General features: G+C 36.4%; 4 protein-coding genes and 1 pseudogene across 16 annotated transcripts; all 5 read right to left on the bottom strand.

Moving 5' to 3' along the window:
* Positions 1 to 33811: 33811 nt before the first annotated feature.
* On the bottom strand, positions 33812 to 40035 carry LOC112281800 (serine/threonine-protein kinase BLUS1). Of its 4 annotated transcripts, none has more exons than XM_024518696.3 (18): positions 39549 to 40035; positions 38964 to 39218; positions 38585 to 38709; positions 38306 to 38350; positions 37944 to 38025; positions 37517 to 37585; positions 37031 to 37201; positions 36832 to 36897; positions 36619 to 36687; positions 36315 to 36433; positions 35942 to 36093; positions 35598 to 35701; positions 35250 to 35294; positions 34995 to 35117; positions 34710 to 34761; positions 34549 to 34586; positions 34278 to 34394; positions 33812 to 34131 (listed from the first exon to the last, which is right to left on the bottom strand). In XM_024518696.3, the coding sequence occupies exons 1-18, from the start codon at positions 39720 to 39722 to the stop codon at positions 34051 to 34053; spliced, it is 1887 nt and encodes a 628-aa protein (XP_024374464.1). In that variant the 5' UTR covers positions 39723 to 40035; the 3' UTR covers positions 33812 to 34050. The 4 variants fall into 4 exon arrangements, 2 of the variants coding, with proteins under 2 accessions (XP_024374464.1, XP_024374465.1); XM_024518697.3 differs by having other exon boundaries at positions 34995 to 35108; XR_002969696.3 differs by lacking the exon at positions 34710 to 34761.
* An 870-nt stretch (positions 40036 to 40905) lies between these two features.
* On the bottom strand, positions 40906 to 42678 carry LOC112281801 (putative NAD(P)H dehydrogenase (quinone) FQR1-like 1; annotated as a pseudogene). The gene is made up of 4 exons (XR_016502552.1): positions 42423 to 42678; positions 41883 to 41976; positions 41466 to 41700; positions 40906 to 41335 (listed from the first exon to the last, which is right to left on the bottom strand). The product of XR_016502552.1 is annotated as a putative NAD(P)H dehydrogenase (quinone) FQR1-like 1 (transcript).
* Positions 42679 to 48387: 5709 nt separating this feature from the next.
* On the bottom strand, positions 48388 to 52682 carry LOC112281416 (non-specific phospholipase C1). 4 transcript variants are annotated; one of them, XM_024517906.3, is made up of 6 exons: positions 52373 to 52609; positions 51832 to 51934; positions 50596 to 51045; positions 49738 to 50402; positions 49326 to 49502; positions 48388 to 49177 (listed from the first exon to the last, which is right to left on the bottom strand). In XM_024517906.3, exons 2-6 carry the CDS (start codon positions 51912 to 51914, stop codon positions 48861 to 48863), a joined length of 1692 nt encoding a protein of 563 aa, XP_024373674.1. In that variant the 5' UTR covers positions 51915 to 51934; positions 52373 to 52609; the 3' UTR covers positions 48388 to 48860. The 4 variants fall into 4 exon arrangements, with proteins under 4 accessions (XP_024373674.1, XP_073389545.1, XP_024373678.1 ...); XM_073533444.2 differs by lacking the exon at positions 51832 to 51934 and adding an exon at positions 52095 to 52173 and having other exon boundaries at positions 52373 to 52577; XM_024517910.3 differs by lacking the exon at positions 51832 to 51934 and having other exon boundaries at positions 52373 to 52682.
* A 3224-nt stretch (positions 52683 to 55906) lies between these two features.
* LOC112280958 (glyoxylase I 4) lies at positions 55907 to 59305 on the bottom strand. 5 transcript variants are annotated; one of them, XM_024516949.2, is made up of 6 exons: positions 59174 to 59305; positions 57780 to 57969; positions 57247 to 57330; positions 56862 to 57071; positions 56487 to 56590; positions 55907 to 56250 (listed from the first exon to the last, which is right to left on the bottom strand). In XM_024516949.2, exons 2-5 carry the CDS (start codon positions 57853 to 57855, stop codon positions 56499 to 56501), a joined length of 462 nt encoding a protein of 153 aa, XP_024372717.1. In that variant the 5' UTR covers positions 57856 to 57969; positions 59174 to 59305; the 3' UTR covers positions 55907 to 56250; positions 56487 to 56498. The 5 variants fall into 5 exon arrangements, with proteins under 5 accessions (XP_024372717.1, XP_024372719.1, XP_024372715.1 ...); XM_024516951.3 differs by having other exon boundaries at positions 59207 to 59226; XM_024516947.3 differs by lacking the exon at positions 59174 to 59305 and adding an exon at positions 58846 to 59167.
* A 2686-nt stretch (positions 59306 to 61991) lies between these two features.
* LOC112281324 (galactan beta-1,4-galactosyltransferase GALS1) lies at positions 61992 to 64827 on the bottom strand. 2 transcript variants are annotated; one of them, XM_090249623.1, is made up of 3 exons: positions 63097 to 64827; positions 62755 to 62951; positions 61992 to 62512 (listed from the first exon to the last, which is right to left on the bottom strand). In XM_090249623.1, exons 1-3 carry the CDS (start codon positions 64260 to 64262, stop codon positions 62505 to 62507), a joined length of 1371 nt encoding a protein of 456 aa, XP_090105749.1. In that variant the 5' UTR covers positions 64263 to 64827; the 3' UTR covers positions 61992 to 62504. The 2 variants fall into 2 exon arrangements, with proteins under 2 accessions (XP_090105749.1, XP_024373475.1); XM_024517707.3 differs by having other exon boundaries at positions 61992 to 62951.
* Between the last annotated feature and the right edge of the window lie 6890 nt (positions 64828 to 71717).

Genomic DNA, 71717 nt, shown 5'->3' with positions numbered 1-71717 from the left:
GACTAGTCCCCTGCCAGTACGCCGATCCCAACCCCGTTGTCAAAACTCGTTGACTTTCGGCTAATCCAGGACTGTTCAGTAACAATTTAAATCAAATTTAGAAAGAGTCAGCCAATTTCGGAATCTAATCCAGACATTCGCGGGTTGCACAAGTAGGTAAGCAGCTGCGTTGAGCTGGGAGTGGACCTTGACATTCCTCTCCAGATCAAAAGATGTATGTACTGTGCAGAAAGGATGTGTCGTGCTAGCTTCCTTCCAATGCCATCACCGAGCTTTTACCACAAGCTAAGTTGACAACAATCGTGTTTGCATGCCCGTGTCAGAGAGTCTGCAAGCTCACTCACATGGCACCGCAGGAGATTCCTCTTTCACGGTACTTCCGTTTTCTATATCAGGTGAATTCCATCCCGGAGCCCCCTGCTGCGGAAACCCCGGAAACCCCTGTTGAAAATTAATAGTTAAGAAAAGTGCGTGATTATTAGTGTGGAACCAGGGGCTTGCGATTTTCAGGAGCAACAAGAGCATGATGAAACGAAGCAGTGGCTAATCCTTCATCAACAGTCTGTGCTACAGGACATGGACAACCTGCCGCTCAACTTCCAGCGGGTCCGACGGTGGCATCAGCGGCACTGTCATGTTAGTGTGTCATATGTAGTTTTCTGTGCGTCCGTGTTCGCAGTTTATTTCAAGGGGTTTACAGCTTGTCCAAATTGTGGGGTTGGTTGCTGCTGGTTCTAACTGGAAGTCGGTCTGGCATCCTGCAGGAGTGTCGGCTAAATCGAGGCATTCCTCGGCGAGGCTTTCCAACTGGCTTGGATGCTCAGCGTGCATGATCGACTGTTCCTGTGCATTAATCATTATCGTTTAGATGTGCTTTTAAAAGGGAGTTCACAATTATTTTATCATTGGTACCCACGTTAAATTAGATATACTGTACCACTGTCCGAGATTAGCAGCCATACCCCGGGGAATTAGATGGTACCCGACTGCTAAAGTGCCGTTTCTCTTACTTAACAACTAATTCCTCATTCGGTGTTTCAACCGGGCTGGTTGCGTTCCGAACCTCATGGATTATTTATTTGACTAAGTTTGATGGGTAGTGGACGAATAAACCTGGTCTAGTAGAATAGGATGAGAGGGGGATAAGCGTTGCGCTAGTTGTTGTGAAAACTAGAGGAGCGGACCAACAGTCGTGACATCGTTCAAATATTCGTGAACATGTTTCCGACGCTATCGGTAGAATTCATTGGGTAGTGCGGAAGTCAACGCCGAGGGGTGAAGCTTCCATGAAGACAATTACGGCAGTTCTGAAAGGAGAGGATCGAGGGACGATATGGAACGGATGCCGCAACGCAAGTGTACGGGACCCATGCGGAACCAATCAGGACACTGAGTTGAAGTGGGAGATCTGCGATGTTTCGGAACTCGTTGGCGTTTTGTCTATCCATCCATCTCCATGTGAGCGATGAGATCAGAGTGCGATCGACGCAGAGTCGACGCGGAGGTTTGGGAAGCAGGAGGGAGGAAGGGAGTGGGCCACTTTTTGTTTGTTTTTATTTGTTTTTGTTTTTGCCAGAGTTGCACTTTGCATGTGCAGCTCAGAGCGGCAGAATTGCTTGCTTGCTTGCTTGATAGAGTTGTTGTGCCTATTGTCCCCCACTCATTCCAACCGCAACGTGTAGGGAATGTCACTCAATCAGACACTGCAGTAATGACTCTATACAAGGCAAGAATCCATCGTCACTCTCCCATCGGCGATGTGTCCGTTCGCATGAATGTTATATATATATATTAAAAAAATATTTAAAAAATAATGTTCCAGTTCACCCTAGTTAAGCATCCAAGGTAGGAAATTGCGTTTTTACATAGAATAAGTATCATATGCATGTGTTATTTTCACGGTGTTCGGAAACATCGACTGTCTTTACAGTGACAAATTCAACCCAGAATTATTGTACGCCACTGTGAACTTACGACCACCACCTTTGTGAGTAGATTGTGTTAGCTTTTGAGATTTAGAGACATATTATGCCGGTAATGCTGATCATTGAGGCGTTGCTGACACACGAAATATTTTCGCCAATCTTCCAGCATGATGGATTTGAAAAAAAAAAAAAAAAAAAAAAAGGTGTCCAATTTGGTGAAAATGATGAGTTTAGGGGTGTTGAGTTGTCTTTACTGAAAGTCAACATTTTTGTTTATTCTCTACAATACGCAAAACACTTCTTGGTTTGTCAATTTCGTATAGATATTGATTTCATGCATAAGTACTCTAATCCCTGTTTTTGATATGAAAACCCCATTTCCCTTAAATATGAAGCAAGCCTTGTTTTGACTTGTATTTTTATTGTCTTCTTCTTCTTCTTCTTTCTTGCATGCATTACAAGGTCTACATATGTAACCAAAATCTGTACAAATGCCACATGAATTTGTACTTGTGTTTCAACTTTTAGAAAAAATCTACTGTTTTGTTCATTTGTTTTGAGTATTATTAGTTAACATGTAGAGAGAGAGAGAGAGAGAGAGTGGTTGAATGAGCATCAGGGGATTGATTGTATGGTTCATGTTCAATACATTAAACACCATCAAATTCCTTCCAACTTCACATTCTTTAGTGATGCTATTACATCAAACAGTTTGCATCCTATAGTAAGTAGCCAGTACATAGTCTCAACAAATTCCCCCTATAAAATGATCCTAACACTAGGGGACAAAGGAAAGGGAATGCATAAGAGAATAACTTACTGGGAATTACACATTGGATATTGACCCTTCATTCACGCTCGCATTTCACTCCCAAGATTCTCCTAGAACCTCAAAATCCAAAAGCAACCAATGAGAGGTTTCACTATTAATGGCTTTTAGAAGGGAAAAAAATCATAGAGAAAAATAAAATAAATAAAATAAAATCTGAATTCTATAGAGAATTAGCTCTGTAGGAAAGAAGTTGTACTGTTAGTAAGAAAGAAGTGATATTGTCTAGTTGTGTGTATACGTCCTGCTCACCTTATTCACAACATTCTCTGATTTATTTTTTTTTAAAATCTATTCTCCTCTGTTGTGAACCTAGAATCTTCCCCCTAAAAAACAAACTAAAAATGAGAATGAAACAAAATAGTAAATAAATAAAGAAACGAACAAGACAAACAAACAAAGCAACAGAATGTGACTGCAGATGAGGGCCCAAAAATCCTTGGGTTGTCTGGAGGGGTCAAACCCCAAGTGGATGAGGAGGCCACATTGCGCCATAAGGTTCGAAAAGATGCTGTTGGGTGCAAATTTATTATTATTATTATTACAAAAAGAAATATGAAAACCCAAAAGAGATAATGGTGTCATTTTTGAACAATAGAAAGATTCTGTTTACAAAAATTGATATTGGTTCAGTTATTTGTTGTCTGTTTGTGTGGATACATGATTTGTAGGTTTTACTTAAAAGTTTGTCTTGAGTTTGGAGGATGATGATTAAATGCCACACTCTAAAGTGTTGCATGAACTTCTGGTTTGACTATATGACTTCATAGCCATTAATTTTTTTTTATCTTATTTGTTTTTTATTTTTATTTTTCATTCTGAAAGTGGTATCTCTTTTGTGTGGTATCAAACTGCAATGCATGTGATGATTTCCAAATTGCTGTTTGTTTTGTTTTGTTTCTTCCTAGTATTTTTCTTTCAACTCAATTTTGTCATCTAATTTGGTAATTGTTGATGAAGTTTAATATAGAAGTTGTTTAAAATTCATATGGACAGTAATAATGGTCATAGTGTGATTTTGTGATTCTTAATAAGTCATCTTTGAAAAATCCATTGTCTTTCAATTTAACCAGTAGATTAGACTTTTTGACATACCACATTTTTTTGAGGGATAGTTTAATATCTTTGAATCTATTAGTTCAAATTATCAATAATGTTTAAATACTTTATAAATTTGATATTCAATTATATTTTGCTTCATTATTATAATTATACAATATTGATGAGACAATATAAAAGTACAACAATGTATACTCTATTTAAACAATATACATTGGTGAGAACATTTCCATCTTTTAAGTAGACTCTTCAATATTCAAACAAATAAAAAAGTTAAAAAATCAAATTATTGGAAAAAATAAGTATGTATATAATTTTTTATTACAATTATTATTATTATTATTATTATTATTATGTTATTTTCAAATAATACTTTTTAATCAATATTGTATAATACTTGAAACTTTTTGTATACATCATTGTATTAAAACTTTGACTCTCTTTTGTGTTTTGGTTCTAGCCAATTTTACAATATATATATTTTTGTTTATATATATATATATATATATATATATAAATTAAACAAAATACAATATAAATAAATAAGTAATGATACCTTTTTGTGCAAAAGCTTGTATGTTGTAACAACTTTTGATGAAATTCAGACACCATAACATGCCACCAAAGATTCCATGATATTTGTCCCATGGTGAAGGCAAATGAAATGCCAAGGAATTGTAGCTATTGCTGTTCAAATGGTTAAAAGGAGCTGTAGATCACGCAGAAATATATATATATATATATATATATGTACACCATGCCAAAGTCTTATAGTAGCATAAGACTGTCCCCACAAGTATCTATTGAAGTGTTTTTGTTATTGACGGGACATAAAAGGGTAGAAAACTCTTGATTAATTGATTAGACCTATTTTTGATGGTAACTAGTATTATAAAGAACATCTTACTTTCTTTGTATGTAAATAAAATAATTCTTTGCTTGGTTTAAAAATTTTGTTAAAAATTTGTACACAATTTGTTATACTATTTCTCTTTGAAATTATAATCAATTAGTTATTTTTTTCCTAAAAGCATGGTTAATGTTAAGCAATAATTTTTTTTTTGTCATATTTTGTAGTTGTGACTTTTTTTTGGATTGGAATCAAATTTGATTGTTTTAAAAGCAAACTAAGCATATCAATAGCTATATAACTATTATGTAGTTATATTTTTATTCAAGATTAATTAAGTATAAGAGTATATCAATCTTTTAATGGTAAAACAATGAATTATAACATAAAATAATAAATTGTGCTAAAATAGATTAACTATAGAAGTAATAGTATAATAATATGTAAAAAGCTCACTTACAAGTCATACAAGGAGATTAGGAGTCCAAACTGAAGCGTAGGTTGATCAAGAAGAAATCTGTGTTAAAAGAGGGTGAACCGAATGCCTTAGAAGAAGGTAACAAAGAAATTCTAAGACAACTAGATGAGACTATAGAAGGACATGCAGACAGAAGAAAAACTCTAAACCTTCAAATCAAAGAAGAAGAGATTGACCAAGAAGGAAAGAACCCCATGTCACAAAGGCAAAGCACTACCAAGACATCTAATTATTCAATGGATTTGTAAGTAGAGAAGTAAGGTATTGTTTTCTTATTCAAAGTTGAGAAAATGGTCACAAAGATGATAGAAGATAAGAACAAAGAATTCAAGAAGAAGATAGAGGTGAACTAATTTTTGATTGACTCTCTTATAAAGAAGAATTTTAAAAAAGAAACTTTGCTAGAAAGCTAGAAGAGTAAGTCCAACTCTTATTGTGCTAAAAAAGATCAACTATGGAATTGAAGTTACATAAAGTATAAGAGAATCGTCAAGAGATTTTTCAAAGAAGTACAGCATTAGTATTTGGCCACAACATTGAGAATGATATGGATAAAATTAGGATCATATTGGCCTTGCAAGAAGAAAGTACATTAAATTGGTTTAATAGAGAAATCAAAGTCAATCCAAATTATGTGTCAAGGACATGAATCTCAAAGAAAGAAAATCTTCAATGTACTCTGGTATCAGTGAAAAAAACTAGAAAGTCACTCAAAAATGATATATTATTGAACTAGAATAATGGCTATTGCCAAAGACAAGAAGACTAGAAAGTCTTGGAATAAGACTAAAGACTAGGAATGCATTGACAAGAGTGAAGAAGGCTTTACTCTTGCCTCTATATATACTATCTAACTAAGAGCTACGTGGCGATATCTTATAGGACCTCCAACATGTCTTGACTTTGCTAGCCACATGTCTTATCTTGCAAGACAAGTTATCTATGTATGCACCACATAGTTGGCTTATTCCACAAGCTATTACACGGAGATAACTTGTTCTACAAGCTACCAATATATGGTTAGCTTTTTGGCCAAGTTCCTAACCTACAAACACATCTAAAGTCAAAACCGCTATCGTATTATGTCTTGTTTTGCTCAGGAATACATCAGACACCTAGCTGTGGAAGGTGAGATTATGTTTCACAAGTAGCTAAGAAATCCTAATAAGTTTCACCCATACGAGAAGAATATAATCTGAATTTCAATTCAAAAGTTCTTAAAATACTCTTCTTATAGTCTTAACCATACATAAATCCCAATTACCTTATTACTTTCATATTTAAGCAATTTAGATTTTTTTTATAAGCCTCAATCCTAATCAGTGAGCTTTAACAAGCTGTAACATCCAATCCGACTGTCCACTTGATGTGGGATTTTGCATGCAATTGTCAATGTAAGTCTTCTATATGCTCAACAATGTTTAGTACAATCCAACTTATAGATTGTGAGAAAACCTCCAAAAATTGCATTGATGTCATTTGGCCGCCAACTTGAAAAGTGAAGCAGAAATCCCAGCAATGATTTCTCCCATTCCAACTGTTCACTTTGTTAAAAAATCAGTTTGTAGCTTGTGTTCAAGTCCTTCAACACCATGCTAATTTTCACTTTAATCCAACTGATAGATCTTTAGAGATCCTAGAAACCCTATCCGACCTCAAACTACCACCTTTTGAAACCCTCTTGTGCTAAAAACTAGATATCTCTAAACCACATTGTTAAATTATTACAAAATTTTGTATACACTTAGCACACTCAATAATCCAAAAAATATCAAATTTTTAATTATAGATGTCACACCAATTGCACAAATTAGCCAAAATTGCTAGCTCTAATTATATTATATAAAATCCAAATCATTGATACAAACCATGACTTTGAACAACAATTGCTAAGTCTTCCAAAACCCTCTCAAAACAATTCTTATGTTTTTGAAAAGAACTTCAAGCTAGCTCTCAAATCCTAACCTCTGATCTTTGAATGCCTCCTTATTTTGCTCTAGGCCATCGTTTTAGTGGCCAGAGGTCTGATTTCGATCTTGTCTCACAAATGGTCAACCCCTGGGTATCAATCTAATCTATCCTAAGGTTTTTTTAGCCCAACCCTACTCTCAACTTAATCCTAGTACTAACTATATTAATTATTTACCTCTTTTAACTTAATTTTATTAATTTATTGTTTTTCTAATGTAGTAGAAGAGTCTCTACAACCTAGAAGGTAAAATTACTAACTAACATTCAACCTATTAACTATTAAGATAAGAAAATAATCTAAGAGGCTTTTATAAATATCATGTTTAGATACCTCAAATTATAATTGAACTAAGGTAATTAGATATTAATTAGAAATTCAACTTTGATTACAATTTCACTATATACTCGTATTACATCACGATATGGTATCTATGAAGCTTCTAGGAAGCTTCTCTAAAAGACTTTATGAAATTATTCTATATTTATATACTTCTACTTTATCATATAAATAAATATTGAGATAAATATATATGTCCGTGATATTACCCCCTTTTCTAGGAATAAGTTCTACGAGGAGCAGTCTTCATATATTGAAGAAGTCCGAGATGCGGCAAATTGTATTTGCTACATACTCCGATCTTTGCTCTCTTCGAAGATGGTTGATAGGTCCTCTCAACCATCTATAGTATTCAATACCAAGGCAAGAAGACCACCTTGTTATTTGGTCATTGTTGAGGCCTTCATAACTTCCTTCAAATAAAACATTTGGAACACCGTTAGGAGTTGTTCATACTTCTAATAAAATCACTAAACATTGGAAGTCTCTTCGAAGGTCATGATACCGAACAGGTTGTTGTGTTGTGGTTTGGCTATTATATGAAAATAATATAATTATGTACTTAATATATAATTACTAAGTAACATGGTAAGAGCCATGTTAGTAGATTTTAGTTGATTGTAGAATATAATTTGATTATTACTTTGAGAAGAGGTTGTTTAAAAAGATTACTATAAAATTTGTATAACTTTAATTTTCTTTTGATAGTAGCTTTTAAGATTGGTTTTGGTTAATATTAAATTATAAATATTTAGAATCATCTTTGTTAGACATTGGTGACCTTTGAAAACTTCTTTTGATTCTTTTATTTGGTGTTTAGAGCATAAATTATAGAAATCTTATAAGAAAAAGGATTGAAGAAGGATTTTGGTAGCAAAGGAAGTAATTAGGGCACCAATATAGATGAATGGAGATGAATAATGAAAATCTCCATTCCTATTGGTCAAAAATCATGACCAATGGGCTTTGAGGAAGCTACTTGAGGCCATATTAGAGATTACGGTTAGTTTCTCAAAACCATTTGAGTTTTGAAGGCTAAGGTCAGCAAGTTTAGGTTTTTGGCTATGATTTTGGTGCAAATTTTGTATGGTTTGGAATTTATATGAAGGAGATAGAAGCACTCAAAGTTAAGATGTTGATTTGGAAGCTATTGTCACTCTTTTTAATATAATGCATGCATACAGATAGCAATTGAAGATTGGTGATTGCGATTGAAGAGAATACTTTTGCGGCTATACTTTTCATATACTACTTATTAGATTCCAAGTAGAACAAAAGGAGTTATTAGATTTTGAAGTCAGTGCATGCAATCTAAGGGTAGTAAGTAATCCGATTTGCTATTGGTTGTATCTTGAGCTACATCTTGAGCAATTTGACAAGGTTTTGGCTCAAAATTTTAGAGAATGTGTAATTTTATGTTAGTAAACTTTAAGCATAAGTTTTATGATATTTAAGTATTGGATTCTTGAGATATTTAGAAAATAGTGTTCGGGTGCTTGTAAATTAGGGTTTACAGTATCTGCTAGGGTTTTTTAGGTGCCAAAAGATCGGGAGTAAATTTGTAGTTGATTTTTTTTTTTTGTGATGAAAGTTAAGGGTAAATTCTACCTATTCTATAAATTTGAAACAAATTAAATAGTTAGATCAAGAGATATGAATTTTTAAAGTTCGAGACAAGAAAACCCTTTGCGAGAAAAATATGTTTTGAAGGGATTTTGTTATATTTTGAATTTTATGAAAAATAAAAGAATTTTGGAAGCTAAGACAAGATTAATATAAAGGTTTAAGCTACACTCTCTACAGCTAGATATCCAATATATTCTTAGATAGCAAATCACGCCATACAACAATGTGTTGACATGAAGTACTCGAGATTCTTATGGTTTGTATATACGATAACTAGACTTGAAGTGCCTTATAGATAATGATACCATTCTTAAAATGAATCCACCATTGCAAGGAGCTCTTTGTCAAAGATCTCATAATTAATCTCAGCTACCAAAAATCTCCTCGATTGGAAAGCTATTGGATGGAATTTGTCATCTGTTCCCATTTGTGACAACACGACACTTATAGCAAAATCTGACGCGTTTGTTTCCATATAAAATGCTTTAGAGAAGTCAACACAATATAAGATTGGTGCAAAAATAAATTCTTTTTTTAAAGCATCAAATGATGCTTCTGCTTCTTTATTCCACTTAAGTTTGTTTTTACAAGTCAAACATGTAAGTGAAGCTACAACTTGAGAAAAATTCTTGATGAAGATTTAATAGTAATTAGCAAAGCCCAAAAAGCATTTTACATCTCGTACTGTTTTTGGATTCTTCCAATCTATGATAGTTTGAACCTTCATGGGATCCATCATAAGGCCTTCGTTGGAAATGATGTATCCTAAGAAGTCAACTTAAGTAGTGTGGAATACACACTTTTTCAATTTGGCATATAATCATACATCTCTAAGTTTTTGTAACATGTGACAAACATGAAGCTCATGTTCTTCTGTGTTTTTAGAGTAGATTAGAATGTACTCTAAATAACAAACAACAAAATCATCTAAAAACTCACAAAAAACATCATTCATAAGATATTGAAAAGTGGCTAGTGCATTCATGAATCCAAAAAGCATGACATTATATTCAAAATGTCCATACCTAGTTTGAAAAGCAATCTTCCATTAATCTCCTTCTTTGATACGAACTAAGTTGTATACTCCTTGTAGATCTATTTTGGTATAGATCTTTACTTGATTGAGTTGGTCAAGAAGTCTTGAAATCAAAGGCAAAGGATACCTAATTTTCATAGTGATCTTATTAAGTCTTTGATAATCCACACACATTTGCAGAGATCCGTCTTTTTTCTTCACAAATAAGATAGGAGCCCTAGTTGGAGATTTAGAATAGTACGAGATGTAAAATGCATATGAATTTCTTTGCCAAATTCTCATTAATGTACTCCTTTAACGCAACCAATTCATTCTACAATAAGCTATAGATTGGTCTGAATGGTAGTTGAGCTCTTTCTTGTAAATCAATTGGACAATCATAAGGTCGATGCTTGAGGAGAATATCTGCATTCTTCTTTTCAAAAACGTCTTGAAATTCTTGATATTGCTTAAGAATACCACTTGACGTTGTTTTACCATTAGAAATAGATATAGCATGTATAGCAAAAGATGATCCTTCTTTTGTAGCATGCATGAAAGCTTTTGCACCTACTAGTAAAGGTTTGGACATACTAGACTTACATACTTCTACTTTGCTAATATGATCTTGAATTATACTATCAAGAAAGTTATGGTTACGAGAAATCTAATCTATTTGAAGGTTATATTTTTCTAGCTATGATAATCCTAAAATAACAAGATTAGAGGAAGATTTTATTACATTAAATATTACCACGCTGTTATGATCTTTAATTGCTATATCTAAAGGAATAGTTTTATGGATAATATTTCTAAAAGACAATGAACGACCATCTATGACTTCTACATGTACAGATTTAATTTTCTTCACTAAAGGTATTTTTTGATTTTTGACAAAATCTTTGTCTATAAAATATGCTAAGGCTTCTGAATCTAATAAGGCAAAGACTTTGTGATTATTAGGTCTTAAATATACTTCTATTATAAAACAAGGTGAGGGGACTGAGGAAAAGATAGGACCTTTACAATGTGTTACATATGATTCCAGCCGCGTGGTCTCTATTGTAGCTAGAAAAACTCGTTTTTCGACACATTATCTTATTTGGTAATTGTGCTTCTCATTTTGTAATTACATTGCTTCTTTAGAAAATATTGAGTAGTGTGCTTAGCTTCTCTACAATATAAACACAACCCCTCTTGGCGACGTTGAGTCTTTTTCTGCTCCGTGATAGGTTTAAAACGTATCATATCAATTTGCATTGGTTTCGACTTTGACGAATACGTTTCAGAAAACTTGGGAGCTACCGCCATTACTTGACTTGTTCCTCTCCTATCAAATCTTTGTTCTTGATTCCTTTCAAATAAATGATTGTTGCATACAATGGCTTGAATAATAAATTATTTCAAAGATTCTAATTTTGATATTATTAATAACAAATCTTTGATGCTATCCTTCAATCCATATCAAAATTGGTTGATAGGTGCTTTGTCGTTCCAATCCATGTTACAAGTAAGGTTTTGGAATTTAGAAGCATATATAGTGGCTGAACATGATTCTTATCGTAAAGATAAAAGTTTGGTCTTTGTTACTCATTCTTAATCACTTTTTCCAAATGTGACTGTAAACACTTCTAGGAATAAATTCAAATCATAAAAGAGTCGTGAATCTTTTTCTATTAAAGGTGCAAATCATGAGAGAGCACTTTTTGATAGTAGTGCACCTATGAATCGAACTTGGGTAAATCCATTAGGATATTAGAAAAGGTGCAACTTTAGATAGAGCTTGACTTGTTGCAAAAATCCTCAAAATTTTGATCTTGTTCTATCAAACTTCTCAGGCATACTTGTTCCTATCATACTTGTAGAAACAAAACTCGATAGTTTTGATTGTGATGTTGATCTACTTGCTTCTTTCAACTACACAACTTCTTGCCGCAAACATTGAACTTCTTCTATATGCGTAGGCATAGTATTTCTATGATTCACATTGGAAATATGTGAGATTTCTATTCTTAGAGTATTGATAAGCTCATGAAGATCTTTCATAGTTGTAAATCTATTCTCACTTCCATTGAGAGTAGCATCCATAATCTTTCTTTCCATAGACAACTCAAACGAATTCAAAAGTTAAATTAGAGGAGGGTAAGCTGCAACCTCTAAAAAAAAATCCCACAAACAAGATTAATCTACTTTTTTTAAAGAAAAGTTTAGTATTAAAAAAATAAGATTTCTTGTTTAAAGGTGGATAGTTTGCAACCTTCAAAACACAACAATAGAAGTGGGATAATCCACTCACTCCTAAAACAAGACAGAAATAATATGTTAGCACTCTTGTCAAACTGTTAAAGAAAGAAAATCCTCAATGCACTCTGGTATCATTGAAAAGAACTAAAAAGTCACTCAAAAATGATATATTATTGAACTAGAATGGCTATTGCCCAAGACAAGAAGATTAGAAAGTCTTGGGATAAGACTAAAGACTAGGAATGCATTGACAAGAGTGAAGAAGGCTTCATTCTTGCCTCCATATATACTATCTAACTAAGAGCTACGTGATGATGTCCTATAGGACCTCCAACATGTCTTGACTTTGCTAGCCATATGTCTTATCTTGCAAGGTAAGTTATCTATGTATGCGCCTCATAGTTGGCTTGTTCCACAAACTACTATACGGAGATAACTTGTTCAACAAGCTACCAATACATGGTTAGCTTTTTGGCCAAGTTTCTAACCTACAAACATATTTAAAGTCAAAACCACGTCTATGAAGCTTCTAGGAAGCTTTTCTAAAAGACTTTATGAAATTATTCTATATTTACCTACTTCTACTTAATCATATAAGTAATTATTGAGATAAATATATATGTCCATGACATTATGCCAAAGAAACAACTTAGAACAAAGTTTGTAAAAGGTTAATAGGGAGATTCCAAAGCAAGTGGGAGAACTTTGTAGAAGGATTGCAATTGCTCTAACTCAAGTAAGAAGTAAGTAAAACCTCCCTCTGAAATTATATTGGTGACTTCTAAAATCAATCAGCATATACTTAGTTAGCTTATGAGAAGTTCATGCTGCTCTTCTTTTATAATGGATTGTTTATTATGACCAAAAAAAAGTAATTGGAGAGAGAAATAATTTCTACCAACATCAATGATACCTTTATTTTAGCCTTACAATTAGAAAAAAAAAAAAAAAAAAAAAAAAAAAAAAACAAGGAGCTGGCCAAAGCGAGTTGAGCATAATAACCAAGATTTGGAAAAGAAAGCCTAACTTCTAAGGGAGAGTGAAGCCCTTTCATAGCAACAAGTGACCCTAAATTTCTAAAAGAAAATTTGAGGAAGTCGATTTCTAATTTTTCAAATTCAATGCAAATAAAAGCAAAAGGAGTAATTTAAAAAATACAAAATCAAGTGCAATGGTGACTTGCTTTAGGTCCTAACAAAAAAGGCATTATCCTAACAATTACAAGAACAAAGAGGTTGCAAAAAAACTAAGTGGACTTCCTTACAATCTTCAATTCTGTGAGCTTCAAGTTGTCCAAAACTTCTAAGAAATGAGTCTCAATACTCAATTTTGATAAATGAAGGTGATTTTGAAAGAAAACTTATTTTCATCAATTTGTACAAGAAGCTTGTTTATCCAAGTTCTAAGATTAAAAAAATTAAAAATGTAATGTTGATTGACACAAAAGCAACCAACTTGTTTATAAGCTTAGAATATACAAGGACATTGAAGCCAACTTAGAAGTTGAGTTAGAAAGAAAACATCACTTTTGGCACTTGAGAAGCAACAACTTCGATTTCAAATTTTTAAGTGACAAACCTAGCAATAAAAATAAAGTGAAGAAGGACTATTTCAAATTCTTCTAAATTTGTGCAAAATCTCATGTTGGAGTTTGGTGATGTCTTGATAATAGAGCTACCAAAGGAATTCCTACACAATAGAATGGTAGATTACAAAATTGACATAGTCCTAAGTTTTGCAACCTCCAAGTAAAATAACCTATTGTCATGCACATACTCATGTAAGCTAGTAATTACATATACAAATAAGTGGAAGTAAGTAAAAGTAGATAAAAGTAAGTTAATTCTATAGTATTTAATATGGAAGCTTCTTAAAAGCTTCATAGACATTGTTTTGACTTCATAGGTGTCTTTAATTATTTTTCTGAATTAGAAACGTGGTCAACAAGTTGGCCATGTACCATACATGTTGTTAGCTTGAAGATTAAGCTAACTATGTGGCCCACACATAGAAAAACTTGCCTTGTAAGTCAAGGCATGTGTCTTACAAAGTCAATACATATTGGAGGTCCTATAGAATATCGCCACGTAGCCCCTAGTTAGATAGTATATATAGAGACAAGAGTGAAGCCTTCTTCACTCTAGTCAACTCCTTTCTTGCTTTCAATCTAGTTTCAAGGGTCTCTAATTTTCTTGTCTTTTGGCAATAGCCATTCTAATTTCTCTTTTAATATACATACTTATTTATTTATATTTTATTACCTTTCTTTGAGTGAAGGCTCACTTGTCTGAATTGCTTTTTCATCGAGTTCTTCTCTTTGACAGATTGACAAGAGTACACCTACAATATCAAAGCTTTATCTAATCTTGATTAAGAGTGGATTATCCTTTTTTCCTGATAAGATATAAGCATATTAGAAGTTGCGGATTACCCTCTTCTAAACTGATATTATCCTTAGTATTTTCTTTGTTCTTAAGTCCTCTCTTCTATTTGTCTTCAGCGATATTAGACATCTTCTCTCTTCTAAGTGTTATCATGGCAGAACTTTTTGAAATGAAGAGTGCAATGGCACAAATGCAAGAGCAATTGAGGGAGTTAATGCTTGCAATGCATCAACTCAATTTACCACCACAAGGAGCAACAAGATTGGCAGGAAGTGAAGATATAGAAATGGTTGGAGCTGCTTCAACATCTGCACCAAACCATGTCCTTTCTCCTATGGTGGAACGCCCTTCAAATGTTAGAGAACCAAGAATTGTCCTACCCGAGAAGTTTGATGGCACCAGATCCAAGTTTCGAGGATTTATCAATCAAGTGCAACTTGTGATTGAACTTCAATCCCAAAGCTATCCAATTCCAGGATCACAAGTTAGATTCATTGGTACGCTTCTTTCAGGTTTGGTGCTATCGTGGTTTTCATCTTTTCTTGAATGACGAGATCCAATATTGGCTAATCTAGAGGCTTTTTTGGCAGAGTTTTGATCCATGTATGGAGAACATGATGCAATCCATGTTGCAACCAATAAGATCCGTATTCTACAACAAGGCAATCGATCAGTAACGTTATATGCTTCACAATTTTGACAACTTGCAACAAATATCAAGTGGGATGATACTGCATTTATTAGCCAATTTCTCTACGGATTACAATACGAGGTAAAAAAATTAATGCTCAACTTACCTGATCCTCAAACATTGAGTCAAGCAATTGATTTTGCTGTGAAGTGCGACAATTGCCTTTTTGAATTTTGATCTGAGAACTGTACAAGTGGACCTCAACGTTACTATAATTCAATGGCAACACCAACATCTCTTCAACACATACATTTGAAAGTAGAGGATATGCAAATTGATGCAGTATGTTTCAAACTTCTTACTAAGCAAGAAAAGACTCGTTGTCATTAAGAAGGATTATGTTTATATTGTGGAGAACCAAAGCACACTGCTCAACATTGTCCAAAGAAAGGACGCAATCACAAAATGAGGAGTATGGCTGTGAAAGAAGACAATATGTCGGAAAACGAGTTTGTCCAGCTACAATAGGGACCGTGCGGCTGGAACCTTGCACAACTTCTAGTAAAGGTCCTATTCTCTCCTCAGAGCCTTTTCCTTGTTTTATATTAAATATTATTTTAGGACCTAAACATAACAAAGTCTCTGCCTTGTTAGATTCAGGAGCCTCAGCGTGTTTTTTAGATGAAGAATTTACTAAAAGACATAGCATATCTTTAGTAAAGAAAACTAAACCTGTTCATGTAGAAGTCATAGATGGTCGTCCATTGTCTTCTATAGATATTACTCATGAAACCCTTCCTATAGAAGTAATAATCAATGGTCATAATAGTTTTGTAGTATTTAATATCATTAGATCTCCCTCTAATCCAGTCATTTTAGGTTGATCGTGGTTAGAAAAATACAACCCTCAAATAGATTGGATTTCTCGAACTCTTACTTTCTCTGAAAGTATAATCAACACTGTAGTTAAGCAAGTAGAGAGTCATAAGTCCAGTTCAATTAAACCCATATTTATAGGTACAAAAGCTTTCTTGCATGCTGCTATGAAAAAATCACCATATATTATTTATGCTACACCCGTTTCTACTGGTGAAAAGACTTCAAGTGGCATTCCAAGCCAATATCAAGAATTTCATGATGTATTCGAAAAAAAGAATGCGGATACACTCCCAGAACATCGTCCCTATGATTGCTCAATTGACCTTCAAGAGGGAGTACAACTGCCATTCGGACCAATCTATAGTTTATCACAAAATGAGTTGGCTGAATTCAAGGAGTATATTGAAGAAAATCTAGCCAAGAATTTCATACGCGATTCTAAATCTTCGGCAAGAGCTCCAATTCTATTTGTGAAGAAAAAAGATGGATCATTGTGGATGTGTGTTGATTATTGAGGACTCAACAAGATTACCATTAAGAATAGGTATCCACTACCTTTAATATCTAGACTTCTTGATCAGCTGAATCAAGCTAAGATCTATACAAAAATAGATCTTCGGGGAGCATACAATCTAGTACGCATCAAAGAAGGAGATGAATAGAGGACTGCATTTCGAACTAGGTATGGACATTTTGAATACAACATCATGCCTTTTGGACTTACAAATGTACCAGCAGCTTTTTAACATCTAATGAATGATGTTTTTTGAGAGTTTTTGGACGATTTTGTAGTCTGTTATCTAGACGACATCTTGATCTATTCTAAGAATCCAGAAGAACATGAACTTCATGTTCGTCATGTGTTACAAAAATTAAGAGATGCAGGACTCTATGCCAAGATAAAAAAGTGTATATTCTACACTACTCAAGTCGATTTCTTAGGTTACATCATTTCAAATGATGGACTTATGATGGATCCTAAGAAAGTTCAAACTATTATAGATTGGAAGATTCCAAAAATGATAAGAGATGTCCAATATTTTTTAGGATTTGCCAACTACTATCGGATCTTCATCAAAGACTTCTCTCGAGTTGCAGCTCCACTTACACGTTTGACTTGTAAAGACAAACTCCAATAGAATCAAGAAGCGGAAGTTGCTTTTGAATCTTTGAAGACAGCGTTTGTTTCTGCACCAATCTTGTATCGTGTTGATTTTTCCAAAGCATTCTTTATGGAAACAGATGCATCAGACTTTGCTCTGGGTGCGGTTTTATCACAAATAGGAACAGATGACAAACTTCATCCAGTAGCCTTTCATTCAAGAAAATTCTCAGCAGCAGAAATCAATTATGAGATCCAAGATAAAGAACTTCTTGCAATTGTGGATTCTTTTCAAGAATGGCGTCATTATCTAGAAGGCGCTTCTAGTCCAGTCACCATGTATATAGATCACAAGAACCTCGAATATTTTATGTCAGCACACGTATTAAATCGTCGCCAAGCTCGTTGGAGCATGTCTTTATCAAGATTCGAGTTCATCATCACTTATCGGCCAAGAAAACAACAAGGTTTATCTGATGCCTTGTCTAGACGTTCTTATCTTACACCAAAAGAAGGAGATGCAGCTTTTGAGCAACAAAGAACGGTTCTCTTGAAGCCGGAACAATTTCATCTTCGAGCAATAAAATCAACATTGACTATTGATTTAACTTTTCTTAAGCAAGTCCAGTTAAGTATGTCTTCAGACCTTCTTGTTCATAATATCAAGAATAATTCTTCTAAATCTCATGATCCATCTAAATTTGAATTCAAGAACAACCTACTCTATTTCGAAGGACGCCTATATGTTCCAGAAGGAGAAGCACGTTTACGTGTTCTTCAAGCTCGTCACGACTTTCCAGCAGCATGACATTTCGGATATAATAAGACTTTAGAGCTGATATCTAGGGATTTTTGGTGGCCTCAAATGTGGAAGGCAGTTAAAAATTTTGTACAATCATGTGATATTTGCTCAAGATCGAAAACTCCTCGTCATCGACCTTTTGGACGTCTTCAGCCATTACCCATTCCAAAACAACTATGGTCTTCTGTTTCTATGGACTTCATCACGGATCTTCCAATCTCAGGTTCTTATGATTCTATATTCATGATAGTAGATCATTTTACCAAGATGACACATTTTGTACCATGTATAAAATCTATCACAGGTGAAGAAATAACTAAGCTCTTTCTTGACAATATCTATCGCTATGATGGATTACCCAAGAATATTATATCAGATAGTGGAACTCAATTTGTATCAAGATTTTGGGGAACTCTTTTCAAGATTCTAAAAGTGGATATAAAACTATCTTTGGCCTTCTATCTTCAAACCAATGGACAAACGGAGCGTGTTAATCAAGTTTTGGAGCAATATTTAAGATGTACCATTAACTACCAATAAGATGATTGGACAATTCTTTTGCCATTGGCAGAATTTGCTTACAATAACACTGTACACTCTTCTACAAAAAAAACACCTTTCTTTGCTAATTATGGTTATCATCCACGACTTGATACTTTTGACTTTTTAAAAGTTGATAATCCTGCTACGAAAGATTTGGCGATTTATTTATTAGAGCTACATGCAACGATGAAGGCGCAGTTAAAAGAGGCTTAAGAATAACAAAAAGTGAATGCGGATGTCTATCGAAAGGAACAACTACCATTCTTCTTGAGTGATAAGGTATGGCTATTTCATTGCAATATCAAGACCACTCGTCCTTGTGACAAGTTGGACTATCGAAGGCTGGGACCATTTTCTATTTCTACACAAATCAATCCAATTGCATATCGTTTATATCTACCGGAGTCAATAAAAATCCATCCAGTATTCCATGTGTCTCTTCTTGAACCATACAAGACAGTGGACAAACCAAGAATATGACAAGCTCTACCTCCTCCTATAGAAGTGGACAATAATGAAGAGTTTGAAATAGAAGAAGTCTTAGATTCAAGGCGACGCCGAAATAAATTAGAATATCTTGTCCATTATCGTGGATATGATATTAGTGAACGTACATGGGAGCCAATAAAGAATCTTGCAAATGTAGCAAAGGCGGTGGACGCTTTTCATCGACAACATCCATCAAAATCAAGATGAAAACCTTCTTTATAAAAGAAACAACATCTAGGCAAGATAACATTCTACTTTCAATTCTTGTTCGTAGCTTCGTTGTAGTAGTGGGGCTCAGGAGATGGAGAACCAACAACTAGCGGATTCAACTCATGAGCCTTCATTTGCTGACCTGCAAGACGAGACATTACGATTGTCACAACCTTCAAGACGACGCAATCGAGATGAAGATCTTCAAGAACGACATGTTTTTCTTCGAATAGATGGTGAGATACAACGCGTTTGGTATCACGATTTGGGAAGGGACTCCCGATGTTTGGTGATTTTGCTAGAGGTAGGAACAACTCCTGATGGTGTTCCAAATATTCTATTCGAAGGAAGTTAGGAAGGCCTCAACAATGATAAAATAACTGGGTGGTCTTCCTGCCCTGGTATGAGACACTACCGATGGTTGAGAGGCCCTATCAATCAACTTCGAAGAGAACAAAGATCAGAGTATATGGCTAATACAATTCATTGCATCATAGATTTCCTCAACATATGATGACCGCTCCTCATGGAACTCATCCCTAGAAGGAGGGGTAATGTCACGGACATACTCATGTAAGCTAGTAATTACATGTACAAATAGGTGGAAGTAAATAAAAGTATGTAAAAGTAAGTTAATTCTATAGTATTTAATATGGAAGCTTCTTAGAAGCTTCATAGATATTGCTTTGACTTCATAGGTGTCTTTAATTGACTTTTTGGATTAGAAACGTGGTCAACAAGTTGGCCATGTGCCACACATGTTATTAGCATGAAGATCAAGCTAACTATGTAGCCCACACGTAGAAAAACTTGCCTTGTAAGTCAAGGCATGTGTCTTACAAAGTCAACACATATTGGAGGTCCTATAGAACGTCGCCACGTAGTCCCCAGTTAGATAGTATATATAGAGACAAGAGTGAAGGCTTCTTTACTCTTGTCAACTCCTTTCTTGCTTTTAGTCTAGTTTCAAGGGTCTCTAATTTTCTTGTCTTTTGGAAATAGCCATTCTAGTTTCTCTTTCAATATACATACTTATTTATTTATATTTTGTTACCTTTCTTTGAGTGAAGGCTCACTTGTCTTAATTGCTTTTTCATCGACCTCTTGTGCTTGACACCTATTAGTTGAATGAACTCAAGCTAGAAGAGCTCAAATAGCAATTTAATGAATTGTTGGAAAAGGGCTACAACAAGCAAAATAAGTTCTTATTTAGAATATTAGTCTTTTTGTGAACAAGAAGAATAGCAAGATGAGGATGTGGATTGATTATTGTGATTTGAATAAGATCACCACTTAAAACAACTATCCACTACCATGAGTTAATAACTTGCTGGACAAACTGAGTAGTAGTAAATATTTTAGTCAAATTGATCTTAAAAGTGGTTACTATTAGATAAGGATTGTCCAAAAGGACATGAAGAAAACAACATGTAGAACCTAGAATGGTTTCTATGAGTTTGTGGTGATGCCTTTGGAGTTAAACAATGCTCCAACAACATTTATTATGTTTATAAACTCAATTTTTTTTTAGAAAAAGCGATGAGTTTGTGGTGGTATATATTGATAATATTTTCAAAATTTTCAAGTGTAAAAAAGATCATAAAGTGCATTTGGAGATTGTTCTCAAGAAGTTGTGAGAAAAACTTACTATACGCTTATAAAGAGAAGAGTGTCTTTTACTTAGAAGAGTAGGAGTTTCTAGGACATATCATTAATGGTGAGGATTTGAAACTTGATCCAAAGAAGATCCAAGCCATCAATACTTAGTAAGTATACAAAATATAAAAAAGCCTAAAATCTTTCTTATTGCAAGTAAATTATTACAAAAAGTTTATAAAGGACTTTTCTAAAATTTCTAGTCTCTTTATGAGCCTCTGTCAAGGACAAGAACTCGATGAAAAAACAATTTAGACAAGTGAGCCTTCACTCAAAGAAAGGTAACAAAATATAAATAAACAAGTATATATATTGAAAGAGAAACTGGAATGGCTATTGCTAAAAGACAAGAAAATTAGAGACCCTTGAAACTAGACTAAAAGCAAGAAAGGAGTTGACAAGAGTAAAGAAGCCTTCACTCTTGTCTCTATATATACTATCTAACTAGGGACTACGTGGCGACGTTCTATAGGACCTCCAATATGTGTTGACTTTGTAAGACACATGCCTTGACTTACAAGGCAAGTTTTTCTACGTGTGGGCTACATAGTTAGCTTGATCTTCATGCTAATAACATGTGTGGCACATGGCCAACTTGTTGACCACGTTTCTAATCCAAAAAGTCAATTAAAGACACCTATGAAGTCAAAGCAATATCTATGAAGCTTCTAAGAAGCTTCCATATTAAATACTATAGAATTAACTTACTTTTACATACTTTTATTTACTTCCACCTATTTGTACATGTAATTACTAGCTTACATGAGTATGTCCGTGACATTACCCCTCCTTCTAGGGATGAGTTCCATGAGGAGCGGTCATCATATGTTGAGGAAATCTATGATGCAATGAATTGTATTAGCCATATACTCTGATCTTTGTTCTCTTCGAAGTTGATTGATAGGGCCTCTCAACCATCGGTAGTGTCTCATACCAGGGCAGGAAGACCACCCAGTTATTTTATCATTGTTGAGGCCTTCCTAACTTCCTTCGAATAGAATATTTGGAACACCATCAGGAGTTGTTCCTACCTCTAGCAAAATCACCAAACATCGGGAGTCCCTTCCCAAATCGTGATACCAAACGCGTTGTATCTCACCATCTATTCGAAGAAAAACATGTCGTTCTTGAAGATCTTCATCTCGATTGCGTCGTCTTGAAGGTTGTGACAATCGTAATGTCTCGTCTTGCAGGTCAGCAAATGAAGGCTCATGAGTTGAATCCGCTAGTTGTTGGTTCTCCATCTCCTGAGCCCCACTACTACAACGAAGCTACGAACAAGAATTGAAAGTAGAATGTTATCTTGCCTAGATGTTGTTTCTTTTATAAAGAAGGTTTTCATCTTGATTTTGATGGATGTTGTCGATGAAAAGCGTCCACCGCCTTTGCTACATTTGCAAGATTCTTTATTGGCTCCCATGTACGTTCACTAATATCATATCCACGATAATGGACAAGATATTCTAATTTATTTCGGCGTCGCCTTGAATCTAAGACTTCTTCTATTTCAAACTCTTCATTATTGTCCACTTCTATAGGAGGAGGTAGAGCTTGTCATATTCTTGGTTTGTCCACTGTCTTGTATGGTTCAAGAAGAGACACATGGAATACTGGATGGATTTTTATTGACTCCGGTAGATATAAACGATATGCAATTGGATTGATTTGTGTAGAAATAGAAAATGGTCCCAGCCTTCGATAGTCCAACTTGTCACAAGGACGAGTGGTCTTGATATTGCAATGAAATAGCCATACCTTATCACTCAAGAAGAATGGTAGTTGTTCCTTTCGATAGACATCCGCATTCACTTTTTGTTATTCTTAAGCCTCTTTTAACTGCGCCTTCATCGTTGCATGTAGCTCTAATAAATAAATCGCCAAATCTTTCGTAGCAGGATTATCAACTTTTAAAAAGTCAAAAGTATCAAGTCGTGGATGATAACCATAATTAGCAAAGAAAGGTGTTTTTTTTGTAGAAGAGTGTACAGTGTTATTGTAAGCAAATTCTGCCAATGGCAAAAGAATTGTCCAATCATCTTATTGGTAGTTAATGGTACATCTTAAATATTGCTCCAAAACTTGATTAACACGCTCCGTTTGTCCATTGGTTTGAAGATAGAAGGCCAAAGATAGTTTTATATCCACTTTTAGAATCTTGAAAAGAGTTCCCCAAAATCTTGATACAAATTGAGTTCCACTATCTGATATAATATTCTTGGGTAATCCATCATAGCGATAGATATTGTCAAGAAAGAGCTTAGTTATTTCTTCACCTGTGATAGATTTTATACATGGTACAAAATGTGTCATCTTGGTAAAATGATCTACTATCATGAATATAGAATCATAAGAACCTGAGATTGGAAGATCCGTGATGAAGTCCATAGAAACAGAAGACCATAGTTGTTTTGGAATGGGTAATGGCTGAAGACGTCCAAAAGGTCGATGACGAGGAGTTTTCGATCTTGAGCAAATATCACATGATTGTACAAAATTTTTAACTGCCTTCCACATTTGAGGCCACCAAAAATCCCTAGATATCAGCTCTAAAGTCTTATTATATCCGAAATGTCATGCTGCTGGAAAGTCGTGACGAGCTTGAAGAACACGTAAACGTGCTTCTCCTTCTGGAACATATAGGCGTCCTTCGAAATAGAGTAGGTTGTTCTTGAATTCAAATTTAGATGGATCATGAGATTTAGAAGAATTATTCTTGATATTATGAACAAGAAGGTCTGAAGACATACTTAACTGGACTTGCTTAAGAAAAGTTAAATCAATAGTCAATGTTGATTTTATTGCTCGAAGATGAAATTGTTCCGGCTTCAAGAGAACCGTTCTTTGTTGCTCAAAAGCTGCATCTCCTTCTTTTGGTGTAAGATAAGAACGTCTAGACAAGGCATCAGATAAACCTTGTTGTTTTCTTGGCCGATAAGTGATGATGAACTCGAATCTTGATAAAGACATGCTCCAACGAGCTTGGCGACGATTTAATACGTGTGCTGACATAAAATATTCGAGGTTCTTGTGATCTATATACATGGTGACTGGACTAGAAGCGCCTTCTAGATAATGACGCCATTCTTGAAAAGAATCCACAATTGCAAGAAGTTCTTTATCTTGGATCTCATAATTGATTTCTGCTGCTGAGAATTTTCTTGAATGAAAGGCTACTGGATGAAGTTTGTCATCTGTTCCTATTTGTGATAAAACCGCACCCAGAGCAAAGTCTGATGCATCTGTTTCCATAAAGAATGCTTTGGAAAAATCAACACGATACAAGATTGGTGCAGAAACAAACGCTGTCTTCAAAGATTCAAAAGCAACTTCCGCTTCTTGATTCTATTGGAGTTTGTCTTTACAAGTCAAACGTGTAAGTGGAGCTGCAACTCGAGAGAAGTCTTTGATGAAGATCCGATAGTAGTTGGCAAATCCTAAAAAATATTGGACATCTCTTATCATTTTTGGAATCTTCCAATCTATAATAGTTTGAACTTTCTTAGGATCCATCATAAGTCCATCATTTGAAATGATGTAACCTAAGAAATCGACTTGAGTAGTGTAGAATATACACTTTTTTATCTTGGCATAGAGTCCTGCATCTCTTAATTTTTGTAACACATGACGAACATGAAGTTCATGTTCTTCTGGATTCTTAGAATAGATCAAGATGTCGTCTAGATAACAGACTACAAAATCGTCCAAAAACTCTCAAAAAACATCATTCATTAGATGTTAAAAAGCTGCTGGTACATTTGTAAGTCCAAAAGGCATGATGTTGTATTCAAAATGTCCATACCTAGTTCGAAATGCAGTCCTCTATTCATCTCCTTCTTTGATGCGTACTAGATTGTATGCTCCCCGAAGATCTATTTTTGTATAGATCTTAGCTTGATTCAGCTGATCAAGAAGTCTAGATATTAAAGGTAGTGGATACCTATTCTTAATGGTAATCTTGTTGAGTCCTCAATAATCAACACACATCCACAATGATCCATCTTTTTTCTTCACAAATAGAATTGGAGCTCTTGCCGAAGATTTAGAATCGCGTATGAAATTCTTGGCTAGATTTTCTTCAATATACTCCTTGAATTCAGCCAACTCATTTTGTGATAAACTATAGATTGGTCCGAATGGCAGTTGTACTCCCTCTTGAAGGTCAATTGAGCAATCATAGGGACGATGTTCTGGGAGTGTATCCGCATTCTTTTTTTCGAATACATCATGAAATTCTTGATATTGGCTTGGAATGCCACTTGAAGTCTTTTCACCAGTAGAAACGGGTGTAGCATAAATAATATATGGTGATTTTTTCATAGCAGCATGCAAGAAAGCTTTTGTACCTATAAATATGGGTTTAATTGAACTGGACTTATGACTCTCTACTTGCTTAACTACAGTGTTGATTATACTTTCAGAGAAAGTAAGAGTTCGAGAAATCCAATCTATTTGAGGGTTGTATTTTTCTAACCACGATCAACCTAAAATGACTGGATTAGAGGGAGATCTAATGATATTAAATACTACAAAACTATTATGACCATTGATTATTACTTCTATAGGAAGGGTTTCATGAGTAATATCTATAGAAGACAATGGACGACCATCTATGACTTCTACATGAACAGGTTTAGTTTTCTTTACTAAAGATATGCTATGTCTTTTAGTAAATTCTTCATCTAAAAAACACGCTGAGGCTCCTGAATCTAACAAGGCAGAGACTTTGTTATGTTTAGGTCCTAAAATAATATTTAATATAAAACAAGGAAAAGGCTCTGAGGAGAGAATAGGACCTTTACTAGAAGTTGTGCAAGGTTCCAGCCGCACGGTCCCTATTGTAGCTGGACAAACTCGTTTTCCGACATATTGTCTTCTTTCACAGCCATACTCCTCATTTTGTGATTGCGTCCTTTCTTTGGACAATGTTGAGCAGTGTGCTTTGGTTCTCCACAATATAAACATAATCCTTCTTAATGACAACGAGTCTTTTCTTGCTTAGTAAGAAGTTTGAAACATACTGCATCAATTTGCATATCCTCTACTTTCAAATGTATGTGTTGAAGAGATGTTGGTGTTGCCATTGAATTATAGTAACGTTGAGGTCCACTTGTACAGTTCTCAGATCAAAATTCAAAAAGGCAATTGTCGCACTTCACAGCAAAATCAATTGCTTGACTCAATGTTTGAGGATCAGGTAAGTTGAGCATTAATTTTTTTACCTCGTATTGTAATCCGTAGAGAAATTGGCTAATAAATGCAGTATCATCCCACTTGATATTTGTTGCAAGTTGTCAAAATTGTGAAGCATATAACGTTACTGATCGATTGCCTTGTTGTAGAATACGGATCTTATTGGTTGCAACATGGATTGCATCATGTTCTCCATACATGGATCAAAACTCTGCCAAAAAAGCCTCTAGATTAGCCAATATTGGATCTCGTCATTCAAGAAAAGATGAAAACCACGATAGCACCAAACCTGAAAGAAGCGTACCAATGAATCTAACTTGTGATCCTGGAATTGGATAGCTTTGGGATTGAAGTTCAATCACAAGTTGCACTTGATTGATAAATCCTCGAAACTTGGATCTGGTGCCATCAAACTTCTCGGGTAGGACAATTCTTGGTTCTCTAACATTTGAAGGGCGTTCCACCATAGGAGAAAGGACATGGTTTGGTGCAGATGTTGAAGCAGCTCCAACCATTTCTATATCTTCACTTCCTGCCAATCTTGTTGCTCCTTGTGGTGGTAAATTGAATTGATGCATTGCAAGCATTAACTCCCTCAATTGCTCTTGCATTTGTGCCATTGCACTCTTCATTTCAAAAAGTTCTGCCATGATAACACTTAGAAGAGAGAAGATGTCTAATATCGCTGAAGACAAATAGAAGAGAGGACTTAAGAACAAAGAAAATACTAAGGATAATATCAGTTTAGAAGAGGGTAATCCGCAACTTCTAATATGCTTATATCTTATCAGGAAAAAAGGATAATCCACTCTTAATCAAGATTAGATAAAGCTTTGATATTGTAGGTGTACTCTTGTCAATCTGTCAAAGAGAAGAACTCGATGAAAAAGCAATTCAGACAAGTGAGCCTTCACTCAAAGAAAGGTAATAAAATATAAATAAATAAGTATGTATATTAAAAGAGAAATTAGAATGGCTATTGCCAAAAGACAAGAAAATTAGAGACCCTTGAAACTAGATTGAAAGCAAGAAAGGAGTTGACTAGAGTGAAGAAGGCTTCACTCTTGTCTCTATATATACTATCTAACTAGGGGCTACGTGGCGATATTCTATAGGACCTCCAATATGTATTGACTTTGTAAGACACATGCCTTGACTTACAAGGCAAGTTTTTCTATGTGTGGGCCACATAGTTAGCTTAATCTTCAAGCTAACAACATGTATGGTACATGGCCAACTTGTTGACCACGTTTCTAATTCAGAAAAATAATTAAAGACACCTATGAAGTCAAAACAATGTCTATGAAGCTTTTAAGAAGCTTCCATATTAAATACTATAGAATTAACTTACTTTTATCTACTTTTACTTACTTCCACTTATTTGTATATGTAATTACTAGCTTACATGATTATGGCCGTGACAGCCTCATGAAGAAGGATAAAAACTCTATAAAGTAAGACTGAAGCTGTGAAAAATCCTTCCAAGAAATCAAAGAAGTATTGATTTCAATTTTAGTATTGTTTCATTTATAATTTGATAAAAAAATTGAGATTCACATGATTGCAAGTGACTTTGCCATCAATGGATTTTTGATGGAAAAAGTAGACCTATACCATTTGAGAGCAAGAAATTAAGTGGAAGTCACTTGAGAAAGCCCATTCATGAGAAAGAATTGTTTATAGTTGTGCATTGGTGAAGACTTTGAAGCACTATTTTAGTAGTAGAAAGACTAAGGTCTATGCCAATAACATCTCTTTTAAGTACTTCAGGTCAAAAGAGCAAGCATTTCCAAAGAAATTAAGATAACATGATGTAATCATCTCAATGGATATTGAGTTGATTTATAAGCTAGACAAAGATAACTTAGTGCCAGATGCGTTGAGTAGGAAAGAGTAGTTTTTGGAAGAGAAGCTCCATGACACAATGATATTCAGGACAATTGTCTATTGTGATAACTCCCCTTTTATCAAAGGTGTAAAAAAAACCTACAAAGTAGATGCAAGCATGTTGGAAATCAAGAAAGCATTTGCTTCAATCAAAACTACAATAAAATAGAGAAGACTTATAGAACACTTCTCGATAAGAGACGAACTTATCTGATTCAAGCAAATGTGACTCTATATTTTAAAAAGCAAGTAAAAAAAGAAAGTCATGTTCAAGATATATAACTCTACATGTAGGGGGCATAAAGGTATAAAGTCCACCTTGAAAGATGTGGCATGGTCTTACTATTGGCCTTCCATAAGAAAAGACATAGAAAATATATAAAGAGTTGTTTGGTGTGCCAAAAGAATAAGCACTCCACACAAGCAAATATGGGACTTTTGGAACCACTACCACTTTTGTCTTTTTCCTATAGAGACATTTCAATGGATTTTATAACAAGCTTATCGAAGTGCGTAGAAGCCAATACCATATTAGTCATGGTTGATAAATTTAGAAAGATAATAAGATTCATAGCAATGGCTATGTTTCCAAGACATTCCAAAGTTGACCTAAAAATTATCCTACAAGTAACAACAAGTCTTTTCTTTGACTCTTGGATCTCTTTGCATGGTGTGCCAACTTAGATTTTGAGCAATAAAGATGTTTGCTTCATAGCTCAGTTTTGGCAGCATATTATGACGAAATTGGAGTCTAAAATCATATTTATAATGGCTTGGCATCTTCAAGACAATGGCCAAACTAAAAAAATCAATGATATTTTTTTAATATATTTGAGACACTATGTGGTAAGTAACTATAAAGATTAGATCAAGTAGCTGTCCATAGCCAAGTTTAATTATAATACTAATTGGAATGAGTCTTTAGGTAACACACCTTTTTAAGTGATTCATGGCTTTGATGCACTTAAGCCAATTGACTTAATTGAAGTCAAAAAAAGTGACAATAATACTTCTAGGTTCTACTCAACAGAAGGAGTAAGGTAGATGGCTCAAAGGAAAATCATCATGAATGCTACTAAGAAAAGATCAGAAGCACTTCAAAGTAGGTACAAGAAGTAAGTTGATAAGTATAGGCAGAATATGTAATATAAAAGGAGAGACAAAGTATGGTTGAATATGAATAATTTTACTTACCTTTGTATGTCACTTCCAAGTAGATCCAAAAATGGGCAAGCTCTTATGTAATTGAAAGGATATTGCACAAGAATATTTATGTGTGAGACATTTCTAAGAGATTGAAGTGGTATCCGATCTTTCATGTAAATATTCTTAAGAAATTTGTAGATAATGGCAAAGGCTTCCATAAAGAAAAGACACATATTCTACCTCAAGAAGAAATATGTGACCAAATCATAGATTAAATATCAATAATACTTGACAAGAAGCATATCAATGTCAGATGAGTTCAATATTTTTGCACCTTTAAAGTTTATCCTTTGCATGAATTTCAATGGACTGATGATAGAAACTTAAAGCATATGCAAGGGATGGTGATTGATTTCAATAAGAAAATGGATGATCATGAGAAGTTGAAATCCACATAGAAGCAATTGAAGAATTAAGATTCTTCATTTTGTAAAAAAAGAAATTGTGTATGGATCCAAAGATGAAGGCAACTTGAATCCAAGTAGGATTGAGAGGGTTACAGAGAAAATCTTATATAAAGCACCAAAAATAGGTGTAAATTATTCAAAAAAATTCACAAGGTCCAAGATTCACAATGTGGGCAAATCATGAGAGTGAAGGGACTGAGACTTAGAAAAGCTTGAGGACGTGAATGTGAAAGGATTATGGTGTAAGTTTCTCAACAAATGAAAGGTTTGAAAAGATTTCAACCCAAGGTGACTTTGTAGAAGGCAACCTTGAGAAGCTTGTATGAGGCGGATACAAAGCTCCTAGCAACCAAGCCTAAACGGTTGGCCTTTCACAAATGAATTTCTTATTAGGTGACTACAAATGACCTCTATATGATAAAAAAAAAAGATAGTAAGGTGAGGCAGGCTTTAGATAAGGAGTTTAATAGCCATAGCAAGTCTAAGTGGAGTAGAAGTTCTCATGACTTACAATCGAAAGTGTGGGCTTTCTTATCCAATAGTTGAGAGAAACTTGTGAAAATTACAGTTGACTACATATTTTGTGAGAAGGAGGTAGCATCCTATCTCATTCATACAAATAAAATCTTAAAGTTTTGAGTAAAGGAACAAAAGTAGGGACTAGATAGAAAAGAAAACCCTCATGCAACCTAAACATGGGATGCAAACAATGCTAAGGCATTCTAAAGAGGAACAAGTTCTACTTCATGAAAAATCTTCACTTATAAGAGGCCAAATTATGAATGAGGACATTTATCCTCCAAAGTGGAAGAAAGTATAAGGATCTAATGGACCCAACCCTTGTACTTGCTTGAATTAAGTATGGGCTAAGAACTCCTAAATGTCGAGGGAGAATTCAAGGCATGTTGGCAATGGAGTGGTTGAGAGAACCACCTTCTTCATCTTGAGGTGAATCTCATATAAGGGTGTAAAACAAGTTGAAGAATATTTTAATTCCAATAGGACTCAAGTGCCTAAGTAGCACACAAGCCCATGTCTAAGGCATCTTAAGAAACTAAGTAACTTAAGCGAGTTAGGAAGAGACTTGAAAGACAAGAGACATCTCGTCAATTGACTTCTAATGAATGATACGAGACGATAATCTAGCAATGTGCAATGGAAGATGCTTGAGGTGACGATACGTCATTTTAAGGATGAGATATAATATCGTGTGTATTGTGGTAGCCAATAATTATGATATAACTTAAGTAGGCATTGCGCCATGAAGTAGCATTGCACCATAAGATTGTGGCTTAACTTAATTTGGCACTTGAATGGACTAAGAAATTCGGAAAGGCTGGTAAGGTTCATTCTGGAATGGTTTCATAAGTAACATTGCCTTGGTGAGATTTTCAAGTGATTGAAGGTACCTTATAGTAAAGCAACATTACAATTAATTGTTTGATTTAATTTTAAAACAATGAATTATAACATAAAAGAAAAAAATGCATATAAACTAAATGGATCAACATCTATGCCTTAGTATTTATATGAGTAAATGTATGGTCTCTATTGTAGATTGCGATGAAATAGAGCAACATATTTGGTTCTGTATTCATATTTAGATAAATATATGCTATCATTTAGTAAAATTATGATATTTCATGATTTATTTTGAAATCTGATTCATATATATATATATATATATATATATATATAATATTTGTATTCATATAATATTTTTTAAAATTAATTCATCAATTTATTATAAGCTAATAAAAAATTAATAAATATATCAATTAATTCTATGTTGTGTATAAGTTTAACAAATATAATTATTTCTTTTAATTTTGAGTATGTAGTATAAAAATTTAAAAACTTAATAAAAATCATTTATTTATAAAAATTAAGTGACGCTTTTGAAAGGCTATGTTTTACACATACATCCATATTATGTTTTGTTGTTGTTAAAAAGCTTCAAAATATTTAATATCATTTGAATTGGATTTACAACTTTTAAGTTAATAAACAATGTGCCATAATAATTTAAAAAATTAAAAAAATGTTATTCCAAAAATAATAAATACTAATCATTTAAAATTTTATAATATATTTAAATATAATTTTTATAAAAATAAATTAATTAAAAATAAAGATACAAATATAAGTATATATTCTCTTATTTATAATCATTAAATATTTTTTTCTTTTTTTCTTATGAGTAACAAAATCAGACATCTTTTGATTTTTTTAAAAATTATTTAGATTTTAAATGTACTAAAAAATGAATCTTTTTTATTTAAAAAAATAACTTAAAGTAAGATACAAATGCATATAATAATCATAATAAAAGTTAATAAATTGTTTTAATAACACTTATAATTTTTTGTAGCAAATAATTTATGAAAAAATAAATAAAATTTTATGATTTTTATATTTATCTTGAATCTAAAACCCTAACATTTATTGATGTATAAAACATGTAATGAAATATATAGAGCTTATTTTATTTTCAATAAACCTGATTAGTTTTGAGTCATTAACCTATTAGCATTATTATAAAATAATGCACAGTTTTTCGTGTCAGATTTTTATTATTATTATTTATAATAAAGCTAATATTTGGTGTTACAAGAAGAATTTTTCTACAATCTCATTTGAGCCGTAGCGTTTGCAGTGAAAGCTCGGAACTAGACTAAAGCGTTGTTGCAGAGCTATGGCTAGAATACCCTGAGGCCTAAACCTGCAGCAATGTGGTCGTGTGTTGACATTATATGATGAGAGACGCAGTGCTTGCTGCATGAGCAAGGCCTCTGTGTTGCTCTCTTGCAGGAGTAGCAAGGCCAGAAACGGCCGTTTGGTTAATTCACAGAGGCTCAAAACTGAAAGAGTTCACACAAGGCTGGCTTTCAAACAAAGCAGCATTTTTCCATAGCCAAAGTGTCACCGAGAAGCAGAAGAGTTCCAGAACCAGCAGGGCTGATTGCAGCAAATGGTGCAATGAAACAAAGGTAGTGAGGTGGGTAAAGAAGGAACATAGACCTCGTCAATAATGCTAGAAGAGACGCGACCCAAGTCGCAATTCAACAGCGAAGTCTCACCTTGAGGGAACAATTTACTTCACAAAGGTTTGCATCCCATGAGTTGTATTAATCGATTGCACAATTATCAGCCAGATCCTCCCTCACGCCACGACTCCTCACCGACACACTTCTAATCCGAGTCCACAGATTCCCAGGCTTTCCTGAATTTCGAGACCAAAAGTGCCATGTTCAATAAACGATAGTTGAGCTTTTCTTCACCGCAAACACTTAGGGACAGTCACATTTTTTCCTTTAACAGAAATGCTTTCACATCAACTGAAGTTGGTGGTATGGCTGTGTGATGGAGACTTCTAAAAGATGTTGCAGTGGCTCTAATGGCCTTCATGTCAACATTGAGGCATAGTCGTGGTAAAGAGTTGTCGAGTACCTCAAGCGACTTCATTCCTCCACTTGCCAAGTGCTTCTTCATTACTCTAAGAGCTATGATTTGAGGCTCGCTTGAGGTTCCAAGGATACGCGCAGAGTTGCTTCAAACAACTGGAATTGAAGGCCAATGCTTCGTTATACAAATCCACGCATCATGACAGCCAGATTTGTTGAGCTATGCAAAATTAGTACAAAATCTGGAACCTTAACAGGTGCACGGTCTATTTGTGAACAACTTCATCTGTGAGAGCCCAACAATTTATGAAGATTAGATCGACAAGCACAAACGTTAATTGGCAGCGCGTATTGGAATCCAGCAAGCCCTCAGTAGCGAGACACAGATTAGAAATGACGTCATCAACAAGAGACCTGCTCACCTCGGAACATATCGGAGTGATGATCATTAACTAAACTGTTAGCTCCACCACATTGTGGCTTCGAAATTTTGCCGTTAAAGCCTGAAAATATTGATATTGTTGGTGGGTTGGCAGAACTTTTGTTTCCATGTTATTGTTCGATGTAAAGCTCGTAAAACTCTGATTAGAGCATGTGCATTCAGTGGTCACAAGTTCATGACGTGTATTCATTTCGATGCAAAATTGCTGAACGTTGTTTGAGATTGTACAACAATTCAACGAGCTCTTACCAATGTGAATTTTTTTTTGAAATGTTTGAAAACCTATTAGATTTCAGCGATAAGAGTCTGGGTTTCAGTCTGTTCGAAGAGGTGAATCTATGATATCTGATGTGTTTGAGATACAAACCTCAAGCTCATCAGAAAATTTTGCAGAATTTGAGATGGCTACTTGTTGATGCACTAGCGATATTGACCATGTTGCAATTGCAAATTCTCTCGTGATTTATTTGATGAAGGTGATTTCTCATCCATCTCCAATATTAGTTTGTTTTCGTATTCGCTCCTCTTTTTCCCTGTTATGGTGAGCATTCAGTTGTCGCTCCAGCTGCAAATCATCACCCAAGTTGAGTTTGACATTTATTGAGGTCAATCAAACTTCCACGCCACCGTGAGAAATACCACCTTTTTAGATCCGACCAGATTTGAAACCAAAGTGGAGGAATGAACTAATCAATTAAGAGGCCAACTTACCGACATGTTTTTGAGTTTCAAAGCCTGCAATTCATCCACAAGGACAGAAATCTTGCTCTGGAATTCGGCAATCTGATGAAGAAGTTCTTTTTCTCTGTCACTCGATATCTCCGTCATCTGAAGGATAAGTATCAGCAAACGTTGCAAATAATGCCCAAAAGTCAAGGTAAATTGATTTGCTGATTGACTGGTACCTAATACACCACATTATTAGGCACTAGCTAATTTGTACCGCAGAAGAAACATGTTGTAATATAAGATGGGTGCTTACTGAGTGGGAACTTGAGCTCCGTGAACTTCTGCGTAGAGCTGAAATACAAACTTTGATGTTAGGAGTATTGATGGTTTAGGCCTTACAGTAACGAAGTTGGTGTTTATACACCGATATGCATTCAAGGGACTGAAGAACCGGGGTAAAAGAGAAAGGCTCACAGGATGACGCTTCACTGGCATTTATGCTATTCAGCAAATTCATGAGGGTATCCTGCGATTCAATTACTACGAAATTCTCAATCCTGATAAAAAAATGCAGAGTGAAGCTTGAGCACGAGAAAATAACGCTTTCCACGACTGGAGACACCACTACAGAAATAGCAGAAGAATTTTTTATCACGAAAAAGGACGAGCGATTGAAGGCCCCAGTGTTCAAACAACTCTAGGCACAAGATTATCAAACCAGAGAGTAGATTTCACAATGTCAGGGAGTTTCGGAATTACCTGTTGCATAACCGCATGATTTAGAGCATTTTGCAGGTGAGGTAACAAAGCCGCCAGTGATACTGACGAGCCAGATACGTTTGACAATGAAGAAGCTACTGATGGTGCTTGTAGCTGAAGAGCCTACGATTATACCCACGGTCATGATTGTGCAGCTTTAACAAGAAACTCAATCAGCTAATACTAATAACTCTCTACTCTAAACCCAATCTGGCATTTCATACATTCGCGATGCCTAAAATATCCCCCACCTACCTGTGAGCTAGCACTTCTTCGTCGTGTGCTACCTTGAGGTGGATCCTGTACAACCATGAATATAAAAACGAAGAGTAAAAGATTTGCTTACATGAGTAAGAGTTCACACATCAGGGCAAAAGATCCGGTAGATTAATGCAAAATGATGCCTACTATACAGGAATGTCTATTATTCAATAGAGAAATGACACAAATTGTACTGCTAATCTTCAACTTCTGTACTACTGCAATGAACATGAATTATGCCATTTACTCCGCTGTTTTCTGCCAGTGATGACAATCGTGCATGAGCTAAAGATATGATCAACTGACTCTCATAGACCAGGTTCTAATGCATGGCAGTAATACCTGGAGATCCAGATCATTAGATGTAACTGAAAAGCGACCTCTTTGAACAATTGGAAACTTCTGAGCAGGACCCTTCGACTTCTCCTCTGACCCTTCCTTACTTCCTGTGAAACGTAGCACAAATATGATATAAAACTTTAACATCCCAACGCATGTTTTTACACAAGTTGTCAGCTTGGTATCAACTACCTACGACCTAAGAAAGGAGTTCATTGACGTCCATAAATGGATAATCGAAGAGTATGATAATGATCAATTCATCACATCCTCAAAGAAACGCCCTCGAAAGCATGTCTGCAAATAAATCATGGACGAACATTGCGAGACGAGATCAAGTGGCATGCCAGATGATGGTCTTGGAACGCCTTGAAACCCGCTCGCTGGTCCCTGATCCGATGTGGCACGCTCGTCACTTGGCAATAGTCCGCTAAACGCTCGTTCACGACACCGTGAAAGATCTTCTGCTGACATTCCTCTCTGACGGAGTTCTCTGTCTCTGTGAAGCCAACATGCACGGAACACATGTAAACGACGTTAGTATGTGCTGAAAGACTGTTATGTACAAAAACACATCAGCAACCTCTGTTACTAATATTAAGTCAAAGAGCTGCCATTGCAAGTATTTGCCTGCCGATAGGAACTTTACACATTGGACTACATCAAATAAAAGTTTAGAATAAGACACTTGATAGATATTTTACTATAACAAACGTGCACCTAGCGGATGGTTCTGCGTTCTTGGGTGGGAGGTAATCATCGAGTCCTTTTTGTGTCTGTTGCTTTGGAGTGTCATCCTCCTCTTTAACAGCCTCGGCATAACCACCATCTCCTGAAATCTGGCCAAAACAGCTAAATGTGAGTAAATGAAGTGTTAAAAAAAATCTGAATTATCCTCTACAAAAACTATGCCAAAAACCCCAAATCAAAGGGAAAATAAATAAATACAAAATACAAAATAAAAAATTGTCACAGAAAGACCATCCAAACCAAGAGTTAATACGGCATAAATTTGACTACATACCAGCGCAGCTTCTGCTTTCAGGTCTTCAATATTAAAATTCCAATTGCTAACACCTCTTTTATATTCAGTCTGCAAATATTGCGACAGGAAATGTCAGCAAAGAACGCGAGACTTGAAGGAAAAAAACTAGCACCGAACGCTAGATTTGCACGTCCCTTCCACTATGAAAGTGACAATTTGCCCCAAAAAGAAAAATTGAGAAATGGAATAAACCTTGGATTTCTCCTCTTGCTCTTCAAATGGCATCTTCTTCTCTGCAATTTGGGCAGCATCTAACATCTGACGAACATATTTCACGAGTTAAACCTATCACAATGTAGAAATTCAAACATTCTTCAACACTTATCTACATTTCTTCTATCATAGAAAATTAATGTAATCTCGATCCTTGTGCTAAATCATTCGTCCTTACCCTGAGATGCTTAACTCGTTCACCCAAAGGCGGCAAGCCATCCAACACATGCCTCAAAATGTAATCAGAAGACCGAGCTTGCTTAAAGAAAGAATGTCTGAGAAGTCGCTCCGCAGAAGGTCGTTTTGTTGGTTCCTTGACCAGGCACATACTAATCATCTCCTTGAAGGACTGTACAGATGAAAAACGAATGAGTAACAAAGAGTTACCCAGAGGAACAACGAGCCCTCCAAAAAAGAAGCACCTAAGATCAAATCGAGTGCACGCCACCCATGCAGCTCTAAAAGATGTTTTTCTCAATTCTTAGTTTCTTTGGTTACCGGTAACTGCGTATTGCCACTAATTGCTTCTCCAAGGATTCCCAACATCTAAAGAACATGATTGACTACTCGCATAATAATTCATACAATTAACATGAAAACTAGTCCACAAGTATATAGTGTCAGATGCCAAACGATCAAATAATCATACATGAGACCACCTCACCTTAGAAAACTTCTTGTCCCGCTCATTGTCCAGCCTGGGAGGGGCATTCTGGAGAGTCATCAGCAACACCTGTGATAAAAACTCCCACAGTTGAAAACATCCAAATACAAAGAGAAAGAGTGTGTGTGTGTTCGTGTGTGTGTACGTGTGTGTGCATATGTGTGTGTGTGTGTGCATATGTGTGTGTGTGTGTGTGTGTGTATGTGTGTATGTGTGTGTGCTTGTGTGTGCATATGTGTGTGTGTGTGCATATGTGTGTATGTGTGCATATGTGTGTATGTGTGTGTGTTTGTGTGTGTGTATGTGTGTATGTGTGTGTGCTTGTGTGTGTGTATGTGTGTATGTGTGTGTGTTATTTTTATTTTTACAATCAGAAACTCGCATCTGAGTGATATTAAAATTTACAAGCGTCTACGGTTAATAGTACCTTCAAGGGAGGATACTTGGAGAAGGGTGCATGACCATGAGCAAGCTCCAAAGCAGTTATCCCAAAGGACCAGATGTCAGCTCTGCATACAATGCTTATACCGCTTATTCCTGGTCAACAGAGGGTTTTAGACTCGTACAAGCAGAAAGTCAAATGTCGTATATGTGAATCAAAGTAATTGCACCAGATAAAGATTTGCTCCATGTCCTACTGCTTACGCAGAAAATCTCACAGGCATCTTCAGATCAAATGATCATGTCACGTCTTGACTACTTATGTCTGATATATGAGAGATGTACGTAAACGCACTACTACCGTCAATCTGGCTTCTTAGAAGCCTACAAGGAAAAGTGTGAGCTTACTTGAAGTCATAGCCATGAGTTTTCTCGATGACTTCCGGCGCCATCCTGCAAGCATTTATATAGGCAAATTAAAAAGTTAAGTAAAATTTGGTAGTACATATCACACTCGCTGTCTTAGTCATGGGCAAGGCAGCGAAACTCATCTAGGGATCGACCCGATATCTCTCAATACTGGATTCAAAAAAATTAAGCAGTGGTGCAAGTATTGTAAGCCTTTTCTCTTTTAGCATATATTACAGAAATTTAGCAGTCATTCCATAGAGAGACAATTCAACATACCAGCAAGGAGTACCCTTAACAGTGATTCTCGATCGCTGTCGATCACCTTTATCAAACATGCTTGCAGCGACACCGAAGTCACCAAGCTTTACAGATCCATCTCCATCTAAAAGAATATTTCCAGCCTGCCAATATAATCAAGTAAAAAATAATTCTCATACCTGTGAAAGGAATTTTGAAACCACACGGAGAAGCACGACTCTATTGTCTGCTGTTCGTATCCAGATCTTCACTACGCGTTGAAATAAGGAAGAAAATCTGTCTCAACGGTACTCGTTGAAATACATTTCATCGTATCCCCAAGCAAGACGTTCTAGCAAAAAAACATAAAATAAATACACGTTGAAAGATAATGGGCAAAATTGCATTGATGAATTACCTTTACATCTCTATGGATGTGGCCTTGGCGGTGCAGGTATTCAAGAGCCTTGAGTGACTCCTTTAATAGAGTAGCGATCACAGGCTCCTCAAAACCATCTGGAAAAGCTGCCTTCATGATGTGAAGACATGAACCACCTGCCATGAAGGGCATCACGATCCATACACTTTGATCCACAACAAAGGAGCAGTAAGACTTGACAAGGTTAGGATGGTTGGTCAAGCTCATTGTCACAGCCTCCCGACGTATGTCATCCTGTGCAAATAGCAAATCAGGTTGTCATCGTCCTCGCATGGCCCAAACATTGGAAATTAATTAGCCCGACTCTTACACCCTTACCTTAAACTCCGTGTCAACAACGCAATACGATTCGGTTTCTTGTGAACAACAGCATTGATGCAGAATGAATTCTAGACCACTAAAATCGGAACGCTGCAATTCATGTACTGCTCATCATCAAAATAATATCCTTACATTACAAGAAGTTGCTGTCCAAACATCACCAAAACTCAGAAGAAGGATGCATGCTCAAGAATAAGCAGAAGGGAAATTCAATAAAAACGTGGAGAGAGACAATTGCCTTACCACATTTACATTTCTGCTCTCTAAATCCAACTTCTTAATTGCCACAACTTCATTGAATGGCAGACAGATTGCGCGATGCACTGTGGCGCCCAAACCGTGCCCTACTTCCTCCAACACCTGGTACTGCGTGGCTGTGACAGGATATGGCCCCTTCCGCTCACTCTGCTTCTCCATAGATTCCAAGCACCGACTCCTCTTCTTGTTTTCTACGAACTCAATTACCACACTACCCACCGTGAAAACCCCAGCAGTGCCCAGACAAAGAGCAGCAGAGGACCTCAGGAGACCCGAGGAGGCAACGGCGGCAGAGATGGGAATGCACCATAGCTACTTGGAACGGGATCCCAATTCGTTAACTTGGAATTCGGTGCTCGAATTTGAAAAAATATAAGAAAACCGCTTCAGACGACGAATTCCAAGTCAACAATGAAGCAGAATATGCGGGGAGAGGGAAAAGGCAGCGGTGCAGCGCTTGAAATATGGTCGCCCACAATCTCTACTAATGGATTTCCAGGAGTCTCCACGTCGTCTACCATACACGCATGCTACAGGGCCCACCCGCATAATTGCAATTATCGGAGATTCCACCCGCAAGCTGCCCACCGATTGTGAAACTGCTTCACACCTGTATGTGTAGTCGCCAGGGCCTACGTCTCTCCGCTGTCTCCGAGGATCTCTGCACAAGTATTTATTCTTCCTCGTTCATTGTCAACACCTCTCTGCCATCTCCGTCCATGCATTAACTATTTTTGCGTTTCTACGTAATGTAGAAGTTCCGTATTTCTATGTGTTGGTTAGATTTAGCTTCCATGAAGTCTGGAGTAGGGAATTGGGTTCGCAGACATTTTAAGGATTCTTAACGCAAACCAACGACGATTGAATTGTCACGCATTCTAGATGAACAAAAGCATCGTAAAACAAGACAACTGAACGATGTGCGAGAAGGGACTTCCAAAGTGTCATCACTCATGACTGAGAAAGTGCTTTCCAGTGACTTTTTTTTTACTAATATATTCCAATCTAGGTGCTGGGACACTCTACTCCAAGGTTTTCGCCTACAATGACCGCAAGATTACAAATTCTGTACACTTCTTGAATTAAGTTATAGATTGTTGGATTATATGTCCTCGTTTTTCTTCATCCTAACCAGATTTTTGATCTCCTAACACAATCTACACACCTAGTAAGGCAGAATGAGTTTGTAGGTGTACTACTCAATGAGGGGGCAGAGCAGGCACTTAAGTCACATTGTGATAATAATAATAAATTGTAGGAATTGATTTATTCACTTAGAATTGGGCTAGATACATCGGATGACCAAACATCCAGGCTCATCGGCACATTCACAGGCATCCAAGATAAGCTTCTTCCCCCACTGAGTCCAAATACCACCACAGAACCTGAAGGATGGTGCATTATCTAAACAACTATTATCTTCAGTATCCCTCATGATGAAATAAAATACAAATAAAAATAAAAATAAAAGCATGCTCCATGCGAGGTCTTATCGGAAATCTACACTGATTTCAACAAGCAGGCTGATAAAAATAAAAATAAATAAATCACTGCTTCAGCTTCTTCACAATGCCAGCGGTATACTTTCCCTGGTGGAAGGCTTGCTCCAGCTCAAGCTTGGTTGGGTTCTGGTACCATCATCATCAAGAGTGCCAGCTCCATGGCTTGATCCACCCTTCGGCTCATTGATCTCAGACATGCCCGCACCGAAAGTGCATCCAACGGGCACAAAGATCATGCCGTGATGAGTCAATTGTGTGATAGCAGTCAATCTGGAATCCACACAGCGTGGCAAGATCAGACGATACACACATGTTTACAGATTACTGAAAGATCTGATGAGCGTCATTGTTCAACTGAAACATTAACCAAAACACTTAAGACAGATCCTATGGAGCTTACGCTGTGGTTTCCTGACCTCCTTGAGACGCAGGGCTGACAAAGATTCCCGCAGGCTTGCCAGCGAGCGATTGTGTCCTCCACAACCCCCCAGTGGCATCAAAGAAGGCCTTGAACTGGGCGGCCATCATACCAAAACAAGTCGGAAAACCAAATAGAAACCCATCAGCTTCCGGTAAGCCTTAACACAGGATGGCATTTCAGACTGGGGCACTTCCTGTGGCAATGTCTCTGGTACCTGCGTGTTGCAAAATCTTCACTATTGGCGTCGTAAAGGAAATCTAGACTCCATATTATGCATGCCTTTGCAATGGTTATCAGCAGGCATGAAAGAGCCCCAACAATTTAAAACTCGGCTATGGCTGTCTACGGTTTGGAATCGACAAATAACAGGACAAGAGCACAGTCAGCAGTACTCACTTGATACAGAGTCGCTTCCACGCCTTCGACACTGTTGGCACCCTTCTGAATCTCCCTGGCGAGAGTCTCGACGTGGCCATACATGGAATAGTACCTGCAGCAAGAATTCCATGCAGCAGCAGCATCAGAACTGGCTCTGACCAGCATGTCAACAGTTCTGACGTAGGGAAATCTTGGAAACCAAGATCCCAGCCTTGATAATCGCCTTGCAGCAACCATCCCCACATGTCCTTGCTCATCATTCTAACCAATCATCATCCAGGCCGGCACTCACTAACCTCAGAAAGACAAGCAACTGGCCAACATCCCACTATATTTCTCGCATCTCATACCCAAATATGAGTAAAATGCATGCATCTCCTCAATATACGTGATACGGCCAAGCAAAAATCACTTCTGACGTGCTCCATATCCTCTACCCCAACTCACTACCTCACAGTGCACTCACTCAGCTCAATGTGACGATCCATAACCACCAAGAAATTGTCAAAACCACATAACCCAGCACAAACTCGGTACACGAAGGCAGCAGACACGTACACAATATACACCTTCACGGCCATGTTGACAGCGGATTGAAGATTATCACAATCTCAGAACTAAAACCACCACGGTAGACGGGCAAGACAAATGGCAGCAGCAGCTAGATAGCTCAACAGCCGAACAAGAACAAGCTGTCCTCGAGGTAAAGACTCGCTCTGCGAGAACAAGGCAACAACAAAGGAACTCAAACACTCGTAAGTAGATGACTCGGAAGTCGCAAGTAAAGCTGAGCGACCAGGAAACACTCACACACACGTACAGCATTCATGAGTCATGAGGCAAGCAAGGGATTAAATAAGCATCAAAACTCTGATTAGAGAATCAGCGGAACGCAATCCCAAATGGCCATGGCCGGAGGGAAGATCCTCCAGAACCTGCATCCCCCTGTGCACAGTGAAGAATGCGACAAGTGGGTTTCATCCAGCAGTTTCGACAACATCGGACTGAAACGCTCAGGACTTCGTTACAGGATTTTCAGCTTCGGTGGTTGGAGAGGCGAATTAAGAGCAACGTTACGAGCAACGTCATTGAAAAGAATCTCGAGCAACGTCATTGAAAAGAATCTCGAGCAACGTGACCCCCCCCCCCCCCACATGGAGCAACAACCGAGGCTGCTGTTCCCCCCCACGTTCGTCGATACGTTCTTCATTCATCCATGTTTTTCATTCATCGTTATTTCATTCGCCTCTCATTCAAATAGTTCATTCATTCATTCTAATAGTTAGGCTTACAGTCTTTTTATATGAAATTCATAATTCTTTGGGTTGATTGAGTCGTTTAATCAGTTTGAAAGCATGTTGAAGTGGTTACAGGTGAGTGTCAATGAATGAACATCAACCTTGGACGATTCCATTAGTAATATGCAAATATAATATGAAACAAGTGTTGTTATTTTTATTTTTCTTTATGAAACTTGGAATGATCAATAATAAATAAATACGGGTTGTAATGTGTTAAATGAGTCTGTGGATGCTTAATTTAAGACCATGTATTGAACATTGAATAGGAATTACAACAGCTCAAAATTGTTTATGTGCACCATATCAAGGACACTGCTTGACACTTTTTAGTACATAGCTCAATGGTCTCAAGGCAAGAGCAGAAAGAATAGATTGACTATATTTTCACTAATGAAGACCTGTTCCATTGGCCATGAAAAAGTTGTAAAATTTTGATTTGTGGTTGCCAAGTGAAAAATTGACCACTCCTTAAGAAATGTTGACCAACAAAAAAAATGAAAAAAAAAAAAAAAAAAAAAAAAAAAAGAGTATATGCATAACAAAATTTTATTTTCATTTTTATTTTTTATAATAATCACTTGTTGTTGTTTTTGTTGTTTTTTTATTTTATTATTATTATTTTAGTCAATACTTTGGTGAAAAATTGCCTATAAGAAATAAGTTGAATTTATGATCGCAAATAGAATTATACATGAAAAAATTATGCTTAAATGGAATCAAAGTTCCTCATTGTAAGTGATGCGAGTTTTTTGATGTATTTTCACCAAGTTTGAACAACTTTCATGACAAGATTGATCCTAAAGTAAATCCACTAATAGCTGAAGCAAATAAACCTATCCATAAAAAAGACAACAACCATCTCTTATAACTAAAGCACAATGAGCCTATCCTTCAAATTTCAAAAACTAAAAGATATATATGACACTTAAAAGAGGAAGAAAATATTTGGAAAAACACTCATATATTACATGTCTAATGCAATATAATTACAATAAATTTTAAACTTATGTGATTTTAAAAAAATTAAATTAAAAATTTAAAAAAATCACACCTTTTGAAAAAAAACATATAATTTCTTTTTGTAAAATAATCAAACAATAAAAAAAAATTAAAATTAAAAAATCATCAAAAAATATATTTTGGTTTTTAGTACAAATATTAATCTATTATTTAATATTCTGGTCCATTTTTAACAGTAAAAAATGCATGCATAATTTATTTTTATTCAAATGAAAATGATCTCAAATCAATTTAAAACTGAAAAAACATTCCACTTCTATTAACACGACCTTAGCTTGAGTTCTAAATAGATAATAGTTAGAGATATACAAACTTTGTTCAGATCTTATATGCTTATTCCAATGACATGATTGTGTAATATGTTTTTTTAAAATTTAGAGATACTGAGCATAGAACGTACCAATATTTGTGATAATCAACAAATTATTGACTTAGAATCTCTAACTGTCCTCGTAGCAATGACAACAGATTGGACAGTAAAGCAACTAAAATCCCAAAATAAAGTTGAAGTGTTGACCTTTTCTTTAGCTCAATTGAAGAAAAATTTGTAAATTTCTTGAAATTTATTTGTACAGAAGCTGTAAGGAGTTCAAGTCTAAGATATTGTCTGCTCCAAAATTTAGTATCTACAATTAAACTTACTCTTGATGAATCAACACACCTCACTTTTCAATAGTCATAATTTTAAGCATGGCTCCTAAATAGATATGTTGTGTTTATAGGGATCACATTTTGTAAATACAGAAGTAGATTTATAATAGATATACTTATGTTCATCTTTCAGCTTTGCTTATAATGAAGAGAGAATATGCTTGAGATTATCAAGTGAGTCTACTTCATACAACAAACTATGAATTAGTAACACAATGCCAGCAAACCTCTTCATGAATAATTAACTAATCTAAGAATGCATGCAATGGTTGACAAAACCTGTCATGAGAAAGTAAAATAGTACCATCTAGAGTGCATTTATACAACATCTATCTATATCTTTTTCAATGCTTGTAAGGCATATAACAAGGCAATTTTAAATTTGCAAAAGCCTTGAAATATCTAATTTAGCTTATTCTAGGATTGCAACAACATTTTATTTTAGATAAACTAGGGATGGATAAAAATTGACTACAATAGTTTCCAAAAACATCCATATCCATCAAATTTGACAAACATGGTTGAATTGCTTGGATTAAAAAATGCTCTCAAGAAAAAAGTTGATAAGGCTTTGGCAATATCTATCTTTTGTCTACCCAATCATGGAGAAGTCAAATTCAACTATGCTTGTATTAAGAAAGATGGAGGCTACTCCACTAAAGAACCTTTGAAGTTGTGAAAAAAGACCATCACAATGAGTCCATGCAATATTAAAATCTATTTGTAAATTGATGTACCTGTCAAAAACAGCCTTAAAAGTATTTTTCTTATGGTAGGCGTTCACCATTATATTTGTCGTCATTCTCAATATCTTCAATGGCCTAAGTATTCCATCAAGTCGATTCCAACTACAACTTATCCCAAAAAATTAAAATGTATAAAGAAAATGTCCATAGATGACAAAGATTGTGAAATAGGACTTTGTGGATATTTTCATTGATGGTATTGTTGTTTCAATCACATTAGGCAACAATAGTAGAGATGTCATCAATGAGATCAATAAACAAACTTATCACTGAACAAACTACATGTTTAGTGTCTTCTGCCTATAATGCAACCATTATGTTCATGATAAAGATTCCTTAGTCTTAAATGAAGACCTCCACATTGGTGAGAGCCACAAAGAAGGATCTATAGATGACATTTTGGGCATGAGTTTTAGCATTGTGCAGTCCTTGCACTTTGTAAAGTGATACGAGTTACTAAATGAAACCTTCAAACTACAACTTTTCTTAATTGAGGAGAATGCTAAGTCATTGTAAGCATGTCACGATGATGGACACTACTTTTGCAACATTGTTGAGTGAGAGTAGTACCACCCACCAAGCAAGGCGAGAGATACATGCTAGCTTCTTTTAGTCAAGATACTCATAGATGATAATGCATCCTAGATGCAAAAAGCTAGAAAGTTTCTTTATGGATAACCAATACATGTCAATAAACTTTGGACATATACAATCCATCCTCTTAATGAGATTGAACTACCAACAAAGATGAAAGACAAGGCACATCAAGACATTTCTAAACTAGTTATATAATTTTAGATACTTGGCTTGGACGATGAGGTCAAGTTGATGGAGAGCACACCACACTTAAACAATGCCATTAGTAGCCACCTCTATCATCCTCATTGCAATGCTAAAAAGTTGCCATACCATCATGTATTCACCATTTGTATTAATACCAACAAGTTGTGTCTTCTTTTTTAGAGCAACAATATCCAAAAGCTTTGAACGAAGCAATATAATCTTCATTGAGCCAACTAAAGCAACTCATGTACAATTCAATTTTGGTAACATCCATGAGACATGCTACCATTTGAAAAAAAAAAAAAAAAAAAAAAAAAAAAACTCCATAAGATACAAAGTTGATTATAAGATGAAACAAATGTAAAGACTTAATTTTAACATTATAAGCTTCTCAATTCAAGTCTTGCTCTCCACCAAGCTCAATGCTATTGATGTTTACATCTTCGAAGAGATTGAAGATATTACATCCTTGTTCATATGTCAGCAAAGATTTTTTGTCATCAACATTGAACAACATGTCATCAATAATGACGTCCATAACATCTCAATTGATTGTAAATGTAAGTGCATTCTTACCATTGAAATAAGTTGCATGAGTGTTGTTGAAATTTGTGCAATCAAAGAACTACTTCTTGCCATTAGGAAATAAGCTATACTTTGGACAAGCCTCGCCATGCTGCAACTTTATGTGCGTCGTAATGTTGCCAATATAAAATGGAATTGTAAACGATTTTACACTCATTGTCTACTTATATTTACCCCTTATGAGATTGACTTCTTTGCAAGTGAGCTTCAAACACAACAAGCACCACTTTGTCATGATAGCATCTGTCTTCTCACCTAGTGGGTTAGATAAGATGCCAAACTTTGTCCCTATAGTAGCTTTTTAAGGCATCTACAACTCCTTATCAATTGTGATATTGATGTGCATATCCCAAGGTCTGACTAGTATAACTACATGTTGTAAGGCGCCTCTCCAATTGTGCAAAAGAAGACCATTGAAGCCTTATTTTAGTGCATCTTCCAAAGATTATTTTGAAGAAACTAGGATATTTTTCCAAAAAATCCTAATTTAAAGTAGCCTACAAATAATCAATCACACACAATATACTAATATTAGACTCTACAACTATCATAGGAAATAATAGCATGCATGCTCAGATATCGGTAAACTTGAGTTATGCCTTCACCATATTCTTCTAATTAGGATGCTTTAGTTAGTAGTGTATCACCTTATTGTAACTCTTTTTGAAAAGAAACAAAATTTGACTTAATAAATTCATTAAGAAAATTATATGGAACCAATTCATTAATAGTATTGTATGGTTGTAGACCTCCAATTTCATTTGTGTAAAGATAAGATTTGAAACGTTTTGAAAAGGTGTAGATGAGTGTAGAAAGAATAATAAATAAAAGTTTGTAATACAATATGAAATGAAATGTTGTAGCAATATTCTAGCATCTTATTATTGAGAGGCATTCTTTTTATTTGTGGCTAAGTTAAAATATGAATTTGTAATTTTTTTCTCAAAGAGGAGGTGTTTTCTTTATTAAATCCCTTGCAACAATCATTGAAACCAATTAGTCTTATTTAAAGTATAATTGAAAAGAACCATATATAGTCTTTTCTAAAGAAGTTAACTTTCCTGATTTCTACAAGTTTGCATAAAAGATATGTTTGATAAAAAAACATAGAATAGACTTCTATTATCATTTTTTATTACAAAAATAAATGAATAAATAAATAAATAAAGAAACAAATTCCAGCACTTTTTTTTTCTCTTTGTACAAGATAAGAAATAACAAAGACGTCCTTTCATCACAAAAACCTTTGTTTATTTTGTACCAAAAACATCAATCAAATATTATGGTTACAATATAATCGAACATCAATTTTTGTTAGTTATTGGCATAAATTATTTTTCTGCAGCTATTTGGGCTAAAAAAAAACTTGTACTTTAGTTTAAAAAAGACTAGAGGTTTATTATTCATTACTTTTCTGCATTATTTGAAGATGTACTATTGTTTACATTAAATAAAATAGAAATATATTACATTATTACATAAATAGTATAATTGAGGATAAAAATAAATGTAACCTACACAGTTAAAAGTTTTACCTTGTAAACATTCTGTGTATCTAAACCTTAACACGTAATATCGATGTATACATATCTTGGCCAAGTGTGTAGGAAAAATTCCACCTCACAAAAGTCTTACGTATCTAAATTCTCAATGTTATGAAATTGTAAATATTTTGGCCCTTAGGAGACAAAGGACCTTCAGCACTTACGTCACAAGTGATGTACAACCCACCCCCCACTAATCCTGGCGTTAGGTAAATCACTGGACCGAAATTCAAACATCCCTTTGAAACGCCTCTCAACTTCCTCCCAGCTTGAAGTTAGTAACTGCTAAACACACCCTTCATTCCCAGCTGTATTGTGTAAGTTACAGTTGAGTTGCTGAGGGTCTCTGACTCATGTGAAAGAAGATCATAAACTCTCGTGATGGTTGTCCGAATCCTCTGTCATTTCAATTACACCTGGTGACACCATGATCACTGTCTCTGGATCTGCCCCAGCTTTCAGAGCCGCCTTTCCAGTTTCTATAAATTTAGCCACAGCCTTTGTAGCATATTCGTAGGCCTGTCCCACATTCATTCGCTTTCCGAGATGAGGATACTCGGGATGCTGGTGATCACCGTTTAATTGAGATGCCAACTGGATCAGCTCTTCCTGGAACTCCGTCAATGGAGCACTTTCATTTGGTGGTGAGTGTCGTAATGACCATGGCGGACTCGGTATTTGCTCTACAAAACAGAAAGAGGTTTGTAAGATCCAAAAACACTCTAACAAAATTTTTATCTGCTCGTGTCATCAAGGCTTGATCAAATTTGCAATGTCCTTCTGCACCAACTATGAAGAATTAAAGATTGTATAAGGGTCAAGGGTTTGTACTAGGGCAATCAATTCTTGGCGACTTGCGTTGAGCAAAAACATGCTCAAATGTTCCTGCCCATTCATCCCGCGCAGTTAAAAAATCATCCGGAAGATTGAATATCTTTCTCACTGTTGCCGGAATTGACGAATGCTCATATTGTGAATCGGCAGTAGGACCATGCGGTCCATGTACCACTGCAAAGGAGAAGAGAAATTATTAATGAAGAAGTATACCACACTTGTTCATAGATCTTAATTTTATGTACATCACATAATCACCATTCACTACCCTGAATTACTTGAAAGCAACATTACAATTCATCAGGACTTGCAAACGATCCAGCTACGCAGCCCATCACTAACAGTCATGACAAGTAAGAAATGTATAGCACGAAAAAAAATTATCAATAAAAAAAAAGTGGCTGCTTACCGACACCCTTATTGATCCAAGGAGATATCATCAGAGTAGGGACTCGCACTCCAAGCCTCCTGAAGTTGAAGTATTCCGGCGGAGGACCAATTAATCCATCAGGATTTGGAACGTTAGTCACTGGAGTGGGCACATGGTCATAAAAACCACCATGCTCATCATATGTAATAATAAAAAGCATCTCATTCCATTGTGGACTAGCACGTAAGATTTCATAAACTTCTTTCACGAAACCTTGGCCCTCAGATACATCATGAGAAGGATGGTCATCATTTGCTGGAAGCACCTTCGTGTCAAAGTATCTTTGTTCCACTACCACATAGTTGGGTAGAACCCCCCGCCTTGCATGGTTCCTGAACTTGAGGGTATAATCGTGGAACTTGTTCACGAACTTCAATTTTCGTAAGTTCCGAAAAAATAAAGTCGCAGGAAGATTTTGGTAGTAGATACCAACAGTATGACCAGCATTCACAATCGATTCAAAGATTGTTTTCTGGGGAAACCCTTCTATTAACTCTTCTCTCACGTTACTCATGGCTCCATATGAAGTGGCCGAGTGCACATAAAACCTGTTGGGCTGAGTGGATGTAGGGGCGGACGCAAACCAACGGTCAAAGACTGCATACTCCGCAGCCAGCGCTTTGTATGCGGGGACAACTTCTGGCCTATATCACAGAGATACGACATTTATAATACGCACCTAGAAATCAAATTGGATGTTGATCAAAGCGATCTGCATAGTGTATGGGTTGCGAAACAGAAGCTAACTTCAACAAGAAATCATCACACCGAATGAAAGTTCACCACCAAACTCCTCAAACTATAAGCTGAAAACTGAGGAAGTCATGAGAAGAATACCTGAAGCCACTCATGACTGTTTTAGAGAAACCCTTTGCCATGCTCTCTGCTTGTTGAGCAAAACCGTTCATGGGTGGGGGAATCGCAGATGTCTCATTCTTCCCAAATATCTGCTCCCGAATTGCTTGAAACGAGTGTCCGGGGTCAGGATCTACAAATTCAGCGATATTTGAAACACATACCAACTCCGAATCAGGATTGGATGTATTTTTGGGATTGCACTCCTTGCCAGTTAAACCATCAATTTCTGGGTTCAAAGTCTTGAGCCAACCCAGCATATGATCAAAGGAACGATTCTCCATAACCATCACCACAACCACTTTGATAGGCCCATCAATTCTTGCCTTCTTAGCAATCGATGGTGCTAGTGCAAGTGAGAGTATGAAGAGCAAATAAACCAAGCCGCAACGTGTGCGGCTCGGAGGCTTCATCTTAGTTTTGGTTGAATTCCTACACACAAAAGACCAAAGACTAGTTAATGTCATCAACAACAAACGTCTTAAACTCACATCTGTCCAGCAAAACAGAGCTTTGCTTAGCTACGCAAAACCCAAAAGATTAAACCTGTTAATTTGGCTCTTTCGAAAACTATACGTGTAACATTTGCAAGAATTAAAAGTTGATGAGAACAACTTGGACGCATCCTCTCAATGTGTAAAAGAGTTTTTTTCTTTTTTTTTTTTAAAGTAGAAAATTTGAAAAGGTGTGTATTAAAAAGAAAAAAGAAAAACACAAACAAAAAATACACCAAAAGTCTCGAAGCCTATCCGGTGATGTACATAGGTAGCTAGTAAATTTCACGTAAATTTCACGTACGAACAAACGAGCAACGAACATCGAAACAGCATGCTCTAAGCTTGCGGTAACAAACATCATTTACCTGGTGCGGAAAAGCCTATTGAAGCACCTACACTAGATCTAAGGGGATGAAAAATATTCAGTACACCAAGTTCTGAGTTACTGCCGACTTATTCAGTGACCGATAGACTTGGCGCCATACACCATTGACGGTTCCTCAACTGTGCGATTAAAATGCAGAAACCGGCCAATGTATTCAAAATTGTTGTCTTATAACACTAAAATTGCCACAGCCAATTACTTCCAGTCCACTCGAGCTAATTAAGGCATCCTTCGTGTCCTTCATTGCAATCTCGTGACAAAACTATGTCTACCGAATTGCACTCTTCGTTCACCCGCATCAACTTGCTGAAGGGATTGACTCCACCTAGCGGCAACCTTTCAAAGCTTCGAAGTCCGCACCGATCAGATTCTCGGGAAAAGTCACGATCCAAATCAACTTTATGGTGCCCGGTCAACATTGCACCTACACCAGTACGTCCTAAAGTAAAGACTAAATTTAGCACACCGCACCAATGTCGTAATAAGACGCAAAAAACAACTCTGACGATTCCAAAATCGATTCACACAAGAGAGTCGGCGATAGCGATCAGAACGAGCACGAGGAACACAGAAACCCCAAGCCATGGAAACCAAGAAACCTCTTCAAAAACGACTTCAAAATCGCAAACAACGACCATTAAGGTACACAATCCGGCTACAATTCACTCTCCATACTCCCTAACAACCACAACAGAAACAAGAAAAAATTAATAATAATAATAATTAAATTAAAACACCTCCTAGCTCTCACACAAACTCTGCAAACCACGACACCGTCACCCCTGCGCCTCCACGTCCAACACATCACCATAAGACAAAAACCTGAATTGAAATCGCTGACATTCTTTCACGTAAACCGACTCATGCTCAATCCTACCTTGCAGAGCCACACAAATTGCTATCCCGATGATCAGAGCTTGCAAGCAACGTCGTCCAACTCAAAGTGTCCGCCAAGGGGCGGTCAAACGACCGCGAAGTCCTCAAATAACCTGGAATTCTACATGAGATATGGCAAATGCACTGAGTAAAGGCAAGGAAGAGAAGCACAATCCATGGCGGAATCAAGAGAAACAACAACAACAACTCAAAGAGATTGCGACGGCAATCGTCAAAAAACACAAAAGATTGTAACGGGCGGGTCAACAACAACAAACAACTACAAAAGACAAAAACCAGAAAGTCCCCTTCTTCGAGGAAAGAGATTAAGAAGAAGCGGAACGCCTTAATTCATCCTTTTAGATGATATTCGTTTTAATATTTTGGGATGACTCATCCGGCTGTCGTCACGAAACCCAATGTCTTGCGCCTATCCTGCCACCTGGCGTGCCCTACTTTCGTCCACATCCATTCGGGTTCTTCGGCACGTGGTAGGTCATTAGATAAGAAGGAAACAAAAAAGGAAAAAATATTTTCTTACTTTTTTAACCCGAATATTTACCATCTCTCTGTGTGCTAATTAAGGGGGTTTTTTGTAATTTTTTTTTTTGAAATAGAATGGAAGGTTCAAAGTGTGGAGGAAGAATCTCAGTTAAATTACTTGAATCGTTTAACGTTATTGGTAGCCCTTTCTTTTATCATTTTCGTTGTTGAGGGAGAAAATGGAAGTAAATGCAAGCTTTTCCTTTTTCCGGGTCACTGACCGGACATGGTCCCCGGCGAAACGTCGGGTGACAGAGGGTTCCTCACCCGTTGAAACAAGGGGTGGACATGTACAGTCAAAATGTTGGAGTTAATGTGCCGAACCTTCACCGTATTCTGCTTCCCACGATGCGAAGAGAAGATGCTATGATTCAAATTTCCCCTTGAGTCCGAAAGTGGAAGTAGATTTCTGTGGAGGGAAACGGAGAGAGAAAGCTTCTGGAGTTGTCCACAGCGTTGAAGCGACGCGAGAGGCCTCAATCCTCCATCACTGTAGGAGATTGCGTCTGAATGAATCCACGATCACATCCTTTCAGAGAGTTGTTCCACTAGTTGTGGGAACGCAAAAAAAGAATAAAAGAACGACTCGATGCACTTTCCGATGGGTGAGTTTCGGGGAGCGGTGGAGGCTGCTTCGCGGGCAAAGACCACTCTAGCCAGTATACAAAGAGGGTAGGGAGTAGTGGGATCCCGAGGGAGGGGATGACGGTATGGAGTGGGGACGGCGAGTTCCTTTCTGACTCGCCAAACCCTGCCTTCGGTTGTTTTTTTTCACCGACAGGCGAACACTCCAAAGGCCATGAGAAGCTCGAGACGTGGTGAAAAGGAGCGTTGGGCGCAACTGAGGCTGGGGTCGGCACGTAGCCAGCCACTGAGCAAGATCGGAGCGTAAAATCGGCCGCAATTCTCGCGAAGCACGTTGATTCGGGGCAAGCTGCCAAGTAGGGCACCAGCACAGTCCGTTCGGCGCCGGAGGAACTGGGAGGAGACAGAATATCGCATTGTCGCTGACCGACGTCGACGACGGAGACGACGGAACTTCGACGTCCGGACTCGATGTCGTTCGTTCCGTGGCTTTTCGTCAGCCACTTGGTTCCTCCGCTGTGTATTACAAGTGTGTGTACAAATATTTAGTTTCTAGTTTGGTATGGTTGTGACATTTGTTGAATGTTGGTTATGTTGTAAAGAGGTATTCTACATAATTTATATCCCTTAACTAATATTCCTTGCTTAATTGATAGTATTTGTTGGAACAAAGGTTGTTCTTAAGTTGTAGACTTATAACCTTGCTTTTTGCATTAATTAATTAATTAATTAATTTTTTAAAGTAAATCATTAAAATATATGTGAGGAATTAAGTGAAGAATTTTATGATTTGAGTGTTGATTCTTCTTACAACAAATAAATGAATGTGGGTCTAACAAGAATAGAAATCATTTATTTATGCATTTAGAATTTAGATTTCTATACAAATCATCAATTTTGTGAATAAAGAGAATACCTTCAATTACTAGAGTTGTAGATGAGATAGATATTAATATGGAAACTATGATCATCAACAACAATCCCACCATTATCAAAGAGGAGATCAATACCAAGACCAAAAGTATTGTATCTACATATTATATAGCTATGGTTCTAACATAGTAAAAAAAAAAATTGACTTTTCATTTTTATTCAATATGCTATTTTGAAATTATTTTTTTTAAATATGCAAAAATCTAAAAGCAATCAAAGCAAAGAGAGGCTTACAATATTGAACTAATGCTCTGGGCAAAGCCAAATTATAATCTCAAAAAACATCTTTTGGCCTAAATTTCAAGGACAAAGATTGTTACAAGCTTGTTTTCTATCATTGTCACTTCCAAATTGTAGGTGTTTGTATCAATCTCTTTGAAGCTCCTTAGACTTCTTTGTAGTACCATTATATCTATAAAATTGAACTTAAAAGTAGATTCTATTAATCAAACAACAAAAGAGAAAATAACATCCTTTTGTCTTTTCACAAAAAGTGGGGTTAATTAAAACTTATAGTCTTCTAATATCTAATATTAAGACCACAAAAATAAACAAACAAACAAACAAAAAAAAAAAAAAAAAAAAAAAACTTTTTATCTCTCAAGAATTATGTTCTAAAAGAGAACTAAAACATGATTATATCTTTTTGCCTATGTCTTGAACAAGTGCTAGCATGCTCATGAACAAACAATCTTAAATCATAATTAAGACTAGCCCTTGTACATTTTGATTGTATCAAAAATTTAACAAAGATCTTCACTCATCCTTTTAAATTATAAATTAGCAATCTCAATAGAACCATTGAGTGTTCTTAATCTTATATTTAACTAGTTTAACTGGAACACATTTGAAGTCTTTGTATGATAAGATATCTATATATATATATATATATATATATATAATATTTATTAGCTTTCTTTTGCTAAGTTAAGAAATAGTTTGGTATTTATTTATAGAGATTATGATATGGCAGAAATACTAATCCAACAAGATTACAAAAGAAATCCTCAAATAAACCTTGGATTTAAGATTTTTATAGAAGTACCACATGGATATGAACTCATTATAAAGCCATTTATTTATCAAGAAATATATAGTAATAAATTTAAACAAATATATTTCTTCCAAAACCATTAAATATTCGTGTTTTTTTTTTTTTTTTTTTTTTTACACATTAAACTAAAAACACATTTTGTTGTGATTGCTCTAATCATTTGCATTTCTAAAATTAAAATTTAGAAATTTTACTGGTTTTTCCCTTACTAACAAGTGTCAAAATGTATAGTTGTATATTTTAATTCACAAAGGTTGTGTCCTTAAAAATGAATAAATAAAAAGTTTCTTTTTGGTTTTTTTTGTTCCCAACAATTATGTTCAATTCAAATATAAAAAAAAATAAAATAAAGATCTAGCAAAGTGAGTATTTATTAGTGTGCTTGAAATTAAATCACATTGTGGAGAACCTGATGAAGAATTCATGACAATTTCAAACCTTCGTATATGTTTAAAGAAAATGATTATACGTGTGTGTATATGTGCACATACGTGTGTATATGTACACATATGTATGTGTATGTGTACATACACATATAAATGTATCACTTGAATCACACAATTTGAACAAAGTAACCTGTTCTCCAATTGCTGTGTGGTGGATGCAGATTGATGCGTCGAGGTAGAAAGCTAATAATATGTTTCAAAATAGGCTTTCATTTGCATCTTAAATCTTAGCCTGTGCAACGTCCGTGTGTACAGTCTCCACAATGTTGAGGTTCTTCACGGTTGACTATGACTAAACCTCTGGAGACATTACCCAGTCTACAAAACAAACATAGGTACAAGCATTTATTTAGAAAAACATAGATAAAAGCAGATTAACCCCAAGTGTAGCCATTCACACCAATTTGAATGCATAGTAGAAAAGTAATGAAACATCAACTCAAACAGCAAAAAAGAACGGAACTTAAAAAATAGGAGCCTACAAGGCGTGAGCCCAACATTGATTTGCATTGCAGAACATCTGGAAGTACTCAATACTCGAGTACAGGATTTACCAGTAATCGAACTCAACCAAGCTGGGCAAACTCTAAAGCGTTGCCATCAGGATCCCTAGTAAAGATGGCTGGTCTTCCAGATGCGCTGAATGTATACGAAATTCCTGTGCACAACGTCATCTCAAAACTTTGTTACTGTATTCAATCACAACCAGAGTAGTACAATAAAGCTGATACCAACGATTCAAAAACAACTGAAAGAGCCACGTAGCAACCTGAAACGGAACAACTTAAACGCGTTCAGTGTTGAAGTGTACGCAAGTGCTGGTTATTTGATGATCAAAGCAACCTGCGCTTTTCTAAAATTGTTCGGTAAACAACTAGGCAGTAGTGCAATGTATGTCAACTCAAAATGAGTGCCAGATTTGGACGTACCGGCTTTATCAAGTAACTCCTTCACTTTTGCAACATCCTGGACCGACAAACATGCATGGCGGTCACATCCGCCATGCCGCGGGCGACCTTCTTTGGGATCCGGGTTGGGCAACTCCATCAAGTGTATCATTTGAGATGGTGACCCAACATTCAGCCACACTCCCCCGAAAGAAAGCTTGTCGTCAGGTCGAGTCGGATTGATTTCAAGACCTGCTTAACAAAGAATCACCAATTAGAGCCCTCTGTTGCGAGCAGCTATGGGTAAGAAGACGAAATTCTCAGTTATCTCTTGTGAGCAAACTGCTACGAAAATGTTCATCTCAGGCTGAAATATGAACAATAGAATGAATGCCATAAGAGCCGGTACAAAAAGCAGTACTCGTACCTAGTAAACCACAATAAAAATCGAGCGACCTCTCAAGGCTTTCACATAACATGCCAACGTGGTGCACTCCCGTGAACTCAATTGCTGATACCACATACATTTCAAATTGTATTAGTATCTTCCGTTTAGAAAACCGACACCCTGCACCAAGATCAATGCAATACCATACTCGTCTTCAAACTTCATGAACACAACCCCCCCCCCCCCCCCCCGACTGGAAATCCTCTATGCTGTGATAAGTGGACTCATGGTCAGAATCAGGTAACCTCTGGCATCGAAAACGTTCGGAGTACACATTTAAGTAGAAAGTATAGTGAGCTTCTGTCCTCTTTCTCAAATCTGTTCAACTGAAATGAGTTGAGGGTTTCTCCCCTGCCCAGAATTACTTTTTGCGGTCTCAGATAATTGGATATCAGAATTGCTTACTCTAAACGTTGTTAAAATTCTACTGTATCAATCTCCTGAAGCCATTGAAGTCACTAAATTTGTAGTGGAGGTGCTAGTAATCATCTAGGCTTGTGTGGAGGCTGTACCTTTCACAGAGGCTTTCAGATTATTGTCGTGTGGGTTCTCGGCTTCTCGCTGCACTGCTGGTGAAACTTGTGCCATGATGGGTGATCTCTCGCTTCTTCTGCTAGTTGTTTAGACTGCCCTCGTCTTCACGAGTTGCGCCTGACTATTTCCACATTACAACTCGCGTATTCCACCCGTAGTGACACCGCCCTATTTATTCAATGCAAGCAGTTAAATAATGACGACTCATCACATACTGCTTATCTTGACAAGATTCTTCAAATTCTAATGGAATGCATAAGATTACAACAGTGGACCACTTCCTACGTTCGCTCGAACAAGATTCATCAGCCCCTGTTCTGATCGGTAATATGTGATCAGAGCAATCACCCTAACAACAGTCAAACTGTCAAACTAAACGATTTCCGAGTTCAAGACAAAAGAGCCCTGAAGATGATTACAACTAGTTTACTGCAAATCTCCTTCGGTTGAGAGATGGTTCTATGCCCCTCAACACCCTATGTGTAACAAACACAAGGATCTGCTGGTAATAAAAAGAGGGACAGTTGTGAAAACTTCAGACAGCAAGAATCGCTCCATAATTCCAGTGTGTGATCAAGGAGCAAAGATTAATCATATCACAAAATTATGTAAAAGTTTCCCCGATTCATTGAATCTATTTTAAGCAAATACGAGTTCCGCAGGTGACCACAATAGCAGATAAAACATAATCTCTCCTGGGACAAAAAATGATAATACCACAATTCAAGGATACGCATCAAACGTTTGTAAGAAACAAAAATGTAAGCTTTCAATTTTTTGAGTAGGGTTGCATTCAAGAAAAGATGGCGTCAAATTTACAACATCGAGGGCACCCAAAGACGAATTCAACAAATGGAAGCCATTACTGCTGCAATCATGGTCACCGAATCTAGCAGATCAACACGAAGCTACGGAACCAAAACGCAGCATTCAATGACAGCCTACATGGGCGAAGCTTCCAAAATCAGACAAAAGATCGAATTCCTCATTCTCGTCAACACACTTCAGACCACAGAGCTTAAACCTAAACGAATCAAGCCCTACCTTCACAGCGAAACACCGTTCTACATTTGTCAAAATTCCAAAACAACGCACCATCGAAATCTCACTTCAAAATGACGGATTGCTCACAGTAAGTGTCTACAACTCTCATGAACGTCTCCGCAGAAGATTGGCAAACTAATGACTAAAGTCTAGTCTTGAAACATGACAGCAACAAACAACCCGTTGCAGTTCAGGACACCATAAAGGCAAACTTCATAGCCAAGTGAGCTTGGAACAGGATATTACTCATAATTCAATCCAAAATAACAAAAACAAAAAAAAAAAAACAAACAAACAAACAAACAAAAACACAGAAACAAAAACTCACTATTGATGTTGTGGGTGTAGGTGCATGTATTACATGTCTCTACCAAAGTTTCCAAAGTTTCCATCTTCATGCTTTCTCATTGCAGAATTTCATATGGGTTTTCCTGGATGATGTTCTTATAATGAATGAACTCCTATTGGAGTTAGAAATTCAGATTTGTTACTTCCATGTGTGGATGTATGTATGTGTGTAAAGCATGTTGAATAGAGTGATGTAAAAAATGAATAGAATAATTGAAAGTTAGGGTTGTGTTGAAGCGATGGATGCTAGACTTCTGTTTTTAAACTTTACAGATTCAAGAAGCATATGTGAGGATTCACAGATGATTTTATTTTAAAATTTTCTATAATATTAATGTTATCTAAAATTTAATGTGAATTAAAAACTATATTATTAATATCTTTAGTATTTGGTGTTTTTGAATAATTTAAGTTTTAAGTATTGAATTATTTGTATTTTTTAATGAGGTTTCAAGATTTTAATAGATTACTAATATGTTAATGATATAAATCTGTTTTCTTACTAAATTAGTTTAAGCCAAAAAAAATCTTAAAATAAGTTATAAATACTTGCACAACAATCTTAACAAATTTCAATAAGACATACTTATCAAATACCAATTGTAAAGAAATTTGAATAAAATTTAGAAATAAAGAGAGAAGAATATATACATGTATACATATATGAAATTTAATATGAAAATAAAATTAAAAAAATAAAAATATTTTCTATTTTTTAAAAAATTTGAATCTATTTAGAATAAAAAAGTAAAAAATCTTCAATTATTTAATCAAAGAATTACAATCATATATTCCTTACTTGTGCAATTTAAAGCTACGTCAAAGAACTCATAGTCAATTAATTAATCTTAAAAATATTTGACAGTTTTAGAATTGGAATTTTAGATTTAAAAAATGAATTTTTGAAAAAAAATATATGTTCGATAAAAGCTTGCTAGATTTTTTGTTTTGTATTCTTAAACCATTATTGGAATATATATAGAGAGAGATTAAAAAATAAGTTTTCTCTGTAGAAATAATTTTATAACATGCCTACCAATATATTGTATAGGATGATTTGGTGCACTTTTATTTACAATTAGTTAGTTTAGTAGTTTTATAGAAAGTTTCAAGAGTCCTAGGAATTCTAGCCATAGCAAGTCTTTGTGGCTATCTTTTGTGGGATTATGCTAGTGAACCTCATTGTAAACAATTGTTTAAACATTTAAAAAATAAAAAAATAAAAAATAAAGAAAAACTTTTAGAAAATATTCTTTCACCGTTTTATTAATAGATATTTATGGCTATTTTTCTAAGATTATCTTGCACAAAGTGTCAAAGTATTCCTTTATAATTGTTCTAGGAATTTGTTTTGGAATACTTTATAGCACGTGTTGTAATACTTTGTAGAATTTTTTACATAACAAAATAAAAATTTCTATAACAAGAATTAATTTATTTAATAGAATATAAGATAAATGTAAAATTGATCCCTGTTTTTTACCAGAATTACAAAATTTTCAAATAAATAAATTATGTGCAAAAATTGAAATATTAAATAGATTGCTAATTAATATATAAGTATGGCATTTACTGGTTGCTACAAGTAGATTTTCGTAGATTTTAAAGATGCCAACTAAAATGACACAATAAATAATAAATAGGAATTTGAAAATAAACATTCTATATTTTTAAAAATTGGGTTTTCAAGCAGAATCTGTATATCATCCAATGTCAAATTTATAAAATTAGTAATTATAAAACTTTTCTTTTGGCATGGACTTAATCATTTTTTAATAATTTAGGAATAAATTTGAATACATCTTGAATGTTTTGGTTTATTTAGGGATAAATTATAATAAATATTTTGAATTTCAAAATATTTATAAATTATATATATATATATATATATATATATATATATGTTTATGTTTATATATAAAAACCAAAGAAATATGCATTATAAGTCAATAAGTAAGAAAAAGACTAGCTCAAGTCACACATCAAACAAAAATCATGGAGTGTTTCTAATTTTCTGATAAAATTATTACTGAGTAATAGATTATTAATCTTGTCCTTTCTCTTTTTCTCTCTCTTTTATTTTCTGAAGTTAATAAAGAAAATTTTAACCTATTTTTATATTAAAAGATCTAATAATTCAAAGAAGATGTACAAACCTGTAAATTGTATTAAATTTACTTATCTACCTTATAATATTGTGTTATTACAAGAGCACAAGTTGAACGATCCAAATGCATTCAATTACACAATATGTTAGAAAATTTAATACCACATATTGGTGTTACCATTAGATTAAATTTATGAAAATAGAGTTAATAAATGAAATATGAGAGTATTTATTAGCGGTTAATTGAACAAGTGATTTTCCATGTAATATCATTGTTAGACTGTATAGTACCATGAACGACTTTTAATAATATATCTGTAAACTTTTTGAAACCTACCATAATATTTGAAGCAAATATAAATAATAAAAAGTAATGATTATGGAATAAAATTTTAACATAAATTATTCAAAAAGAAAAAAAAAAAAAAAAAAAAAAAAAAAAAACGTATCTTTTCAGAAAACATATAGTTGAAAATCCTATGGAACACTTTATTTTAGAAATCAAAAGTTAGTGTCGGTACTTCTGATTTTCTTTTAATGCTTCTTTTTATATTATTATTATTTTGTTCTTTCAAAACTACTACCATTTGTAATCATAACAATAAGTTTAAGTATTGACTAGCCCAAGCAACCTGGACGATGAAAACGAGGCGAAAGACAACAGTGACGATTTGCGAATCTCCACACACTGTTGAAACTAGTTTGCAACGATATTGCTTTGATTGTGTGTCAACACATCGCACGAAGAGGTGACTGATAGCGAAGGAACTCAAAGAAAGAAAAAACTGGCAGCACATGATGCAACAACCTGCAGTCCCTCTTGATAGATCTATGGAATTGTGTACAATGAGGAGCCGGCCTCGAAAGTAGTGGGCTATCGACCATGATAATACCGAAACCGAAACCTCCCTAAAAGCTTACTTGCTTCACAACTGGGTTTGAATACGAAGCTTCAGTCTTCGACGCAGACATAGTGTCAATCCACGTTATGTCGCTGTGCTGATCCATTCCTGTGAGGATGTGGGTCTTCGTTAGTTGACGACTTCCGTCCTCATAAGTGAAGACAACCTCGTTTTGAAGCTTCTGTGCTCGAAGGTGCACAGCATTCGTGCTGACAATGGCCGATTTCGTGCCTTCGATGTTTGTTGTAAATGGTGCACGTTGTTGCACATCCTGGGGAGGAGCCCTGTGTGTGCAATAAAGTTCACCTTCCTGCACGTAGTAGTGGAAATGTCATACGGATGCTTGGTATTCATCAACAGCTTTTTGAAGATGATCCGGTGACAATGATCAGATCTCCTCCAGTTACAATACGAATGGTTGCTTCCCGATCATTTTGAGCTCGTATGACTTCACATCCTTCGCCATTTTCATCATGGTCTCATCTAGCCTGAGTTGGACACTCTTTACAGCCGTTTTGTTTTTGGAGTCAACAAATTTGTTGCAGAGGTTACCTCTGTTTGTGATGGTGCCGTGGTAATGGTAATAACGAAGTCGTTCATCCTGCAAGACACGAGTTTTTCCTCTCCGCAAGTTCATTGACATGTGAATTCCAGTTGCTTCGGCGTGACGAGCTTGCACAGCATACTTGCGGTCATAATGAATTCCGTGCTTCAAAACCCTCCGATAAATGAGTCTCTCAGTTAACCATCTGCGCACGTTCACACCACTCTGGCCACGTTCAGGTTTCTTTCTGCGCCTGGATAAGAAAACACCCTTCTAACCCAGACTAAAACATGCACTTGTTAGGTTTAAATTGTACCCTAAAGGAGATTAGACATGATAGGATTCCACACCTTTCGTGTTGATCTCTAGTGTTGTCAGCGACACACAAGCCACTCTCAATCGGAACCTGTTTTATGACAATCTGCGAGACATCGGGTTTCTCGTTGAGCACATCCGACAAAGTCGTGCTGGGATCTACATACATGTACTCATCGATGTCGAAGAAGAATGTCCAGTTCGCCAAGAATCGAGATCGAAAGAGGCAGTCATTTACCACCATGAATTGGTTATGGTAGTACCCGTCGTAAATCTCTTGTTGCCTAATGTTCTGAAGGGTAACTCTTCCTTGTCTAATCCAAGGCTCAAGCACCTTGCGCACGTCCTCATGAAAGCCACCGGCGTCATGAAGAATGAAGTGCGACTTCTCACCAAAGAATTTCGCATGATAGGCCATCCATTCCCGCATTCTTTGAGGGCTGATGTTGCCGTAAACCGATGAACCACAGTAAACATAGTCATAAGGGAAAGATTTCGTATCGAAGACGCTCGAATTGTACTCCCCCTTCACCTCTGTAAGCACCACGACTCTTTCCGGCTGCCTGTACCGGTCACCATAGCTGGCATACAGAACGAGTTCGCCACCCTCACCATCTGTTCCGACATCCTCCGCAAACACGCAAGTGATCACCACAACTGTGTACAGCTTGCCGTAGTCCCAATCAGGCAAAATCTTGTATGCGTGACCCTTGACTACCTTGTCGTTGGAACTTGATACCCACTCGCAAGCATAGGGTGGTTTGTGATGCTTTTCTATGGATTTAGCGGTCAATCCAACAATGGAGAAGTGCCTCGGGCTTCCTCGATAGGCACTCATGTCAATGTACAAGTATGTTGCCAGTCCGTGCGGCTTAAACAATCGCACATCTCCGTGACGTAAATCTATGGAAGACGTGTCGATGTTTTCGTCAAGAAATGAACCCTGTGGGAGAGAAGGTGATAGTTGCGTTTCTAACCCGACAACCTTTGTCGTCTCGGTGCACCAGAACTTGATGCCAAAGCCGCTGAGAGACAAGAGCTGGGTGACGACGAGAAACAGCACAATTGCCATCACCATAGGATAGATGATATTCAATCGGATAGTAGAGAATTTGATAGGTGTGCTACATCCCAACTGCGGCCTGGAACACGCTTTCTCCCGTCCTGCCTCAACCTTCAAGACCGAGTGTTCTCTTTCCATCTTTGAAGTATCTCAACTCAGCAACTAATTTTACAACCAATTCAGAGAGAAGGGTAAGTGCACCTCAGGATAGAAATCACTCTCTGTGTTTCGAACAGCCAAACTTACTACACTGCCATCAATATTATTCAAGACGGGAATATCCCAAGCTGCCGAATGATTAGTAACTATAGTGCTGAATCACGATTTTACAAGGAAGGTGAAGCACTGTTTGTTCGCTGTTCTTTCTAACTCCCATTCACAGCGTTTCAGCTGAAGAAAGCCCTCAGCGAAATCTGAGTGCTACTGCTACATCGCCCGTTACACAAGATTCCTGCAACGCCCCAACTGCGAGAGACGCTTACTAGTGATGAGCAGCTGGGTTCTTGCACTTCATGGGATTCGTTACATCTTCGTCGCTACGAAATTGAATTCTACAAGGTTCACAGCGTACTTGACGCAGCTGCTAGGCACCCAAGTTCACATTACTGCAACAGTTCAACAATCCAAGAGATATTTCCCACACGTCCCCGCCCATCAAAAATGTGCTCACATTCCCAGAAGCGCTCAACTTCTCGACAAATATTCCGAACACTCTCCGTCGAACGTCATGACACTCGCACTTAAATCCAATCCCACACGAGGAAGAGTGTTTCTATAAACGCGTCTCCTATCCTGTACGATGGAGTCAATCGTCAGCTACCATCAGGGGAGGTCGGCCGAGATCGCGGGGATCAGCGCAGTTCACCGGATGCGACCTCCGTCAAGACACGATCCAGTGGTGGAACTCGAGGGGCGAGAGAGAGCGAAAGGCGAGGAGGAGGAGAGCCGCCGTTCCCAGAAAATGCACACATGAAACAACAGAAAAGAGAATTGCGCCATTGGGGCTCCATCACGCGTTCTGGCGACGTGGAAATGCGTTCCCCGAGAGCAGACTGGAGCACCAAACCCTACACGAAAACTCGGTTACTCGTGAACTCGAGCCCCGGGCACAGTTGAACTGGCCCAGGGCAGACACCAGTTGTTCACTGCCCGAGTTGACAAACAAGTGTACGAATTTCTGGGGAGTTGAACGGTTCGTAAGCCTCATCCTCCCCCTCTCTCTCTCTCTTGGCCTGACGTCGCATGAGGGACACAGTATTCTCGTAAAAGATTATACAGCTAATTTGATTAAAGTCAAGGGGATTGTGTGATGTGCCAGTCAGAGTGCGATGCTCTCTCTCCCTCTCTCATGAGCAGCGTGTTATTGTTGAGTCCATGCTAATCCTGGACTTTCCTTCTTCGAATTGTCTAAAAATAGCATACCCAAGATCTGGCTTTGACCACTCTCCTCCAACATGGGGTTGTGGGTTGGTTGGGTTGAGTTCTTCCCCTGCTCTCTCTGTCTCGGGGTTTTGTTCTTTCGGTTCTGAAGAAGAAATATATGTTGCTTGCTTACCCACCTGAAGAAGAGCTGCGAAGTTTGCTTGGCATACCTCGCTTGATTCGAGTTTTCTACTGAATTTGGTGTCATTGCTTCGATCTGTGATAGTGTAACATTGTTCATGTTCCCATCATGCAACTGAGCGGTGGTAAACATAGAAAACATTGCTAAAAAGAACAAATCAGATTGTGTCTGCAATGTGCAATTATGTTGCCTCACCTGAGCCTTTCTAAAATGGTCCAACTCTCTTTCTTTCTTTTTTTAAAAATGGGAACTTTAGAAGTGTTATCGAATTTGATAATTGTTTTCTTTAGACGAAAATCAGACAAATGAGTGGAACCATAAGAATAGCCATTGTGCTCCAAGTATTGTACGTCATTTCCCAATTTCCTGAAAAGCCATTACATTACCATACTGTTAAATGTGAAAATAAAAGAAACAAAAGAAGAGATTATAAAGATTAAAATTAAAAGGGTAGGGGGGAGAGAGAGAGAATCAGCAATAGCAAAATATTCGATCAAAGCATGATGTGCACCCAGTTCTGTGTCACAAGAAAAGGAAAAGGTAAAAAGCGAGAGGGGATAGAAATTTACATACGTCTCTGATCTCGATTGAGTAGTGAGGGGACTTGTGTAATGGCCGCATCATGTCGAGGATGGTGCCTCGCTGTTGGTGATCTTGGTAATTACGCTCTCGTGGATTATGATTGACTCCAACGGTGCAACCCAAGACTCACAATCAATAGTTTGACATCGTTCTCTAATCACGCAAGGTGCCCACAGACACCATCTTACATATACCTTCTGCTGCAAGTAAAAAGCTCTTACCCAGAACTCAGCAGCAACTTTTGTACTCTCTACAGACAATTAGTTCATCCTTATTTTTGTTTTCTATATACATATATATATATACATATTTATCTTGCTCACATCACGGAAGCATATGAATTTTCTGTCTGAAAATTCGGTTGAGGGATCCAAGGTACCTAGGTTTTAGTAACCCCAAGTGAGTGAAGCAAGCTGCAGCGATCGGACAGTGTAATCATCTCAGGTACATACATTAACGTTGTGACAGAGAATGACAGGAAGAAAATGGTCGTTATTAATTGCGTCGGATAAGGTGGAGGGGGGGTTTCTTGGCTGCAAAAGGTTGCACGACCGACTAGCTCCAGCAGCTTTACAATCTGGTCTGCACGCCATTTCATGTCGACGCGTTATGATGCTTAAGGCGTACCTAAGACACGTTAGAAGAGGGCGATGATCCCGAGGCACTCTTTCTTTCAAATGGCACTGCATTGAAGAGTGAATGCGAACGGACGCTCTGAAATCAGGATGGATGTTGTGCCAGTTACGCTCGCCCTAACCCTAAAAAAATATGGTTCGTCAGGAATTAGTTGACAGGGGGGGGGGTGTCCTCTTGATTAGCTTGCTGAGGTATACAACAGAACCTATTCTTTTTGAGTGTTGAAGGTTCTCACGATCACTGGCCGCCAGCATCTCTGCTCATACATTCTGCTCGTGGTCACGACAATCAGTTCTCTTACGGCGGCACCTTCTTTCTTAACTACATAGCTTTCAGCATAATCAAAAGTCCTTGCGATGCTGGTTAAGTTCACTGGTCCAAACAATTTTCTAATATACAAACATTGGACCAAGAGCACATAACGATCAGTTCATCAGTCGCAACTCTTGTTTCAAAAGCTGACTCGCAATTTTATCCAGTTCAATCGTAGAGACGATTTCTAACCGAATCAAGAACTTCGCTGATTAAAATTTCTCTTACATTTCGAATCCATTGCCTCATGTACAAATAATTGTGGTGTACGATTGCAAGCCGAGCAGATTAGCCGACACTGAGATTAAACCGATTGTTTAAGGAATTTCAGGTTTAGAGACAGCTCGATTCAGTTTTAAATGAAGAGTCTGCCGAGCTCTTACAAGATTCAAAGAAATAAAGGACATGTCTCACTAACACAACTGCCTGGCTTGCAAAAATCCCTGCACTCATTACTTTCGGACGTGGCTAAAATCTAAATCTATGGTACTGGCTTCAAATGCTAGAAAGTCCAGTATCAGAATTGACAGAGTTGAGCGAGTGAGCACGCGGCCTAAGGGTGAAATTCAAGACGAAGAAAACCACCACAGCCTGCGGAATCGGTACATCGGAAGGTATCGATCAGCGACCCTCATTTTTGGTTAGCCATCAGTCCAGGATATCGTTGTCCAGCTACACGACTTACGCAGCCAACAATCTGCACAGGTTCCAATGCAAAATGATCAGTCGGAATCACACCATGCAAGAGTAGCTACGAATGTATAATTTACAGCATGCGTTGCTCCATAGTTTCAGGTGCAATGTAGGTGAACACGTAAGTGTCCAATATCTTTCTGCGTCACAATGAAAATCTACTGATGCGTTTCGACCACAGTGCATCCTACTTCGCACCTGCAATGCGCGACAAACACACCTTCGTGTGGAGAAGGGCGTGTAATTGTTCATCTAGCCGTCGTAATATGTTGTACATCACAGCGTATTCAAGAGTAGCTGATGAAAGAACTACTGAACATAACTTGAGAGACGCTGTCTGAAAACATCGCACGTAACTATGTGAAGCCAAAAAAAGTAAAAGAACAGTAAGATTGGCCTATCACAAACATACAAAATTAATGTCATATTATACCATGGGTTACCCAAACATGTGCGAAGTTACCAGTTCAGGACAGACGCACGATACTTGAGCGCCAAAAGTTTGAACACAATCAGGTACTCATTGCTCACTTACGGGAACCGATGGAGCCGACACCTACGGCCATTCTGAAATCCAGCTTCCTGTGCAACTCTTGAATAGTACAGTCCGAATGCATGGGGAACCGCAACCTCCTCCTTCCTGTAGTCTCCAAAGGACAGTCACTATCCGCTGCTACGCGGTGGCCCTGAAGCCACTGTGTCTACAACATCCTTTGAGAAACAGTTGGTTTCGTTGGATTGATCACTAGTGCGAATGCGACATCAATACAGATTGCTGACTCGCTGATGCACAAGCAGCGATGTTCGGTGTAGCAATATGTATTATCTCTCAATAAATCGAACAAACTAGTCCATATATAGGCCAGGTCCCATGAGTCTCCGAAGGGAGCCACTCCGAATATCATTACAGCTCTACAAGAGCACTTTTAACCTCTACGTCGGAAAAGAATGCTAATAGACAGCAAGGTACCGAAATGCATTGCACGAGTTGGTAAACAACCACGATCTCAACAAACGAAACTCCACTACATCCCACCACATCGACAGTCCGTTCCTCAGATACTTCGATGCCTTTCTCCTACAATCACAACCCCCGACCAAAAACTCCTGACCTTAAAGGCGCAGCAAAAGTATTGTCAAATCTTGTCTTCAACGAACCGAGAAAGACTACAAATTAAGGACAACAATGTTTCTTCAACTCATTTTCTACATTTTCAATAACCTCTCCAGCCCTGTCCAGATTGTAAACCAAAAAAACGGGAAAAAAAGAAGCACATCGACTTTCCTAACTCACTCCACTCAGCCACCCTCCCCGCTCCACCACCAAGTCACAGCACCGTTGTCGACATCGGGCTTCCCACACGCCGCTGTTGTGCCCAGCAACACCTCCGTGCTCATATCTTGAACTCCCCATGACGGAAGTACGAACGAATGAAGGATCCGTAGTCCTCATCTATCACCAAATGGATGAATGAAGCGCCAGGAAGTGCGTGGCCATGACCGACCGCCAAACACGCCCCATCACCGACCACTCTGTCGGACGTCGAACCGGCGCCTACCTCCGCGGGCCGTACCAGGCCAAGGCCCATCGAAGGGAGAGACAATATCCAATTATATGGTGTATGGATACGTACTTGAAGACTTTTATACTCGTAGATCGCGGTCTCAATGGCTACATAGTGGTTATAAATGCACGACCTAGAAATACGTATAACGCTTTCTACCAAAAGGTCAGCTGCATTCACACGTGCCTGCCCACTTTTTTGCTTCACAATATGGAAAACCACCAAACCTTATTGCCTCTTCCCACCTCTCAAATACCTCCATTTTGGCTTTAAATTAATTCAAGGTGGGTCCTCCCCCATTGGCTCCAACCTTGAAAACAATCATTAATATGATACATTTGGAGTATGAATCTAGTCATGGAAAGATATTCTATAAATGTTTGGTTCAATTTCATGGGGTGTTTTTCCACGTTTTTAGGCATGAATTTGTCAACTTTTGCCAATTGCTCATAAATTACGGAAGGTGTGTGAAGGTCTATCACCAGTAACTGCTGGAGCATGTGGAGTTGCTTATTGCAGATGTTGTGATAAGCGGAGTGAATGAAGTGGAAACATGGGTTGCTTGGTGTCCATCATGAAAGAGATGGGAAAACATGGTGGAGTCATTGTTCCTTCACAATTGGACAAAATATGCATAAAAAGATGGGGTGCCAAGTGTTAACATGTCCCCACCGTCCACTTGCAATTACCCTTGAGAGTGTGATGGGAAGATTGAATGGAGTGATTGGTATTAAGCAGTTGACACCCATGAGCATGCATGAACTTGCAACAATAGATTTTGAAACAACAACTCACTTTATTGATTGGAAAAGTCATGCATAATGTGCATGTTTGACTATGTTTAAGTAATTGCTTGCATTTAGTATATTTATGATTTATTTCTATTCACATTTGTGTGTACTTGTTGATTTGTTTTCAACTACCAGAGAGCTGCAAAAAAAATCCCAAATCAAGTATAAGAAAGAATTATAATGAATTGTAGCAAAACATCATAATGATTTTTGCAGACATAGTAATGAGCAAAATTTAAGGTAGGATATTCAAAATTAAAAATAAATTTAGTTCCACCTATTTAAATATATATATATATATATTTAGAATATTGGTTATAAAAGTTATGAGTTTATTTATTTATAATCTAGGTGTCTGTTAGGTAAAAATATATCTTGCAAAATGTTCTAGAAAAACATTTAAATCAACTTATTGTTGTTTAAATTATTATTTTCTTATGAATAATCCACAAAAGTAATGCAAAGTCATATGTTAATATATATATAATGTTAATAATGTTATATATGTTAATATATATATATATATAATATATATATATATATATATATATATCGATATATATTTAAATCCCCCCAAAAAAACCATATTTTCGAACATCCATCCATGCGTATTATAAGTAGATATCTGAATACTGTATCCTGGTTAATTTTATTAAGAAAATTAAAGATTTTTGTCAAGGACTCAAATAAGTTAAGAGGATCAGTTAGACAAAGATAAAACAGTATGATTCTATTTAAATAAAATTAATGAACCCAACTTAAGACACATTATTCATAACAACTCTGGTTTGTTACAAGTACACTACTCTGACACAAGATATCATAGAAAATCAAACAATTCAAGTCTTTCAGTTAGCTGAAAAAATTGTATACATATTTCCATCATTTCACAAAAATACAAAACACTAAATAATTGTGAAGAAGAATCAATTTTGTCACCATGGGTTTTTCAATTTGATACCAATGAAAGAATTAAAAATTTATTTTGAACAAATAGCCTGCTTGTAATCAACGATATTACCCTTTCTGCTTATTTTGCTATTAGTTCTTATCTTTCTGTCTGTTTTTCAACTGTCAAGCTAATCTGTAATTACTACACAAATTGACATTTAAGCTCCTTCTACAATTGATTTGGCGTGTAAGCAATAACTAGACGATAATAAAGAAGTTGCTTCTGTCCTGTGATCATGTATCAAGAAAGTAATGTCTTTTGGAAATATCTACAAGTATGGATCAAAATCATTTTGTGGTCTTTCATGTGTCTAAATATAACTTGTTTCAAAACATTCACAAGGTTTCAAAACAGAAAAAAAAAAAAAAAAAAAAAAAAAAAAACACAAACAAATTGACTAAAACTTGAATTAAGAAATGTGATTCACATCTCAAAATACTCAATAAGCAAAAATACACATGTGAAAGTTTGACTCAATAAACGATATATATATATATA

This window comes from Physcomitrium patens, chromosome 4 (assembly GCF_059467195.1).
Source record: "Physcomitrium patens ecotype Gransden chromosome 4, ASM5946719v1, whole genome shotgun sequence".
NCBI classification, from domain to species: domain Eukaryota; kingdom Viridiplantae; phylum Streptophyta; class Bryopsida; order Funariales; family Funariaceae; genus Physcomitrium; species Physcomitrium patens.
This window is presented reverse-complemented; position numbering and strand designations above follow the sequence as displayed.

Bases quoted from the DNA above. Each gene is read 5' to 3' on its own strand.
- LOC112281800 (XM_024518696.3), bottom strand. From the start codon at position 39,722: ATGGAGAAGCAGAGTGAGCGGAAGGGGCCATATCCTGTCACAGCCACG. The intron at 39,219-39,548 runs GTAAGGCAATTG...CTATTTGCACAG, and splicing joins AGAGCAGAAATGTAAATGTG to GATGACATACGTCGGGAGGC. The intron at 38,026-38,305 runs GTAAGCTCACAC...CATTGTATGCAG, and splicing joins ACTCATGGCTATGACTTCAA to AGCTGACATCTGGTCCTTTG.
- LOC112281416 (XM_024517906.3), bottom strand. From the start codon at position 51,914: ATGTTGACCGGGCACCATAAAGTTGATTTGGATCGTGACTTTTCCCGA. The intron at 49,503-49,737 runs GTAAGCAGCCAC...TCTCCTTTGCAG, and splicing joins TTGGATCAATAAGGGTGTCG to TGGTACATGGACCGCATGGT. The intron at 49,178-49,325 runs GTACAAACCCTT...TCTGTTTTGTAG, and splicing joins GCCAAGAATTGATTGCCCTA to AGCAAATACCGAGTCCGCCA.
- LOC112280958 (XM_024516949.2), bottom strand. From the start codon at position 57,855: ATGGCACAAGTTTCACCAGCAGTGCAGCGAGAAGCCGAGAACCCACAC. The intron at 57,331-57,779 runs GTACAGCCTCCA...ATGTGGTATCAG, and splicing joins TCTGAAAGCCTCTGTGAAAG to CAATTGAGTTCACGGGAGTG. The intron at 57,072-57,246 runs GTACGAGTACTG...TTTGTTAAGCAG, and splicing joins TTTTTATTGTGGTTTACTAG to GTCTTGAAATCAATCCGACT.
- LOC112281324 (XM_024517707.3), bottom strand. From the start codon at position 64,262: ATGGAAAGAGAACACTCGGTCTTGAAGGTTGAGGCAGGACGGGAGAAA. The intron at 62,952-63,096 runs GTGTGGAATCCT...GAACGTGCGCAG, and splicing joins ACTAGAGATCAACACGAAAG to ATGGTTAACTGAGAGACTCA.